Source organism: Coenobita brevimanus, chromosome 69 (genome assembly GCF_032717465.1).
Source record: "Coenobita brevimanus isolate Jiangsu-jjx chromosome 69, ASM3271746v2, whole genome shotgun sequence".
Taxonomy (NCBI): Eukaryota; Metazoa; Arthropoda; class Malacostraca; order Decapoda; family Coenobitidae; genus Coenobita; species Coenobita brevimanus.
The window spans coordinates 6,671,376-6,743,464 of record NC_137022.1 but is presented as its reverse complement, the minus strand read 5'-3'; positions in this window follow the sequence as shown (position 1 = coordinate 6,743,464).

Below are 72,089 nucleotides of genomic sequence, written 5' to 3'. Positions count from 1 at the left end.
TTGTAAACCCCGTCTTACACACTTTTCTCAACAATGAAGAGGTAGTCAGCTGGTAAATTAAAGAAGTTTGGTGATTCAGGTAGTTCTGTGAAAGACCAGTAAGTTGTTGGCACGGGAACAGGTCAGCTCAACCAAACACTAAGTAATGGATTCAGTCCTTTATCTTACCCCTCTTAATTCCTTTATTGCCAAAAACCGGATGACTTTCTGAAAATTAAAGGTAAAAAAAGTAGAGAGAGCATAGAGAGAAAGAAAGGAATATAGGCATTAATATGTCATAACACGATATGTAATAGTTGCAGGCATATAATAGTTATAGGCATTTATGTCATAGCACAATATGTAACACTAGCACACTATGTAATGTCTGGTGTTCAGGAAGAGACGGTGACATCTAGCCCACAATGCAAGCACATAATGTATGACAAACACATGCCAGATGTTCAAGAATTTCGTGATGTATCAAAGACACGGGGTAACTGATGAGAACCAGTTAGTTCACGTGATGGAAATGTACCAGACATTACACACATACATACAGTCGTGATCACACATAATCACCTATATTCCTCTACCGCGTGCCCCAGGCTTGCTCCTTCATGCGTGACAAGTCACACTGGTATAAGAGGGACTGAGAGGGCGGGACCAGAAGGAGAAGGAAAAGTGGGTGGAGGGACGAATGATTGTGCTGGGGTGGAATGATGGAAAGGAGGGAGAGTAGGCAGGGGAAGAAGAATGAAATGCGAAGTGGTGGCCACATAATTTGTCCATTTTCCTTCATCCAGAGCATGATATGAAGTTAATATTCGGTAGATAATGCTGTATTACACCTTGTACAGTGGCGTCAGATAACAAGTTTTAGATAGGTAGTGATATCAAGGACTGGCTCGTGTGAGAAAATTACTGACGTGACAGATCAAATATTAGTGCAGAGGCTACGAGATTGTGTAGTCCAAGACTGTCAATGCGTTAGGCTCAGACTGTCAATGCGTGGAAACCAGAGAACAAGAGGACACGGGCCCGCCTCCTCCAGCACACAAAGGAAGAGTGGGATTGTTCAGACGAAACCAGCAAACCGTCAGCAACATTGTTTCCTCGGTCCGGCGACAGTTGCTCGTGTGAGAAAATTACTGACGTGACAGATCAAATATTAGTGCAGAGGCTACGAGATTGTGTAGTCCAAGACTGTCAATGCGTTAGGCTCAGACTGTCAATGCGTGGAAACCAGAGAACAAGAGGACACGGGCCCGCCTCCTCCAGCACACAAAGGAAGAGTGGGATTGTTCAGACGAAACCAGCAAACCGTCAGCAACATTGTTTCCTCGGTCCGGCGACAGTTGCGAGAGGTTACTGAGGCAGGAGGCCATTGGACTACTTACTAAGGCTTTCCTGGTTGCTTTGGCTTGACCAATTTCGGTAAACACTGACACAGATATATTTTTGGAGTTTGTGTAGGATTTGTTTAATTTTCCTTCTAACAGATTATGAGAGATAACGTTATTATATCCACCCAGGCGCACAGACATCAAATTTATTTACCTTTTATGCACAGTCATTTTAAATAGCCTTTTCATATACCGTTGCAGTAAAATAGCTGACATGATGGTGACTGTATAGAGGGTGTGTATACCGAGAGGATGATCATATATAATGTTGACACAGCCATGTCAAAGGTTGCGTATTGTATTTAGTGCGAACATTAATTGCATATTACGGTAGAGGACATTTCATACACAGACATTACGGAAGTCAAAGCCATACAGATTCCATTCTGCGTCTGAATTCAAAATACACGGATAAACATAAATATCTGGCTCTGCATTAATGTTTGATCTGTCTTGTCAGTATATTTCTCTCACGAGCCAGCCCTTGACATCAACACTTTTAATCTTGTTACCTGACCCAGCTATGCAAGGTGTACTGTAGCATTATCTACAGCATTTAACTCCTTTTTATCATGCCCTGAATAGTCAGATTATGTAACCACCATTTCGCATTTCATCCTCCCTCCCCTAACTGCCCTCCCTCCCCTCCCACGCCCCACCCCAGCACCATCACTCGTTCCCACACCCACCTTTCCTTCCCTCTCTGGCCCCTCCCTCTCAGCCCCTCTTACTTCAGTGTGTCTTGCCACGCATAAACTAGCCAGCCTGAGGCACCGGGTGCAGGAGGATAGGTGATTATTTATGACCATGACTACATCCGCACATACACGTCACTCATACGGACACCAGCCAGTCATATATCCCGAAAAATCTGATGTGAGAGTCAGAGAGCCAGAGAGAACCAGAGAAGGCAGAAGGGGATTGGAGAGACGAGAGAAGGAAGCTTAGGAGATAGGGTAGAGTAGGAGGTTCACCGTCACGCTGACAATACGTGGGTCACGTCACTCTTTCCATCACATGACTGCATCACAATAAAAACCTCTTAACCCCACAGTGTCTATACCTCACCTTCACTTACGATACAAGATGGATGGAGGGTCAAGGAAGCCAAAGAAATACCTACCTCAAGATAAAACCCACAATGGGCTATCCAACGCCTCACGACTTTATATTGGTAGTAGCCCACATTACTGGTGACAGAGGTGCCTTGCCAGTCTACAACTACAATCCCAACTCCTTGCTATGATTATTATCTTCACACACACACACACACACACACACACACACACACACACACACACACACACACACACACACACACACACACACACATCAGTGGATTTAAGCTGTGAACCCTTTATACTGCCATGTCTTTGCCTCTGTGTCTTAATAATAGGACACTGAAGCATTGTGTGGTACTATATGGTATTTAAGACAAAAAGGCTGTTAATACATGATTGGCAGCTATCATTCACTCACCTGATGTGGTGCTGCCTCCTTCTTCATTCAACTTTATCATTCTTTTCTGTGTATTCTCTTCTCTCCTCTTATTCTTTCTTCACTCCTGTCACATTTTATTACTCTTCCTTCCGCTCCAGTTGGCTCTACACTGAGTGACAAACCTGATCGTTTCCTGTAACCTAGGAAACAATTTACAGTGTTGTGTGATAACCATGTAACCACATAACAGCGATGTGGAGTCTCTTATGGTGCCCCTGTTAACTGGGTGGAGTAACGCAAATGCAGCATCCATCCAAGAACTAAACCTCCACACTCTTCCCCATCCCCCCCTAATACCAAGCCCATTTCTGTCGTGGGGGGGCTCAGGGGTCTGGGACTGGGGCCTGATGGTGGAGGTGGTGTCGCTATGCCCTGTTTCCCCTGCCCTTGGGTCCCAGTCCTTGACCCTACTAATTTTGCTTGGTCCCTTCTCTTCTTTTATCTTCTTTTCTTCTCACCTTCCTAAGGTGTGAGAGCCGTGCTGATGGGATGCAAGGCTGTCTCTTTTGTGTCAGTCGCGACCGGCCTCAGGGAACCATGGGTATGGTAGCCCTTGTATCTTTTGCCCTTACTCCTGACTCGGGCTCGCGGGAGTGAACCAGTTTATTTCCCATTTTTTATAAGTAGGCTCACCATGGCAGATAATGAACCTTTACCATTTATTCAAGGAGCAATGGGAGATGCTCCTCCAAAACCTTCTCCCAGTCAGGTGGATCCCCCCCCCCTTACTTTTCTGCCTCTTTCCTCCTCTTCCCATCTCTCCGTTTCTTCTCCTCCCCCCCTCTCCTTCCTTCACCCCTCTTTCCGAATCCTCCATCAATGACATCAATTTTCGGTCGCCAGACGTGGCCCAAATATTTTAACATTCAAGCAACGACGAACGACCTCACTTTCCACCTCTCTCTCCTCCAACAGATAGGTCCTGACATCACATTCACGTCACGTCCAAATGGAAACCGCTTGTTGACCGTTCAAACTGCTGCGCAGGCTGAGAAGGCATTGTCATCTACTGATCCCTCTGGTCTCCCTATCTCGGCAGTTCCAGATATCCAGCTAAACTCTACCACCGTAACTGTTCTGATCCCATTGTATATAACCATAGGAGACCACAACTTCTCTGAATGTTCTACTGACATACAAGCAATCTTGTCTGGCCAACATCTTCCAATACTTTCTGTCCAGTGCTACATGCGTCCCCCTCAGGGGCGTTGCAAGTACTCAGCTAACATCGCTAAAATTATATTCAAGGACTGCGATCTTTCCATCTCTGTAATTATTGGTGGCATACTACTCCAGGTCAAGAGTACATGCCTCGTCCTCGACAATGCTCTTCTTGTTGGCATTATGGCCACCCAGCCGAATACTGTAGGTCAGAGGCAGTGTGCCCTACCTGCGCCCAACCTGGCCACACCTCCTCAGCCTGAGTAGCAAAGATCCAAGTCTGTCCGAACTGCCTAGGCTCTCATGCTGCCTCATCCCGGAATTGCCCGGTTATATTTTCGAATCTGAAGTCTCTAGAATTCGCTGGAAAGGTCTCTCTCTCCGAGCAGCCCATCAATGTGCCCGTGACCTAGGATTCTCTTCCCGTCTCACTTATGCCCGAGTGGCCCGTCCTGTCTCCAGTACCTCTGCTGACACTCCTGCCCTCATAGTATTGCCAGTCTCCGGCTCCTCTACTGTCTCAACCGATTTTCCTGTCTCTGCTCATACCTCCTCCTCACCTACCCCTCCGACTGTCACTGTTGTCTCCTCTACCTCTATCTCTGCTCAGCCCTCTTCCACCTCCCCTTCTCCCTCTTCTTGTTCTTCTTCCTACTCTCAGGCCCCTCCAGTTTCTCTCCAACTCTTTCTCTGTTCTAGACTCTTCCACTCCTTCCTCCTCCCTGTTGCCTTTATTGCCCACTCCTTTCTCTTCCCTTCATCGCCCTTCCTGTTCTGCTGCTTCCCTTTGCTCTTCCTCTTCTCTTCATCAACAATCACGGCCTCTGCCACAATGTGGTGCCCGCCGTCCACCTCCCACTGGCAAACGTGGACTGCCCCCCATTGCATCGGATGCCAAGGGTTCCACAAAACCCACACATTCTCCCCCACCTCATAAAATGTGAACCGCTCGTCCCTTGCTTTTCGTGGCATCTACTCCAACAAAGATCCCTGTCTTGACTCCACGATCTGGTTCCAACCCTATCCCAACTTCGCAAGCCACTCCACAACTGACTCCAAATCCCCGATCGACACCACAAGCGACACTCCCAACAGTTGCTGAGAATTGAAACACTCACTGATATTATGGAGTGTCTTGTGACTCCTTTAGAGGAACCATTGAGTCCCCCCAAAACACTCCATACAGCAGAAGTCCATTTGGCTCCTTCTGATCTCCCTCCCACTCCCATCCCTCCTTCCCCTTCTGCCCCCCTCTCTTCTTGTTTTAATCCCTCTCCTTTATCCCTCCCTATGCCACTGGGCTGTAGTGATCGTCCTGCCCATTTGCCTTTTCCACCCTCAGTTCCTGTTCCTACTATCGGACCAACTCGATGATGTGTGACACCAGTCCGCCATAAATTCGTTTTTATTTAAAGTTTTAGTGTGTCTATTTTTTTTTTATATTGAAACAAACGTTGTTTTACGGCCCATCGCAAACTTCCCAACCAGACCTTGATCTTCCTAACTGTTATTAGTTTTATTTTTACACAATGGCTCCCATCATACAATGGAATATCCACAGTTTTACTGCGCATTGGCCAGACCTCCGGTTTTTAATTTCTCAATACGATTCTCTGCCTACAAGAGACACGCCTCACCACCCCCCCTCCTCCCATTCCGTCTTATTCATATCTGAGTCTACCCCATTCCCAGTATGATATCTGTCCCCTGATACATGTTGACGTTCCTATTCAGACCCTTTCTGTTATGACTACTATCAAATGTACCTTCGCCAGAGTGTTTCTATCTAGATGGGTTACAGTGGTTTCACTATCTTTCCCCTTCAGTGCCTATCATTTTTACTGACCTCAATCAACTTTTATCTAACCTTCCCCCTCCTATTCTGCTTTTAGGTGATTTTATCTGTCGAAACCCCCTCTGGGGTGACCCTGTTTTAACTGCATGTGGGCGCTCCTTGGAGGCTTCCTCCTTGCCCATGATTTTTACATTTTTAACTCCGATTCCCCAACCCATTTTGACAGCCGTACTCGAATTTTCTCTGCCATTGACACGTCCGTCTGCACCCCAACGATTTCCTTGGACTTCACTTGGTCGGTCCTGAATTATTATTGTACCATGGACCATTTCCCAATCCTTCTAACCCCCACATCTTACTATCTGGTCCCCAGCCCTCGACGATGGTGCTTCGATAGGGCAGACTGGGTGACTTTTACGTCCCAGGCTGTTCCTCCCTCTCCTCTTCCACTTTCCCATGATCCAACTGCTTTGCTTTCCTGTTTCCATGCCTTTCTCCTGACAGCTGCCCGAGCCTCTATTCCGCGTACCTCCTGACACGTGTCATTAAAATGTGTGCCATGGTGGACTAACCAATGCACTTCAGCCCTCCGGGTCAAGAGGGCCAGGTGGAAGAGCTTCTGCAGGATAAAGGGCACTGAGTTGGAGTCCAAGCTTTTATACTTTTTCAACAAGCTAATGTTCTTCTTTGCCACAGAATCCTTCAAGCAAAAAAGGACAGCTGGATGTCGTATGTCTCTACTATCGTCTTGGACACACTCATTCCACGTATATGGTCCCGCATCTGGAAAATAGCGGGTAAATGGTCACCTACCCCGACTCCAGTCCTCACCACCAATGATGGAGCCATAGGCGATGCTTCTCAGATTGCCAATGTTCTGGGTCAACATTTTAGCCAGATTAGCAATGGGTCCCATCTCCCCCCTACTTTTTTAACAACCAAAAGACTTTCAGAACAGACACCCTTACAGTTCACACTGTCGTCAGATGCAGCATAAAATGCCCCTTTCTCCAGCTCAGAACTCAAAGCAGCTCTAACTGCTTGCAGTTCTACCTGTGAGGGACCCGATGGTGTTCACTACAGCATGATAAAACATCTGTCCCAGACAGCCCTTCACTTTGTGCTTAGAATATATAATACTATATGGTCCACTGGGAGCTTCCATAATGCATGGAGACAGGCCCACCTCCTTCCATTCCTTAAACCAGGCAAATCTGGGTCGTCACCTGGAGATTATTGCCCTATCGCTCATGTTAGCTGTCTATGCAGACTGGTGGAACATATGGTAAACTATTGCCTAAGGTGGCATTTAGAATCACGTGGGGCAATCTCGCCCTTACAATGTGGTTACCGCAAGGGGCGGAGTACCTTAGATCCCCTGATGAGGCTAGCAACCTTAGTCTGACAAGCCTTTACTAACTCAAAGGTGGTCATAGCTGTGTTTTTTTATCTTGAAAAGGCTCATGATACAGTCTGGAGGTATAACATTCTCCGTGTTCTACAACACTCTGGAATTAATGGCAATATGGGTGTCTTACAGAACTTCCTTTGTGACCCGACCTTCCGTGTACTCCTTCAGAATGTCTTATCCCGGTCTTATGTACAGCATGAGGGTGTCCCACAGGGATGTGTGCTTAGTATTACTCTTTTTATCCTTGCAATAAATGATATCATTTCATCTCTCCGCATGGTGTTCCTGCTTCATTATACATAGATGATTTTGCTATACATGGAACTGGAGTGGATGTCCTGGCCTTTCAAGCCCTACTTCAATCAGCTATAAATGCTGCTGCAGGGTGGGCCATGGATCATGGCTTTAAATTCTCCCCTATGAAATCATGTGCTATAACTTTTACGACCCGTCATTCAATCCCCCCACCCCCTCTTACACTCCAGTATATGGTACCCCCCTGCCATTTAGATTATCAGCCCCTTTCCTTGGCCTTGTCTTTGATTCTCGACTGACTTGGTCCATGCATCTCACTTCCCTTAAGACCTCTGCTTCCCTCAGACTTTGGTTATTACAAATTCTCAGTCATATGTCCTGGGGTGCAGACTGTACAACTCTGCTCCTACTCCATACGGTCTTAGTTTTGTCGAAGATTGATTATGGCTGTCAGGTTTATGCATTGGCCTCATCTTCCTCCCTCCGGCACCTAGATTATGTTCACCATCATGGTTTACATCTGGTGTTGGGTGCTTTTCGTTCCACCCCAGTTACGACCCTGTATGTTGAGTAGGGTATGTCCACTCTTATCCTCCAGACATGACAAGCTAACTCTCCATTACCACATTCGCCTTCTTCAACACCCATCTGCAGGTTTCCCTTCCTCTGTTATGCACCTCTTCCCTCCTTTCCTCGTTAGCTTCATCTTTTCCTTGAAAGGTCTCCAATTTACTAGCATCCCTTTCTTTCCCTGCTATTTCTGTTCTTCCTCTGCGAGATTCTATGTTCCCACTTTGACTTCTTCCTCACCCTACTGTCTGTGATGCCCTGCTCTCTCATCCAAAGTCCTCTTTCACCTCACAGAAACTCTATCATCTTTTTATGGATCATATGCGTTGTCACTCCTTAGCGACCCTAGTGTACACGGACGGCTCTAAGTCTTCTGTGGGATCGTGTTTTGCTGCTCTTTTCCCAGACCATACCTATCAGATCCGCCTTCCACCAGTCGTCAGTATTTTCACTGATGAACTGCTGGCCATTTTACTTGACCTTCGTGTTATATACCGATCAAGGTTACAAACTTTTGTAATTTTCACTGATTCACTTAGTGTACTATATAGTATTCAGTGTATCCCGGCCGGCAACCCACTAGTGTTGAAGATACATGAATGATCGTTCCGTATTAACACCGGATTGAAGTCTGTCTCCTTCTGCTGGGTCCCAAGCCATGTTGGAATACTAGGTAATGAGAGGGTTGACTGCTAGGATGTACAGCTGTCACCTCTCGCTCTGCCACACCTCATCCTATCCCGGCAACTGATTATTTCTCGATTGTTACCCGTCTCCTTGGCAAGCAGAATGGACGTCTACAACTGATAACAAACTCCGCTCCATCAAACATACTGAAACTCCCTGGCAGTCGTCCTCCTATCGCAACAGGCGTTGGGAAAAAGACCTAGCCTGTCTGCGCCTTGGTCACACTCGGATCACACATGGCTTTCTCATGTCAGGAGGCACTGCTCCGATCTGTCAATGTTGTCAGGTCCCACTCACAGTCCACCATCTTTTGCTTGACTGCCCTTGGTTCCACGGCGTGTGCAGAGGGACTCTCCCGTTCCTTTACTCCCTTGGACACCCCCTTACCTTAGCCGATCTTCTTGGTGAATCCCCTGTGTTTTCCATACACACCTCATGTGCTTTCTATCTCAAACTCATATCTTGCCTCACATTTAGTGTCTTCTCCTCTACCTTTCTTCCACCATAGTATACCTGTCATTTTTTATGCAGTGGTATTAGTGCCATATAGTCCTCTTGGGCTTGGTGCTAGTCCTTATTACTTACTCTTCCCCATGCCTTCCTATGATGAGAGGCTGTCTGCTGCAGGGGAAGATCAGTTCACTACACAGGATGGCTCTGCAAGGGTGGTTGCTTGCCTTTGCTTGATGGGTTTGCTCAGTTAGACAGCTTGGGGATACTTATTAGTGGTTTATGAGAGGTTTAAGCCAAAATAACCCCATCTGAGGAGAAATACCAAGTGCATCTATTTAATGTCTCACTTTGTCAATGGCCAGCCAGCGATTTTTAAAGGGTGACATGGTCTGGTGGAGGTGGCCGATGAAGGGGAGAGCGGGTGGGGATGGAACGCCTCTGCTGGTCCAGTAGCTGTGACGCCATCTTGAGCATAACCATGCCGTCACCACCAGCAGCACCAACACTACCCACGTCACAAGCATCCTGATCCTTTTACCTGACAAGAAGAAGAAGAAGAAGAATGCTTGAATTAAATGCCTGTCGATTATGTGATGGTCATTTATAACAGACTGTCAGTATTTACAAAGTCCTGTCTCCCTAGTTTCTGACACACACACACACACACACACACACACACACACACACACACACACACACACACATACCGCTCGCTAGTGCAGTGGTAACGTTCCCGCTTCCTATCTGGTGGACGGGGGTTCGTGCCCCGCTCAGGTTGCGAAAAGTTTCACTGACGAAGTGGGTGGTTACTGTCCCCCTTGAGCAAGGGGACGGGTGTGTGCCTGTGTGAAGGTCACAGCCTTGCCCTTAGATCGGACTATATGAGCTCTCAGCTCCCTTCCGGGAGGGTAAAAGCTGAAGATCATGACCATCAAGTGATTCTGACCGACCCGGTGAATTACACACACACACACATACACACACGGAGTCAAGGAGAACAGACGTGCGTCGACAGCGCTCCATACCGAGCCAGCACAGCCAGTGGCATTACCTAAATTAGTATCGTTATATGAGTCAAGCCCTGTACCAGGTTAGACTAAATGATTTTTTATTATTAAAAAAAAAAAAAAAAGTATAAACAAGACTTGTTCAAACAGAAAAGAGAACCAAGTGGCGAAAGAATGCACTCAGCTGAGGTTTGTTTAGACTACAACTGCCCCGGGGAATGTAAGTACTCTGTGCTTTTAATATTGCAAAATGGACACATACTTTAGTAAAGCAAATTTGGAAAAGAAAAAGGATAAAGGTAGAAAGCAAGATGATGATTTCTACCAAGAACTGGTTGAAATGGAGACTCACAATAGACTGCCTGAACGTGTACACAAACTGGAGATGGCTTTCAAGAATGAAACTGATGAAATAAAGAAGCAGATGCACTTGCAAAAGGAAGAAATAGAAAAACTAGGAAGAGAGTTCAACAAGAAAGACACAACCATCAATGAACTAACAGTGGAATTGAGTACACTTAGGATGAAAATGAGTGAAATGGCAAGTACAGTAGTCAATCACGAGAGTATTATGGAAGAGTTCAAAAATGATACAGAGACAATTAGGCAAGTAAGCAGTCTTATAGACCAGAGCAGTAATATTGAGAAGATAACACAGGTGAATGAAGCTGTGCAAAGCTACAAAAATGATGTGGAAACCACGTATGCTGAAATGGTGAAAGTAAAGAAAGACTTAGAAACAAGGATAGAGGAAAAAAGCATTAAAAAGGAAGTGAAAAGAATAATCCAAAACAACCAAAAGTTAGTCAGAGATTCAGTAGATATCAACAAATCTATAGTAATCACTGGTATAGAAGAGGAAGAAGTAAAAAACAAGATCACAAGAGACAAAAAGGAGATGGCAAATGTAATGAGCTTACTGAAAGAAGTATCAGAGGAAATCTGTAGTAAAGATATAGAGGAACACAAAACGTTAGGGAAATACAAGAAAAGCAAGACAAGACCTCTAAAGGTAACTTTCCAGAGTGTAAACACTGTGGAGGAGGTACTAAAAAATGCAAAGAATCTTATGGAAAAAGAGGAGTTCAAAAATGTATGGATAAAAAGATGCCTAACACAAGAGGAACTGGAATTACTGAAAGAGAAGAGGGAGGAAGCAAAAATAAAAAATGAGGGAAGATCAGAAGAGGAGAAGAACACATTTTTTTACAAAGTAATAGGATTGCAGGTACGAAAGTGGTACACAAACAGGAGGGAATAAAAAGGAGGAAAGTAGTAGAACCATGTCATGACAAGTATATTAACAAGATGATAAAGTTGATGTACTCAAATGTGGATGGAATGGTATCTAAATTACTAGAGATGAATGATTATGTCAGAGAAAATGAACCACATATAATATGCCTAACTGAAACAAAATTAACACCAAGGATATCCAATGACATACTAAACTTAGAGGAATACAGTATATGGAGAAGAGACAGAAACTTAAAAAAAGGAGGAGGAATTATAATATTAACTAAGAAAAATCTAAAAGTCAATGAAATAAAACTAGATATACCATCACAAGTAGAACTGATTGCAGTAGAGATCAACACATCTGAAGGGAAAGTAATTGTAGCCAAGTTGTACATGCCACCCAGATCAAACACATGGGAAAGAGACGAATATGAGGACCTGGCAGAGAGTACAATTCAGAGTTTAAGATCATTGTTACATAAAATGGAAGAGAAATCGGAAAGAATTATACTAACTGGGGATTTCAATACAAATATAAATTGGAATACTCTGGATATAATTAGCCAAGAAAGCTGTTGGGGTCAAAAGTTCCTGGATCTCGTGCAAGAGGTTTTCCTAACGCAACATGTGAGGAAAACCACCAGAAAAAGAGGACTCGATGTACCTTCAATGCTAGATCTAATATTTACTAGGCAAGAAAATGATATTAACAGTTTAATATATCACCCTTCACTCGGCAAAAGCGATCATGCAGTACTAAATTACAACTTCAAGATGGCATATGACATAGTTAACAGCAATGACAGTTACAAAAAGAGCGTAAACTATAAAAAGAGATATTATCAAGACCTAAAGAAGTATTTCTTAGAAGTTGATTGGGAAAATGAGCTTAGAGGACAAGATTTAAATGCTGTATATAAAAAATTCTGTGAATTTTATGAAATAGGAGTCCAGAAGTACATCCCACAGCACAAAGAAGCAGATAAGGAAATACAGAAATGGTTCAATACAGAATGTAAAAAATCAAAAGAAAGAAGAGATTTGTTGTGGAATAGATACAGAAGACACAATAGTGAAAGGGCATATAATAATTACAAACAGGCAAGAAACGATTATACAAGAATAAGCAGGGAAGCCCTAAAACAGTTTGAGGAGGATATAATAAATAAAAGTAGTGATCAACCAAACCTGTTTTACAGCTACATCAGAAGCAAAACCAAAGTAAAAGATATAATACAATCCATTACGGACGAGGGAATCACCTATACACAAAAGAAAGATATTTGTGAAGCGCTAAATAAGAATTTCCAATTAGTTTTTACAGAAGAAAAAAAAATTGAGAGGGACTATGTGGAACATGCATGTCCACACATACTACCAGATATACAAAAATCAGAAAAAGTAATACAGGAGAAGTAAGTAAATTAGACAGAGGAAAAGCAAGTGGTCCTGATGAAATTTCATGTTGGGTACTACGAGAATGTGCAAAGAAGTTAATTAACCATTATTTTTAATTTTCAAGAAATCCTTGAGTCAAGGTAAACTACCTGGTATTTGGAAGAAAGCAAATATTGTCCCCTTATTCAAGAAAGGAAATAGACAAAATCCACTCAACTACCGACCAGTATCACTGACCAGTGTTGTAAGCAAGGTATTAGAAAAGTTTATAAGAAAAGCTTGGGTAAATCATCTAGAAGAACACAGTATGATAACAGAAAGACAGTTTGGTTTCAGAAAAGGAAAATCATGTGTTACTAATCTGTTGAGCTACTCTGACAGAGTAACAGACACAATACAGGAAAGAGAAGGATGGGTGGACAGTATCTATTTAGATTTCAAGAAAGCATTTGACACAGTACCACACCAAAGACTTTTATGGAAACTGTACCATCAAGGAGGAATTCGAGGCAAACTGTTTTGTTGGATGCAAGATTTTCTCATAAAAAGAGAAATGAGAACAGTACTAAGGGGAAACTACTCATCATGGAAAGAAGTGACTAGTGGAGTACCACAGGGTTTAGTGCTGGCACCAATCATGTTTTTAGTGTATATAAATGATATAAATAGTAACACTGGAAATGAAAGCTATCTGAATATGTTTGCAGATGATGCAAAAATATAAAGGAGAATTACTAACACAGACTCTTGTAAAGAGCTACAAGAAGAATTAAATAAACTTCATGAATGGAGTAATACATGGCAAATGGAATTCAATGTGGACAAGTGTCATGTAATCAAGTTTGGTAAAAGTGGAAAAAGACCTGATTGGGATTATACATTAGGAAATAAAACCCTAAACACATCAGAAAGAGAGAAGGACGTAGGTGTGATTATCAATATCAGACTATCTCCGGCTGACCACATCAGCGAGAAGGTACGGAACATGTATACACTGCTTGCAAATATGAGAATAGCATTCACATACATAAATGAAGACATGCTAAGAAGGATAATAACGTGATTCATTAGACCAACCCTGGAGTATACATCAGTAATCTGGAGTCCTTATCTCAAAAAAACACATAGACAAGATTGAAAAAGTTCAAAGGGCCGCTACAAGATGGATACCAAGCTTAAGGTACCTAAGCTACGAAGAAAGACTAAATAAACTGAATCTACCAACGCTACAGGAGAGAAGGAAAAGAGGTGACATGATAATGCTATATAAATGCATATCAGGGAAGGAGAAAATAGACTTAAATGATTACTTAACATATGGAGAAGCATCAGCAAGAGGACACTGCAAAAAACTGCATAAGAAGAGAGGTGATAAAGACGTAAGGAAATTCAGTTTCCCAAACAGAGCAATTGATCAATGGAATGCACTACCGAATGAAATAGTGTGTGCCATAACAATTCACAAATTTAAGGATCAGTACGATAAATATGGTTTAAGACACGGGACAGTACGAACTTGACTCATTCCTGTAAAGATACAATTAGGTAAGAACAATTAGATAAATTAGGTAAGAACACACACACACACACACACACACACACACACACACACACACACACACACACACACACACACACAGACACACACACACACACACACACACACACAGCCAGCGAATTTACATGCCACGAGGTGAAGAAAATTTGAAGGCTGCAGCTCGTATTTATGGGTTTCGAGTACACGAGGACAATCATGTTAAAATCCAATCCTCTCGTAGACTACAGGAGCCCATTACTTGCATTATGCTCCACGTCTCCCTTTAATTTACGCGCCACTTCTCTGTTTAAATTACGTACCATGTCTCTGTTTAAATTACACGCCACTAGTCTTTAAATTACGCGACACGTCTCTGTTCGTTTTAGGTAAAGAGGAGGATAAAAGGAAAAACGTGCAAGTTTCGCCTAGCAATCGCACGAAGGTCATTAAGGTAACGGATTTTTAGGGTACATAATCATGAAATCACCACATTGTCACCATCACCGGTCCCGACACTGCCCATGCCCCAGCACTGTGAGGTGTTGACGTGCTAGAGAGCAGAGAGAGATGTGCATTTGTAAAGGCCTGCATTCACACACTCACAGCACCAATAAAGGTGAAGTAAAGGAGTAACAGGGTCTCAGGAAAGGAAGTACTTTAGAATGTACTGAAAGAAATTGATGACCAACAAGGAAATTGAGTAATGACAGGAAAAGTACAGTCTTATGCAGGTGCTTGACATGATAAAGCAGTGCAGTGTACTATCTAAGGTTCCATTCCACAACACAGCTATTAAAAACAATAGTTTTAGACTGATTTCTTTTATATGGGTGGGAGACAATTATACACTGAGGTTGTTTGGCCATGTGGAGAGAGAGAGAGAGAGAGAGAGAGAGAGAGAGAGAGAGAGAGAGAGAGAGAGACGAAAGAGGAGAGTATGTGAGTGAGGTGGAGGGGGGGAAAGGAAGGGGGAGGCCAGGGATGAGATGGAGGGATGAAGTGGAGAGGTATATGAGAGAAGGGGATGTGAGGGGGCGGGAGGGCAGCGAAATGGCATGGCAACGTGGAGGCGAGTTGTTTGTGGCCACCCCTTACGGGATTAAAAAGTCCGGTTATAGACGGATAGTGATGGTTACAAAATCGCCAATTAATTACGCCAAACATTTCTTCAGGGGTATTGTAAACAGGGAACTAATTACCAAGGAATATGGGAGACTACGATACAGTAATAACATTTAAAAGTGGCTTCCTTATGTGTTCGCCTTCTCATCCTCAACTGGCTATCGCAAAAGCTAAGTATTTTCCTTCCATTCAGGTCAAGGAGAACATAGCCAAGACCTCAGCATCATTATGAGACTATTGTCACACCATTATATCAGTGTCACACCATTATATCAGTGTCACACCATTATATCAGTGTCATATATTTATATTAGCGTTACACCATTGTCAGTTTCACACCTTTATATCAGTGTCAAACCTTTATATTAGCGTTACACCATTATGTCAGTGTCACACCTTTATATCAGTGTCATACCTTCAACCAGTGTCACACCTTTATATCAGTGTCACACCTGTATATTAGCGTCACACCTTTATATTAGCGCAGTGATTCTCGGCCTTTTTTGCCCCATTCACCCCTTTCGCCATACGGCAGAATGTCATTCCCCCCTTTCGAAGACTGTTATAAGGTGCATACCTGAATAATACGCATAAAATAATGAATATCTGTTTTACTATTTCCATATTAGTACATACATATTTACATCAATTATTCTGTAGTGGCGTTTTACCAGCTTAATGGCAACAGAAAATATTGACAAGTTTTAAAAGATGAATATAACAACAGTTTGAGCTTGCCATTCTATGGCCTCAATTCCCCCCCCTGAGACACTTAAATTTCCCCCTGGTTGAGAACCCCCGTATTAGCGTCACACCTTTATTTTAGTGTCACACCTTTATATCAGTGTCACACCTTTATATTAGTCTGACACCATTATATTAGTGTCTTAACTTTATTTTAGTGTCACACCTTTATGTCAGTGTCACGCTTTTTTTTCTTTTGTTTTTTTATGTGAAGAAGAAGGAACCAAAGGCAATGAACCCGCAAAACTGTTCCTTCCAAGAGAAGAACAAAACACAAGAGAGAGCCAAATTCAAGATCCATCATTTCGAGATGCCTGGACACACTGCGTTTGGAAGACTGGAGATCATAGGAAGCAGGAAATACAGACAGAGGGGGACAGTTCCAGAGTTTACCTGTTGCATAAATGAAGGACTGGGAGTAACGGTTAACTCTTGCATTAGAGAGTTGGACAGAAAAGGGGTGAGAGTTTGCTGCTAGACGGGTGATACGTGCACGTCATAGAGGTGGAAGAATGCATGCAGACAGTTCAGGAGAGCAGTGACCATTAAGTAGCGACAGAAGAGATAAAGATGCAATATTGCGGCGAAGAGACAGAGGTTGAAGGGAGTCAGTAAGAGGGGGAGAGTTAATGAGACGAAAAGCCTTTGACTCCACCCTATTGAGAAGAGCTGTATGTGGGGAGCCTCCCCACACATGAGAGTTGTACTTTACACAGGGGCGGATGAAACCCCTGTACAGAGTCAACAATTGTGCAGGGCAAAGAAGGAATGGAGTCGGCTTAGCACACCCAACCTCTTGGAAGAAGATTTTACAAGAGTCGTAATATGATCTTTCCAAGACAAGTCCCGAGTAAATGAAACCCCAGGCATGTTCAACGATGATGCAGGATTCAGTTGAGTATTATTAAACATAAGTGTGTATACCTGTGGAAGTTTTTTTTGGGTTGATAGGTGCAAAAACTGAGTCTTTGATGCATTAAAAACAACCAGATTATTTTTACCCCAGTCAGAGATACGAGCCAAGTCAGACATTAGGTGTGCCATAGCCTCATCCATTGCCTGTTGAAGTAACTGCTGAGATGGACGTTGTGGGAATCGAATGGAAAGGTGAAGAGTGGAGTCATCAGCGTATGAGTGAATAGGGTTAGAGGTACAGCTTAGAAGGTCATTGATGAATAAAAGGAAGAGAATTGGTGATAGGACAGAGCCCTGAGGAACACCACTGTTAATAGATCTAGGAGAAGAACGATAGCCGTCTACAACAGTGACTATAGAACGACCAGAAAGGAAGCTAGAGATGAAGGCACAGATAGAAGGATAGAAACCGTAAGAGGGCAGTTTGGAAATTAAAGATTTATGCCTGAATCGATCGAAAGCCTTTGAGACGTCAAGTGCAATGGCAAAGCTTTCGCCCAAGACGTGAAAGGAGGATGACCAGGAGTCTGAAAGGTAGGTGAGAAGATCGCCTGTGGAGTGTCCCTGACGGAACCCATACTGACGATCAGAAAGAAGGTTGTGATAGGAAAGATGCTTTAAAAGTTTTCTATTAAGAATAGACTCAAAAACTTTTGAGATACAGGATGTTAAAGCAATTGGACGATAGTTAGAGGGTTGGGAATGGTCACCCTTCTTTGGGACTGGCTGAGTGAGAGCAAACTTCCAGCAAGAAGGAAAGGTACAAGTTGACAGACAAAGACGAAAGAGTTTGCCTAGGCAGGGTGTAAGCACAGAAGCACAGTTCTTGAGAACAACAGGAGGGACTCCATCAGTCCCATATGCCTTATTAGTACTGAGGCCAGCAATGGCAGAAAATACATCAGCTGAAGACATTTTAATGTTAGCCATGAGGAAGTCAGAGGGGGGAAGTGATGGAGGAACAGCACCGGAATTGTCAAAGGTGGAATTGGAGGATAAAGTCTGAGCGAAGAGATCTGCTTTATCAGTAGAATAAATAGTTACAGAGCCATCAGAATAGAGAAGAGGAGGGAAGGATGATGAGGTAAAGTTGTTAGAAAGGTTTTTGGCAAGGTGCCAGAAGGAGCGGGAAGAGTTCGAGTTAGAGAGTTGAGACCATTTTGTACGGATGAAATTATTTTTAGCAGAGCGAAGAACAGACTTAGCACGATTCCGGGCAGAAATGTATAAAAGATGTGATTCAGGGGTAGGTTGGCTCTGGTACCTTTTATAGGCCCTCTCCTTGTTGCGGACAGCATTAGAACAAGCGTGATTAAACCAAGGCTTTCGTGCATTAGTCAGAGGATATGAGAAAAGAATGTATGCTTCCATGCCCGAGAGAATAACCTCCGTAATGCGCAAGGCACACCCAGATGGCTCCCGGCCATGGAAGCAATAATCATTCCAGGGAAAATCAATCATGTACTGCCTGAGGGCCTCCCAATCCGCAGCTCCAAAGTGCCAGAGACGACGTTTTTTTGGAGGGTCTGCAGGCCATACCGGAGTGATAGGACAGGTTAAGGTGATAAGGTTGTGATCGGAGGAGCCCAATGCCGAGAAAAGATTAACAGTGTAAGCAGAAGGATTAGTTGTAAGGAAGAGATCAAGTATGTTGGAGCTCTCTCCAAGGCAGTCAGAGATACGGGTAGGGTGCTGTACAAGCTGCTCTAGGTCATTAAGGATAGAAAAAGTGTAGGCTTGTTCACCAGATGGATGAGTGAAAGGAGAGGAGAGCCAAAGGTGGTGGTGAACATTGAAATCTCCAAGACTGGAGATTTCAGAGAAAGGAGAAATGGATAGAATGTGTTCCACTGTACAAATAAGATAGTCAAAGAATTTTTGATAGTCAGTAGAATTAGGAGATAAGTAAACAGCACAGATATATTTAGTCAGAGAATGACAGGAAAGCCGAAGCCAGAATGTAGAGAATTCAGAAAAATTGAGTTCAGGAACACGAGAGCAAGATAAGATGTTGCGTATATATACACAACAGCCACCTCTGGCTTTGAAATGAGTATAGAGAAACTAGGAGGATACAGAAAAGGGTTTGCTGTCAGTTGCCTGAGACAGCTGAGTCTCAGTTAGGAAAAGAAGGTGAGGTTTAGAGAAAGAGAGGTGGTGCTCAACAGAGCGAAAGTTAGAGGAAAGGCCACGAATGTTGCAGAAATGAAGAAGAAGAGAGTCAGACAGTGGTTCCAGGCACCTTGAGTCGTCACCGGGAGAGGGGCTGAAGGTGGGGGCATTTATGGCCCCCCCCCTGGGGACTCCGAGGCTATGTTATTCGACGCCATTTTTTGAAAATTTTGAAAAGGAAGTGTAGTGTGTACTGTGCATGTAGTTTGGTATTGATAGTTGGAGAAACTTGTATTGGAGAGCATGCTGGTCTACTCTCTGTGTTACTGAAACACTGAAAAAGTTCAGCAAAGGGGGGTGGTCGGGTCCTAGTTCCGAGGGCTGATGAAACGGGAGCTCCAGCTCTCCCTGTCATCAGCTTTCCATCCACCTTGGGAGTACTGCCCTGCTCGACTGGTGCTACAGTCTACTACACCTTTATATCAGTATCACAACTTTTTATCAGAGTCACCTTTATATCAGTGTCACACCTTTATATGACTGTCACACTTTTACATAGCTCTCCATCCTGTGATATTTACATGAGAATTTACAATGTTTCGCGGTCAGCATTTTACTTTGTCTTGCCGATCTCGAATGGAAGGACTGGTGGGTGAGGGAACATTCTTATTTTCCTCACCGTCGACTCAAAAAAGACACCATAACTGTAGTTTTCTGTCATAAATGGACGTGGAAAGACAAGTAGGGGTGTTGCTGTTTGCTCTCCTCTGTGTCCCATTCCACAAAGACTCTCTCACTGGGTTTTGCAGTGACAAAAAATTTGAGCAAACGGCGGATGAGATGGGTACGGAGATATGTATGATGAGGGCTACATCACTTTTTCTTTCTTTTCTTTTCTTTCTTTTTTTTGTTTTGTTTTGAAGTGGCTTCATCTCACAGCAGGACAGTTTAGTGTGGCTCGTTTCTCTCGGGAAACAGACTCGAGAATTTCAGTTTTGTGTTAATGAGTCGATGGATGTGCGGCCCGTAGTTATTGATCACTCTGTTGAAAGTTCCACCTTTGTGCTTTCCCGTTAATGTTTCTGAGTCCCTTCCCTCCATGTAGAGGGGTTGGGACTTAAATTGATACTGTAGTCATGATGAAAGAGGCATAGCTGGTGTTGCTAAGACATTGCGGTTCAGCAGTCATTCACGAGCGATCATACATTGTATTAGATTAAAATTTATATGCACATCCACTTCGGTATCATTCAGGAGTCATCCATACTCTCCTCCCTAACGGTGATGTGGGTTTGTAAGTATCCCTGTTGGTACTGCTCGAGGTTGTACTTACGCTGAGAGCCAGAGGGGGAGGTGGGCACTGTCGCTGGGAGAGTAAGAGAAGCACTGATGCGACACAAGAGGTTGGCATTGAGGGTGACTTTGCATGGCTTGTGACCTTGATGTGGTGATGGGGAATGCCAGGGAGAGAGGTGGGGGGAGGAGGGAATACAGTTTAGGGTACAGGGCCAAGGCTTGGGTGTGGAGGGGTGTGTGGGTGTAGTGTGGAGGATGGAAGGGGATGGAGGAATGGGATGGAGGAGGGGATGGCCAGGGGAGGTGGATACAGTGAGGGTGGAAGACATATAGTTGTAGGAATGAGGAGACGGGTGAACAGGAGGGAGGAGGGGGAAGGAGGAAGAAGAAAGGGTACGTGGGAAGGGGGAAGGGGGGGAGGGGGAGAGTGCAATAGGGTTCAAGTGGGAGGTTGTAGTGGATAAGGATAAGAAGTGGAGGGGGAGGGGGAGATAATGAGAGTGGAAGAAGAAAAAAATGAGTTTGGAGAGAGGTAGTGGATGGGTGGAAGGGGAAGAATGGGGATTGGGACAGAGGATGGGTTTGATGTACAGGGTGGGAGAGGGGTGATGGTGGAGGGGGCTGGGTAGGGGAGATGGGGGGGAGAGTGGAGGGGAAATAGTGGATGTCGGTGGAGGGGGATGGAGAGAGGATGAGAGTGGGGAAGGTTTTGGGGATAAGAGATGAGGGGGGAGGTAGGAGAGTGGAGAGTAAGGGAGAAAATGGGAGTGGATGGGGAGGGGGAGAGAATGAGAGTGGAAGAGGGAGGAGGAGGGGAGAGAATGATGGTGATGGGGAGGAAAAATAGATGAGACTGGAGGGGAGGGGGATGGGATGGGTGGGGTTGGGGAGGAGGGAGGGACTGCAGATTACAAAGTTATTCTCACAGTATTTCTTGTATATAATTATCACGCCTCATATCTATACATTGAAATTATCAGTGTCATGCTTTCAGTTTACAAGATTTTTTTTGTATTATCAATGAAGAAAACTTGTAATAATAATCATCATCATCATCATCATAATAATAACAATAAGAAGAAGCAGAACTGCAACAACAACAACAACAACAACAACAACAAATATGATAATAAAAGATAAAAGATATGATAATAAAAGATAATAATAATAATAATATGTGGTAGGTGGGGGCGCTCACCATCCACTCACTCGATATAGTGCTACTCTCGGGTGTCCGCCCTTTCCTCTCCTTCATCCTTCTTTCCTTCCCTCTTTTTCTGACTTTCCTTCATTCATTCTTTCTTCGTCCTTCTGCCTACGGGTGACTTTACACTTCCTCTTCTGTCTTTCTTTCCTTCATTCTTTCCTCTTCTTTCTGCCTGTGGGTGACTTTCCTTCATTCATTCTTTCCTCGTCCTTCTGCCTACGGGTGACTTTACACTTCCTCTTCTGTCTTTCTTTCCTTCATTCTTTCCTCTTCCTTCTGCCTGTGGGTGACTCTACACTGAGTGACAAGCCAAATGGTTTCCTGTACACCAGAAAACCATTTACTGCGCTGGGTTGTAACCATATAACCAAATTTTGGCCCTTGATGGTTCTGTGGGTAATTACGGAGCTCCAATTGGATTGAGTCGGTGAAGGTTTATATCCAAGGGTTGGTTAGGGTTTATTGCTCAGGGATGAGTGAGCCTGGTCACTCTCATCATAAATGTCAGGACCAACTTCCCTAGCCCCGTGCTCTTACGCTCCTCATGGGGCAAAGTAGGAGTGGATGATGAATGAAAAATAATAATAATAATAAGAATAATAGTAATATTAATAATCACGTCAATTCGTCCGATCTAAAGGTCGGAACGTGGAATTTGGCGCCTCCCGCAAAACACTTTATTAAAAGACTCAAACCCATTTTTATTCAACAGTGCTGTAACCTTTCTTGACCTCCAATACCTACATGCAAAATTTCAAAAGATAGGTCAACTCTACGTATATTTTTGGAACAAAAGCCCTGTGCACACGAGCGGGCAGTGCCCGAGGGGCAAACGTTGTTACCAAATTACGTTCCAATTCACATGTTTAGAGGGTGGGTGGCGGGCACGAGTGTAGATGACGTCATAAGCAGGGAAACCACGGGCAAACCATCGAAATGCCCCTGCCTGACGTCGACTGGAAAATCGCTATTTCACCACAGTTCGGTCTGCCGTGTGAACAACACAAATGTGCCCGGTTGTAGACAATGGCAGCCAGGGACTGCTCGATCTGGAAACACTGCTAGAAAAGCGACGGATATCCACTCAGCAGGCTGTGCCCGTCGGGCACTGCCCGCTCGTGTGGACGGTTCCTAAATAATGTGCTAAAAATTGAACTCTACCTCAGAGAAGTGCTAAAAATTGTACTGTACCTCAAAAAGTGCTAAAAAATTTAATTCTAGCTCAAAAAGTGCTAAAAGAGCTAAAAATTATATTTTCCACAAAAACAGCCAAAACTTGTTTTCTGCCTCAAAAGGTGCTACAAATTTTACTCTACCTCAAAGAGCGCAAGAAAATGTACTCTGCCTCAGAAAGCACTAAAACCTGTACTTAGTCTTAAAAAGTGCTAAAACTTGTATTCTACCACATAAAGTGCTAAAAATTGTACTCTACCTCAGAAAGTGCTAAAAATTGTATTCTACCTCATAAAGTGCTAGAAGTGCAAATAATTATACTCTACCTCAAAAAGTGCTAAAAATTGTACTCTACCTCTGAAGTGCTAAAAACGTTAAAACTGCTGATAATTGCACTGTACCTCAAAAGTGCTAATAGTCCTGAAAGTGCTAAAATCTGTACCCTACTTCCTATGTAACACGTGTGGAGGCTTTGACTGGATTTTCATGATATAAATAACAAAAAAAAATTAGCTTTGTCCTACACTGGTTTTCTACTGGGTCCACAAGTAATGATGTGCGGTAATTCTTTGTTGTATTTCATTAGTGGTTAGAGCGTTTTAACCCACAAGGCCACCAGGCATCCGTTTAGTTATATGGTCACCACCCAGTGTAACAAATGGGTTCCTGAGAGTAACCCAATTAGTTTGCCAGTACAGACACCTGAAGCCAGTGCTACATCAGGTGAGTGGATGCTGGGTGCCCTCACTTACCACATCAGTAAGAGCAGTGCTGCATCAAGTGAGTGGTTGATGTATACCCTCGCTTACAACAGTAACATCAGCACACCAGATGAGTGGATGGTGTATACTCTCGCCCACCAAAGCAACAGCAGCACATCAGATGAGTGGGTGGTGTATACCATCAGTAAGAGCAGTGCTACATCAGGTGAGTGGATCGCAGGTGCCTTAACCCACAACTTTAGTAAGGGCAGTTCTACATCAGATGAATGGATGGTGGGTGCCCTCACCTACCACATCAGTAAGAGCAACGCTACATCAGGTGAATGGATGCTGGGTGCCCTCGCCTACTACATATAGCAAGAGCAGCTCTACATGAAGTGAGTGGATGATGGGTGCCCTCGGCTCATACACTAAGAGCAGCGCTACATCAAGTGAGTAGACAGTGGGTGCCCACACCTACTATATATAATAGGAGCAGCGCTACATCAGGTGATTGGATAGTGGGTGCCCTCACCTACTACATACAGTAAGAATACCACTACATCAGGTGAATGGATGGTGGGTGCCCTCGCCTGCTACATATAGTAAGAGCAGCTCTAAATGAAGTGAGTGGATGGTGGGTGTGCTCGCTTACCTCATCAAGTAAGAGCAGCACTACATAAAGTGAGTGGACAGCATGTGCCCTCACCTACTACATATAGTAAGACCAGCACTACATCAGGTGATTGGATGGTGGGTGCCCCAGCCTACTACATATAGTAAGAGTACTGCTACATCAGGTAACTGGCTGGTGGGTGCCCTAGCCTATAGTACATATAGTAAGAACAGCTCTACATGAAGTGAGTGCACAGTGGGTGCCCTTGCCTACCACATATAGTAAGAGCACTCTTTTATAAGAGCAGCTCTACATGAAGTGAGTGGATGGTGGGTGCCCTCGTCTCATACAGTAAGAGCAGCACTACATCAAGTGAGTAGACAGTGGGTGCCCACACCTACTACATAGAGTATGAGCAGCGCTAAATCAGGTGATTGGATGGTGGGTCCCCTCACCTACTACATACAGTAAGAGTAACGCTACAACAGGTGAATGGATGGTGGGTGCCCTCGCCTACCACATATAGTGGTGTTCCTTGGGGCTCTGTCTTATTACCAACTCTCTTCCTTTTATTCACCAGTGACCTCCTAAGCTGTTCTTATAAAAGATATCTGAGCCAACCCACCCCTGAATCACATCTTTTATATGTTTCCTCCTGAAATCGTGCTAAGTCTGTTCTTCGCTCTGGTAAAAATAATTTCACCCGTACTAAATGCTCTCATCTCTCCAACTCGAATTCTTCCCACTCCTGGTACCTTGCCAAAAACCTTTCTAACAGCTTTACCTCATCATCCTTCCCTCCTCTTTTCTACTCTGATGGTTCTGTAGCTATTTTTTCTACTGATAAAGCAAATCTCTTCGCTCAGACTTTCTCCTCCAATTCCACCTTAGACGATTCCGGTGCTGTTCCTCCATCACTGACTCCCTCATGGCTGCCATTAAAATTTCTTCAGCTGATGTATTTTCTGCCATCATAGGCCTCAATACTAACAAGGCATATGAGCCTGATGGAATCCCTCCTGTTGTTCTCAAGAACTGTGCTTCTGTGCTTACACCCTGCCTAGGCAAACTCTTTTGCCTTTGCCTGTCAACTTCTACCTTTCCTTCTTGTTGGAAGTTTCCTCTCATTCAGCCAGTTCCAAAGAAGGGTGACCATTCCCAACTCTCTAACAATCGTCCAATTGCTTTAACATCCTGTGTCTCAAAAGTTTTTGAGTCAATTCTTAACAGAAAACTTTTAAAGCATCTTTCCTATCACAACCTTCTTTCTGATCGTCAGTATGGGTTCCGTCAGGGACGCTGCACTGGCAATCTTCTCATCTACCTTTCAAACCCCTGGTCATCCTCCTTTCGGGACTCTGGCAAAAGCTTTCCCATTACACTTGACATCTCAAAGGCTTTCGGTCGAGTCTGGCATAAATCTTTGATTTCCAAACTGCCCTCTTACGGTTTCTATCCTTCTATTTGTGCCTTCATCTCTAACTTCCTTTCTGGTCATCCTATAGCCGCTGTTGTAGATGGCCTTCGTTCTTCTCCTGGCTCTATCAACAGTGGTGTTCCTCAGGGCTCTGTCCTATCACCAATTCTCTTCCTTTTATTCATCAATGATCTTGTAAGCCAAACACCTAACCCTATCCATTCATAAGCTGATGACTCAACACCCATCTCAGCAGTTACTTCAACAAACAAAGGATGAGACTATGGCACACCTAATGTCTGACTTGGTTTGTATCTCTGACTGGGGTAAAAATAATCTGGTTATTTTCTTTGCATCAAAGATTCATTTCTTACACCTATCAACACGACAAAATCTTCCACAGGTGTACCCATTAATGTTTAATAATATTCAGCTTAATCCTGCATCATCCTTGAACTTGCTTAGGGTTTCATTTACTCGGGACTTATCTTGGAAAGATCATATTATATGTCTTGTAAAATCTGCTTCCAAGAGATTAGGTGTGCTAAGCTGACTCCATTCCTTCTTTTCCCCTGCACAATTGTTGACTCTATACACAGGTTTTTTCCACCCCTGTGTGTAGTACAAATCTCATGTGTAGGGAGGCTCCCCACATACAGCTCTTCTCAATAGGGTGGAGTCAAAGGCTTTTTGTCTCATTAACTCTCCTCCTCTTACTGACTCCCTTCAACCTCTGTCTCTTTGCCGCAACGTTGCATCTTTATCTCTTTTCCATAGCTACTTCAATGGTCACTGCTCCTCTGAACTCTCTGCATGCATTCCTCCACCTTTACAACAGGCTCGTAGCACCCGTCTAGCAGCAAACTCTCATCCCTTTTCTGTCCAACTCTCTAATGCAAGAGTTAACCGTTACTCCCAGTCCTTCATTTATGCAACAGGTCGACTCTGGAACCGTCTATCTCTGTCTGTATTTCCTGCTTCCTATGCTCTCCAGTCTTTCAAACCAGTGTGTCCAGGCACCTAAAAATGATTGGATCTTGAATTTGGCTCTCTCATGTATTTTGTTTTTCTCATTGAAGGAACAGTTATTGCGGGCTTGTGGCCATTGGTTCCTCCTTCCCCGCAAAAAAAAAAAAAAAAAAAAACTCTACATCAGGTGACTGGAAGGTGGGTACCCTCACCTAGTACATATAGTATGAGTATTGCTACATTGGATGAATGGATGCCGGGTGTCCTTGCCTGTTACATAATAAGAGCAAAGCTACATCAAGTGAATGAATCGTGAGTAGGGTAATAATTCATCGTGGGACCATGGTTGCTAAAACAGAAGCAGCAAACGAGTGGATGAACCTGGTTAAGCAAGCTCCTAATGCCCTCTTGCTTAGCTAGAGGCAGGAGATAAGGAAAGTGAGGAAGAGGTGGGGATAGAAGTACTGTAGTGTGAGTGAGAGAGAGCATGAGATAGCAAGAGAGAAGATTGGCGCCGGGAGAGGAGGATGTCATAGCAGGGTATGAGTGTGGAGGGAAACACGCCTACAGAGAATACCACAAGGGGCCTCGTGAGGTTGTGAAGGGAAGAGAATTGAGACGCATATTTGAAGTCAGGTGTTACTTGTGTGAGGGGAAGATTAACCCACCGACTCCCGTTGACGTGTATATACATCCGAAGGTTTTGTCACTGTGACTCCTGTTGAATATATAAATGCGCCGCAATTGCAAGGTCCATCATTTGCACATTTTCCAAATTTCATGTGTGATTTTTGATACGTATACACGGGACACCTTCTTCTACAAGATGCCAGGCAGGATAATGCCTTGCCATGCATGACCTCCACCCCCCGGCACGCCATTGTCTCGGCAATTCACCTGTTACCAGTGACCTGGCCAGTAAAGACATGTCGTGCCACGGTACGAAATTCAAGGCCAGATTGATTCACCGATCGATGACAATGTGGAGGACAAAGTTTATGTAGCATTAGAGGAAGAAACAGTCAGAAATGATGATCAGGTTATGTTGCCAAAAAAGGCGAGATATGTTGATGTGTTTGGTGAGTGAAACAATGCTTATATCGCCTATATTACTGTGTGAAAACCAATATACTCTTGAACTACATATAAATTTGTACCAAATCAATAAATAAATACCGTTTATGAGCGGTGCGGAATAGTTACCCCTCCCATAGAACCCGTTCTCTCTGAAGCCTGTCTCAAAGAAAACACAGTAAGGTAAGGGGTACTCTTACCTGTATCTGGTATTTTAAACCTCAGATGAGCGATTTCTCTATGAATTTTGATGTGTCTCACCAAAAGTGGAGGTTTGAGCCCCCCCAAAATTTTTCCACGATCTGTTGGGATTGGGGTGTCGGTGGTGGAAAATCAGTCGGGATAGGGCAGGTTAAGAAAAGACTATAGACTAGGTAAGAGGAGTTAATTGGAAATCTGTACACCTTAGCTCTACGGGTGTCATTTCCACCTGTTTGGTTTGATACAATATTTCCTTGACCTGGAGTTCTTTCTTCCTGAATATTATTACTCCTTCTACACTGCCACATTAATGAGTTTTTCCTCCACCTATCATGTAATATACTATAATCTCTCTCTCTCTCTCTCTTTCTGCTCTACACTCTCCCCTCTCCTTGAGTCCCTGTTGTTGTCTCAACTAATTTTGCAAGGTTCTTTTCTTCTACTATTGCTTCTTCTTTCCTTTTCTCCTATCCTCTCTATCCTATCTTTAGCATTAAATAGTGTGGAAACTTCCATGTTCATCAAAATTCTCATCTGAGACCTCGAGTAAGTTGCAACAGGAAGGATATGGGTGTGCCGGTGGGCTACTGGTCTGGCCAATTGTAGGGATCATGGTGATTCAGCACCACCCCAGTATGTGGACCATTGCAGAGGTAGACCTCTGCAGAGGTGGAACTGCTGCTAAGCAGCAGCTTTCAGTTCCTGGGGTGCTGTTGCTTGGCAGTAGGACTCTCAGCCAATGGCCCAGCATTGTGCTGGAGGACTTGGTCCTATCGCATGGTGTTGCTATCCCTTGTAGGGTAGGGTATGGGGTGCATATTGGGGGCCTGATCTCTACTTGGGTTGTTGGCCGGGCCTCTAGACTCCACGTTCCGCCCAAATAGTCCTTTCTTTTTCAACAGTCACGATAAGCTTTTCCCTTCCTCAGCAAATTTATGGATATTATTACAGGTTCCCCCTCCCCCAGTTGTGCCAATTTTTTTACCGTACCCCAACGACCCCGGCTTCTCTTCCTGAACTTTCTCTTGGTCAGGTGGATCCCCCCCACCCCTACTTTTCTGCCCCTTTCCTCCTCTTCCTGTCCTTCTGTTTCTTCTATTGCCCCCCCCCCCAAGAGAAACACCCCTCCTGATGTCCCTGGCTCGACACTGCCATCCTCGAATGGCGTGTTAGACCTCCTGGTTCCTGACAAATATCGTCATCCTGACCCATCACCTCTGACAGCCTCACTCACCCCATCTACAGTTTCTTTCTCCACTACCACTGCTTCTCTGGTCGTTACATGGGAGCCTTCTACCTCGTTGATTCTGAACTTGACCCTCTCGGTCCCTGCAACATTGAATACTACACGCAGTCCCCAACCACGTCCATCTGTGATGCCACTCTCCTCATTCCAAACATGGGACCTCCCATATCTTGCCCTCCTGGCTAGATTTTATACGGTGCCCTCCCATGTGGGTCCGAATGACATGGAATTTCAGAATCTGCTGCTTAGGTCTGTGGGTGAGGATGTGACTTTCCTCTCACGCTTTGACAAATCACGCCTTGTCATGGTTTATTCTGATGCCCAAGCCATGCCCTGCTTGCTCTTACAACTGATGATGGTGTGCCTCTGAATGCACTTAAGGATTCACAGATGAACTCCAGCCAAGGCACAGTTTTAAATCCTCACTCAATTCAACTGGGTGATGATTCCTTTCAGGAATGTTCGTCGCTCATCCGTGATATCCTAGAGCTCCAGCATGTTCCTGTTACCTCAGTTTCGTGCTTCGAACTTCCCCCAGTCAGCGACCGCACACGACCTACTCGACTTGCCCATGTAGTGTTTGATTGCTTGACTCCCCCAGATTTTGTGATTATAGGAGGTGAACAGCTTCTGGTGTGAAAGTCTCCACCAGCCCCAGGTCAGTGCAGGTTGTGTTGGCATTTCAATCACCCTGCCAAACACTGTCAATCCTCCTCTTGTTGTCCTCTCTGCGCCTCTCCTGATCATAACAGAAGTGAATGTCAGACTTCCAGTCGATGCTGCCCAAACTGTACAGGTCCTCACAGTGCCCTGTTTCAAGGGTGCCAGGTTTACAAGTTTAACTGTGAGGTTACCACCATTTACCAACAAACTGGTCTATCCCTGCAAGCAGCCCGTCGCAGGGCCCACGAACTCAGCTTCAGCCCTGGTCTGTCTTTTGTAGATGCACTCCAGATGCCCAATGCCTCTAGTGCACCTGATCATTCCCCTCATACTCTTCCTACCCACTCTCCCCTTCCAACCATTGGCCGCCCCTCTCACTCTGTCCCATTGCATAATTCACTCTCCAGTCTCAGTCCTTTTACTTCCACATCCTTGCCTTCCGTCCGCCCCTCTCCTGTTCTCACCCTTACCACGCCTTCTCACTGTCCCAAACGACCTAGGACCACCTCCAACGCCAATTCCTCCAGGGGAACATTCTTCCGACGGGCCCCCTCCGCTAAAAGATCTTGTGTCAATCTACCTTCTACCACACCAATTCCCTCTGTGGCTCTGCCCACTGCTTGAGATTCCTTCACTGCCTCACCTGAAATGCTGCCTAAGATTGAAGTGTACCTACTCTCCACTTATCCCTCACCTCCTGCATCCTCTGCCTCCTACTCGACCATGATCTCTGCAGAGATACATTGTGTACTTTCCTCTCTTCCATCCACCCCTGTCCCTCCCAGATCCGAACCAACCCCAGACCCCATCATCCATCCTGTTGAGTCCTCCCTAGATCCTGACCTTGAACATCATGCCACCTCCCCAACTCCCATCCCTCCCCTTCTTTTGCCCTCCCCCATCCCTCTCTCATCCACTTCTGCCCTCAGTCACGATCCTTCTGACTCCTCCCCTACTCCTCCCCTCTTGGAACCTTCCTCCAGCCCTTCTTCTCCCACTTCCGAATCCTCTCTTTCCACCGTACCTACCTCACGGGTACATGAACCCTCCTTCCATCCTCCTCATTCCCTATTGTCCTACCCTATGCCTCCAGGCTTAAAGCCTACCTCCTCCACTCCACTCTCTGTACTTTCCTCAACCGCCTCCACATCCCATATCCCCACGAGAGTTACAGATCTATAACTTTTGCCTTTACCTTCTCCTCACTTTTAGTCTTCTAAACCATCCTCGTTCTAGCTGATTTTTTTATTTTATTAATTTTTGTTTTACTTCCCAACCAGACCTAGATCTTCTTAACTATTATTAGTTTTATTTTACACAATGGCTCCCATTATACAATGGAATATCCATAATTTTACCACACATTGGCTAGACTTCCGGTTTTTAATTTCTCAACATAACCCACCGATTGTCTGCCTACAAGAAACGGCTCACCACCCCTCCTCCCCCCATTCCGTCTTATTCATATCTGATTCTACCCCATTCCCAGTATGATACCTGTCTCCTGATACATGTTGATGTTCCTTTTCAAAATCTTACTGTTATGACTATTATCAAATGTACCTTCGCCAGGGTGCTTCTATCTCGGTGCGTTAGTGATCTCACTGTATTTTTCCCCTTCAGTGTCTATCAATTTTACTGACCTCAATCGACTTTTATCTGACCTACCCACTCCTATCCTGCTTTTGGGTTATTAAATTGTTGGAACCCCCTTTGGGGTGACTCTGTTTTACCTGCAAGTGAGCACTCCTTGGAGGGTTTCCTCCTTGCTCATGATTTTTACATTTTTAACTCTGGTTCCCCAATCCATTTTGACAGCTGCACTCAAACTTTCTCTGCCATTGACCCGTCCATCTGCACCCTAACGATTTCCTTGGACTTCACTTGGTTGGTCCTGAATGATTATTGTGCCACGGACCATTTCCCAATCCTCCTAACCCCCATGTCTTACTATCTGGTCCCCGTCCCTCCTTGATGGCGCTTCAATAGGGCAGCTGGGCAACCTTTACATCCCAGGCTGTTCCTCCCACTCCTTTTCCACTCTCCAAGGATCCCACTGCTTTGCTTTCCTGTTTCCGTACCTTTTACCTTACGGCTGTCCGTGCCTCTATTCCACATACCTCCCATCCCATGTCATCGAAATGTGTGCCATGGTGGAATGACCAATGCACTTCAGCTTTCCAGGTCAAGAGGGCCAGATGGAAGAGCTTCCACAGGAAAAAGAGCACTTTCTTGGAGGTCCAAGATTTATACTTTTTCAATAAGCTAATGCTCTCCTTTGCCACATAATCCATTGAGCAAAAAAGGCTAGCTGGATGTCATATGTCTCTACTATCTTCTCGGACACACCCACTCCACGGATATGGTCCCATATCAGGAAAATAGTGGGTAAACAGTCACCTACCCCAACTCTAGTCCTCACCACCAATGATGGAGGTTGCCAAGATTCTGGGGTCACCATTTTAGCCAGATTAGCAGTGGGTCCCATCTCTCCCCTACATTTTTAACAACCAAAAGACGTTCGGAACGGATGCCCTTACAGTTTACACTGTCATCAGATGCAGCATATAATCCCCCTTTCTCCAGCTCGGAACTCAAAGCAGCTCTAACTGCTTGTGGTTCTACCTGTGAGGGACCCAATGGTGTACACCACGACATGATAAAACATCTGTCCCAGATGGCCCTTCACGTTCTGCTTAGAATAATTATATAATACTATATGGTCCACTGGGAGCTTCCCTAATGAATGGAGACAGGCCCACCTCCTTCCATTCCTTAAAACGGGCATATCTGGTTCATCACCTGGAGATTATTGCCCTATTGCTCTTGTAAGCTGTTTATGGAAACTGATGGAATGTATGGTAAACTCTTGCTTAATATGGTATTAAGAATCATGTGGTGCAATCTCACCCTTACAATTTGGTACCACAAGGGGCGGAGTACCCCAGATCCCCTGATGAGGCTAGCATGCTTCATCTGACAAGCCTTTGCTAATTCAAAGGTAGTCATACCTGTGTTTTGTGATCTCAAGAAGGCTTATGATACAGTCTGGAGGTATAACATTCTCTGTGTCCTACAACACTCTGGAATTAATGGCAATATGGGTGTCTTCTTACAGAACTTTCTTTGTGACCGAACCTTCTGTGTACGCCTTCAGAATGTCTTATTCCCGTCTTAAGTACAGCATGAGGGCGTCCCACAGGGATGTGTGCTTAGTACTACTCTTTTTATCCTTGCAAAAAATGATATTGTTTCATCTCTCCCACTTGGTGTTCATGCTTCATTGTACGTCAGTGTTGTAGTCAAGACCAGACACCTCGAGACCAAGACCAAGACCAAGACCAGACCCTCCGAGACCAAGACCAAGGGTTTATGTGTCTGCTGAATGAATGCACTGCTGGTCAGTTTCACGGGCATCTTGGCCCCTTGAGTGAGTGCACTAGAACTCCAATCACCCAGTTGCAGATTATGTATCAATGCAATACTCAACACCTTTTAAACGAATTTAAGTTGATTATCGCACATGAGCTGAATGAGGTCAAGGAGTTTCTGGGAAGACAATTGCTAAGAAGAATGAAAGAGAGAAGAGAGCAATAGGGATAATTCCCAGGACCAAAACTCAAGAGTATGGAGGGACCAGGGTCCAAATCAGGAGTGTGACAATTTTTCTTCTTTTTCTGGCCCATGTCAAACGTTTTCCAGGCACCCCAGGGCGCCGTCATAGCTCTCTGGTGCCCTGCACACTGATGTTACGGCTTTTGAAAGTTTTTTAACTTTTTAATCTTTCGAAAGTATGGTTTTGAAGTTATAATGTATGGTGTTGCATACTTTGTCAGTGCCGTCATACTCATGGATAGCTGTATCTTCCTCATGCAAAAGCTGGTTTTCGGAAGACTAATATTCGCACTTCTCTCAGAGCTTTAAGTGCCCAAACATTGCATACATAACATATTCATCTTTCGTTTCTCGTGAACAGTCGAGCAGGAACTACCAATTTTTCAGGATAATTACACAAGAGACCGAAGCGTTTCGGGATACAGAGGTGGGAAGCAAAAAATTTTCATAAATATAAAATATATATTTTACTTCTATAAGTGCTCCAAATACTTCTTACGATCGTACCCGATATTTGTTTAAGAGAACAGTTTTCACTATCTTTCCCTCTTGAAAGGGGTCTCATTCAAGTCTGCTCACTGCCCTTCTTGCTTCTACAGTTAATTTATCGGCCCCCAGGTGGCCCCCCCCCACTTCAATGGGGCTAGAAACGCCACTGGGCCCATTGGTCATGGCCCTCGACTCATAGGTGAATAGGTTGTACGATGTACGAGGGTCGCTGTGAAACACTAGAAAATAATCTGATTTCTTCTAAAAAGGTCACAGAAGTCACTGCAGGCCTCCGTGATAGCCATTTGGAAGCTCTGAAGGGTCATAACTCGAAAGGTTGGAAACCATTGATGACTGCCTTGGTCCCCATTGCTCCAAAATCCTGGCTATGCCAAGACCATGTCAGGCGAGACCAAGATCAAGAACAAGATCACATCAAACGATCTCCAGACCAAAACTGGTTTCAAGGCCTACAACACTGTTGTATGCAGATGATTTTGATATATACGCAGCTGGAGCGGATGTCTTGGCCTTACAAGCCCTACTTCAATCAGCTATAGATGCCCCTGCAGGGTGGGCCACGGAACATGGCTTTAAATTCTCCCCCACGAAATCCGGTGCTGTAATTTTTACAACCCGTCATTCAATCCCTCAACCCCCTCTTATAACTATATGGCACTCCCCTGCCATATCGTTTGTCAGCCCCTTTCCTTGGCCTTATTTTTGATTCTTGACTGACTTGGTCTCCGCATCTCACTTCCCTCAATACCTCCGCTTCCCCCAGACTTCGGTTATTGCAAACTCTCAGTCATGTGTCCTGGGGTGCAGACCATACAACTCTGCTCCGTCTCCATATTGTCTTAGTTTTGTCGAAGATTGATCATGGCTGTCAGGTTTATGCACCTGCCTCCTCATCCTCCCTTCAGTCCCTAGATTCTGTTCACCATCATGGTTTACGTCAGGCACTGGGTGCTTTTCACTCCACCCCAGTTGCAAGCCTGTATGTCGAGTTGGTGATGCCCGCTCTGTCCTCCAGACATGACAAGCTAACTCTCCATTACCGCATTTGCCTTCTTCAACACCCATCTGCAGGTTTCCCTTCCTCTGTTACGCACCTCTCCCCTCCTTTTCCACCCTCGTTAGCTTCATCTTTTCCCTGTAGGGTCTCCAATTTACTTGCATCCCTTTCTTTCCCTGCTATTTCAGGTCTCCCTCTGCGTGGTTCTATGTTCCCACCTTGGCTTCTTCCTCGCCCTACTGTTTGTGGCACCCTGCTCTCTCACCCAAAGTCCTCTTCCACCCCACAGGAGCTCTATCATCTTTTTATGGATCACATGCATTGTCATTCCTCAGTGACCCCATTGTACACAGATGGCTCTAAGTCTTCTGTGGGCTTGGGTTTTGCTGTTCTTTTCCCAGACCATACCTATCAGATCTGCCTTTCACCAATTGCCAGTATTTTCAGTGCTGAACTGCTGACCATTTTACTTGCCCTTCATGTTATATACTGATCAACTTTACACACTGGCGTTATTTTCACAGATTCAATTAGTCCACTAAATGGTATTCAGTCTATCCCAGCCAGCAACCCACTAGTGTTGGAGATACAGGAAGGGTTGTTCCATATTACCACCAGATTGAAGTCTGTCTCCTGCTGTTGGGTCCCAAGCCATGCTGGGATACCGGGTAATGACAGGATTGACTGCCTAGCACATACTGCTGTCACCTCTCACTCTGTCACACCTTATCCTATCCTGACAACTGATTTCCCGATTGTTACCCGTCTCCTTGGCCAGTGGTGGCAAGCAGAATGGATATCTACAACTAATAACAAACTCAGCTCCATCACACTTACTGTCACTCCTTGGCAGTCATCCTCCCATCGCAACAGGCATTGGGAAACAGCCCCAACCCATCTGCGCCTTGGCCACACGCTGATCACACACATGGCTTTCTAATGTCAGGAGGCACTCCTCTCTGTCAATGTTGTCAGGTTCCAATCACGGTCCACCATCTTTTGCATGATTGCCCTCGGTTCCAGGCTGTACACAGACGGACTCTCCCATTCCTTTACTCCCTTTGACATCCCCCTACCTTAGCCAATCTTCTTGGTGAATCCCAAGTGTTTTCCATCATACACCTCATGTGCTTCCTATCTCAAACCTGTATTTTGCCTCTCATTTAGTATCTTCCTATCCTCTCTACCTTTCTTCCAACATAGCATACCTATCATTTTTTTTTTTTTAGTAAGCAGTTTTTGTCCATATAGACCTTCTGGGCTTGGTGCTAGTCCTTAACACTTACTTCCCTGTGTGTGTGTGTGTGTGTGTGTGTGTGTGTGTGTGTGTGTGTGTGTGTGTGTGTGCATACTCTGTCAAATATGTGCCAATTTTCCATAGAATATCTGGTCCCTGAACCTTCACAGGCTTTGATATTAATAAATGAGACTACAGTCATCCTAACCCTGGAAAAAAATAGCACTTAGGCATGGGACTTCTGCCACGTGCACGTGTGTGTGTGTGTGTGTGTGTGTGTGTGTGTGTGTGTGTGTGTGTGTGTGTGTGTGTGTGTAAATGTCCTTAAAATATTGAATTTCCTAAAAAGATTTTTTTTCTACCTATTGACCATTGGGGTCGAAGCCGCTGGTCATTAACCTGTCACATCCCGAGCCATTTCGCACCTCCAACACCCCGCAATCTCGAGCTATTTTGGATTTTTTTTTTGGGGGGGGGGCAAAAACCTCCGCTTTTGGTGAGAAACATCAAAAATTCATAGAGAAATCACTCACCTGAGGTTTAAAATACTCAATACAGGTAGCAGACCTCCTTCCCTTACTGGGTTTTCTATCAGGCTGGCTCCAAAGAGAACGAGTTCTCTGGGAGGATAACTATTCCACACCACTCATAAACGGTATTTATTTATTTATTTGGTACGAATTTATATGTAGTACAAGAGTATATTGGTTTTCAAACAGTAATATAGGCATTATAAGCATTGTTTCACTCACTAACTCATCAACATACCTGACCTTTTTTGGTGACATTACCTGATCATCATTTCTGACTGTTTCTTCCTCTAATGGTATGTAAACTTTGTCCTCCACATTGTCATAAATTGGGGTATCACTCTGGCCCTGAATGTCTTTATTGGCAAGGTCACTGGCAACAGGTGAATTGCCGAGACAATGGCGTGCCGGGGGGGGGGAGGTTATGTGGTGTAAGGCATTGTCCCTGCCTGGCATCTTGCAGAGAAATAGAGGAACGTGTCCCGTGTATACATACGAAAAATCATGCGCGTAAATTGAAAATTGTGCAAATTACGAACCTTGCAATTGCGCAACGTACCAGTACATCGACGGGACTAGCTGTGACAAAATGTTGTGACGTACCCATACGTCGATGGGATGCCTCGGGTTAAGGCAAATATACAGTATATATGTTTATACATAGACATAGATATTGAAGGTGTATCGGATGTCTAAAAATGTGGATGTGCGGATACAGATGCGGATGAGGATATAAACTTTTTAAAATTGTGGATGCGGATGCGGATGTGGATATCCAAAAATACTTTTTGCGGAGCAGATGCAGTTGCGGATGTCTCATGACTATATCCTCGCAGATGCGGATGCAGATTATTTTACAAATCATTTAAGATTATGCATTTTAAATTGTTATCAATGACTTTCAGCCACATAAGTCAAACTTAGGTGTTACCAGGATGGGGGACGTGGACCCAAGTCATCATGCATCCCACCAACCACTCTCCCCAACCTCCACCTTTTGGAAAATGGTAAAGCTACATTACATTTAGATAAGTGCAAACTTAAATTGAAGTTAGTATATATATTATGTAAAGTTTATCAGGATCACTTGAACTTCACATTGCACATTAGTTCAGTATTTGAATTTCAACAAGGGCAAATTACCTGGTACTTTTCAAAAACAAAAGTTTCTCTGCTTTATCTGCATGAAGGCTCTTGCGTTTTTCATCACAGATTAATCCGGCACCAGTGAATCTCTGTTGTCCCGCTGCTTGCGGGACAACAGAGATGTGTGTACCACTTTCACTAAATCAAGGTAGTCTCTTCTGTTTTCACCCCACCATTTCAGATTATTTTCATTTTTTCCTTTAATTCTCTTTTGTTTGTGATACTTCTTTATTTCTTCCATTGAACTTGTAAGTGGTGGCTCATCATTTTCATCATCACTGCTTGATGCAGGTATTATATTCATTACATCTGATTGTGTTCCACTTGTACGTGGTCTTGGTGTATGGCTGGTAGGCTTGTCACCTTTCAGTCGTTTTTTTTGCTGGCTCATTTCCATCATCTTTTAGCTGATCACACAGGCCCGCATTTGTTGATTGCACTTGCTCAGTGATGTAAGGAGAAGAGAAAAATTTACTCTTATATCTAGGGTCAAGATAGGTTGCAACTCTGTAAATGTCACTACATTCAAGGCCAGCAAATCTTATCTCAGGCTCAGCCCTCATTTTATGTTTCGTATGTTTATTCCATTAATAGTTTCCTCTTCCTCTTTATCAGTACTATGATCTTCAGATTCTTCAGGCTTTGACCATGAGCCTGTGCTCTGAGCATGCATTACTGGTACTTCAATTATGTTTGTCTGGAGGGCAGTTTTCAAGGAAACTATAAATGGTATCACATCACTGATGGAGGAGGAAGAGCTACTCAGTTGTTTTGTGATTTCCTCATATGGTTTTAAGGCCTTTACACATTTGGCTAGTAACATCCGTTCAGTTTTGTGATTTTTTCAATCTTTGAATTGGTTGCAGCATACAACCATAACGACTTCTTTAGTTCTTGAGTCCTTTCCAACATAAGCAAAGTACCATTCCACTTTGTAGGAGACTCATGCATGACACTTGGCAAAGGCTCCTGCAGTCGGTCCTGGATCTTTTTAAGTTCATCTTGAGCCATTGAAAAGGAGAAGCAATTGAACTGCACTTAAGAATGACATCATCACTTTCTTTGAAGCTATTCCATTTATCACAACTAGTTGAATCTCATGTACAGTGTAGTCTACAGTATTTACACCTGAGACAGAAAGAGCCTTTTTCATGTCTGCACAAGCATCACGTAAGACAATGAACACAATTGCTTGGAATATCCCACTTGTCCAACATATCATCAAACTTGTTAGAAATATATGATCCAGTGTGTCTTTCTTGCAAGGGCTCTGCACTTAACACATAGTTCATGTGCTCAAATTTTTCATTAATGGCATGAGCAGTAAGACTGAGCAATGAAACATATCCAGAGGTGTCTGACCATATATCAGTTGTAAATGCAGTATTGCAGTTCAGTTTGCTTTGGCCAACAATTGTTTTTATTTTACAGAATGCTGACTCATACGTTTCATTGCAAATCACTGATGAGTAAAAATTGCGCTGCTTCAGCTTGTATTGTGGACACATTTGAGTCATAAGTCTCATGAACCCCATGCCTCCACGTGACTGAATGGTAAATTGTCCAATACTAACATCTCTGCAATGAATATATATATATATATATATATATATATATATATATATATATATATATATATATATATATATATATATATATATATTTAGCTAATTACATCCCAAATCTTTACACTTTGAAAACACTTCTCCAAATGTTTTTGCCTCGAGTCTGACTTTGCTTTTTCCAAAGGAGTTTTTCTACATTATCTTTCTCCTCTCCTCTATTTTGTTTCTTCTTCAACTAGCTCATCAAACTCTAGTTTGTGCACTGCTCTCAAATGATTCCCCAGTGATGATGTTCCACATCTCTTTCGTGAATGCTTCTTTTTACTTATTACACACAGAGCTATATCATCAGTTTGTTGGTCAAAGAACTTGCACACCAACCTTTTTTTTGACGCCATAGTTAAGCTGAAATTACAAAAAATCAAATGGTCAACATTTACCATTTCTAATTAAAATCCTAAAAATATTTTCCATGCAATTTTAATTTATGCAGTTTTTGTCATTACAAACAACTTTTTTTTTAATCTTAAAAAAAATAGGTATTAAAGCTACTTAACCATCCAACCTTCCTTGTAGGCCTTACGCACCTATACATTCTTTTTCATTTGCAACGAAAATGTTACTAAGAAAAGTTGTTTGTAATGATGAGAACTGTGTCATACTCTGTAATATAAGTACGAGTATATTCTGGGATAATAATACAGGCACCGAGACCAGTTACCGATCTATCCTCCACCACTAGTCACTACTGTCTCCACGTGCCAGGGTTACCAGATTACTAACCTACAGAAAAGCCAAACTATTACAATATTATGCCAATATGCCACAAGAACTGCGTAAAAATGCATGAAAACATATTTTTATTAATGCAATTAGAATAGAAATAGTAAATATTGTCCTAGCAAAGTTACCTTCTACGCACTCAAAGAAACAGAATACTGTGACTGAACTGTAGTCACTGTATGCACTATCCCTATGCTGGTTGGTCTTGTAATGAATTGACAGTCCAGTTGTAAACAGAGATAAGGGTGTTGGGAAGGGATGCCAGTTATATTTATGGACACAATTACTTATCCAGTAGGAGATAAAGACGCTTGTTAACTAATCTGTAACATTTTGACACCAGCTCATTTTTACTTACGTATGATAAAACTTTAACTTTCATATTCATGTATGGAATACCACTGTATAATTAAAATATAGACATTCGATATATCAATACCAATGGGGCCCTTGTCAAAACATGTGCGTTCTCTCTCTCTCTCTCTCTCTCTCTCTCTCTCTCTCTCTCTCTCTCTCTCTCACTACCTATTTATATTTTGGATATTGTTTTATGCATCTTTTAACAGAGAGAGAGGGGGGGGGAGGTGCTAAAAGCTTTCTCATTTATCAGCTAGCTGTGATTGACGTGCAGATACGATTGTGGAAGGGACAGCCACGGCCACACCAACTCCAATACACTGACAACAGTGCCGTAGTGATAGTCTATGTTCTGTAACTTCCAGCACTACGGTAAATGCTATACAGCTGTATTCTTTTAATATTATTTAGGATACATTTTTTTTTTTTTTTTTTTTTTTTTTTTTTTGCACTGACATGTGTTTTAATATCCTCATTCTCAAAGTGCGAATGCGGACGCGTATGCGGTTGTTAAATTTACCATTACTGCGGATGCGGATGTTACTTTCATTGCAAATGTGGATGCAGATGCAGATGCGGATTTTTAATAAATGCGGATAATTTGCTGATGCGGATATCCGATACACCTCAAATACTGTATATATACATATATATATATATATATATATATATATATATATATATATATATATATATATATATATATATATATATATATATATATATTCATGCATATACACACAAACATACACACGTACTGTACATATGCTGCATGTATATATATTATTTATTTTTTATTTTTTTACTTTTTTATTTTGTTATTATTCTTTTTTTAATATTTCATTATATATTGAAAAAAATACCTAATAAAAAAACCCTAAAACTAATCACCTAACAGAGAAATCGCTAACCTATACTAAAGCCTGAAGATACAAATAACTAAACTTTCACTAAGGGTAATAATACATCGACCAAGAGAACACCATCGACTGCAGATACGTAATGGCTTTCTGCATTAGATACCGGCACTCATCACGTGCTGACTGTCAGTCGAGGCGCAAACTAATATAAGGAACATCAGTATATGAAAGAGAACCAGACGAGTCAGGATCATTTCCATATACGTCAGCTGTCGGCCCTAATTAGGACAACTTAAACAAGATAGTATAAAGTACCCCACCCAACAGACCACCAAGAGAGACTGGAAGAACGAGAAAGGGGGAAGGAGGGAGGGAGATAGAGGGCGAGGGAGAATGTAAAGAGGGGAGGAGAGAATCGGAGGATGCAGGTAAGGAGGAAAGGAGAGGGTGATGGAGTGGTAGGAAGGAGGTAACGGGGGAAGAAGGAGGGACAGGGAAGGGAGGAGGGATGGGGGATGGAGGGGGAATGAAGGAAGCATGTTTTTCAGGGAGGATGAAGAGGTGGACAGAAACGAGACGTGGAAGGAGAATGAGGGGAAAGGAAAGAAGAGAAATTGAAGAAAAGTAAACTAAAAGAAAAAAGAAAAAAAGGGCGAGAGTGAGGGGTGGAGGAGGGGAGGGAGGAGGAAGAAGGGGTGTGAAGGTAGGGAGGGGGTGGAAAAAAGTTGGTGAAAGGGGGGGTGGGGAGGATGAACAAGGGTAGGGATGGAGAGAGAGGGAGTCGGAATTCGCCGGTTAGTGGTCACTCAGTCTGGCTTGAACTTTTGACGTTGGGAGGTTGTTTGTGGCCTAGTAAAACATTTTATTTCTATTTTCTTCCCATTGAGTGCTTTTATATAGATAATATTGATCATAATTTATATTGTAAACATTCTAAGTAGTTTTACGGCTTACTCAGATAACTGAAATCGTAAGAGCTGACAATAGAAGGGCAACTGATCTGTGCAGAGTTTGGGGTAGCGTCTCTGTGTGAAGACTGAGGTCGGCGTGAGGTTGTGGGTGTGGAATTTGTTTTTAATATATTTATGGATATTTTACTGTTGATGTTTTTAATGGGTTTTTGGTATGATGGCTTCCCGGCCGTACTGGCACATTGCCCTATACGTGTCTCATTCGTGTTTGCGAGGCGTGACGAGGATGTAGATCCCATGCTTAGGCCTCTGCAGGAAGGGTGAGCTATCCATCTTGATGTCTTCTTGACCTGGAGGTATCCTGAGGTCAGCTGCCAGGATCAGCTTGGCCAGGGCAACCTTGGTCTCCATCGGGGCAACCCGCATGGCTGGAGAAGAAATATCATGTAATTAACAACTGAAATGCGTCTGTAAAGGAACTTCAGGGCCTTGGATGATGAGTGCGTGTCTGCTCCATTTTACTGGTTGGAGTTGATACTTCTCCCTTTATAGTGCCTTCTCTCTCCTTGCTCTCTGGACCCTTCCTCGCCCCTTCCTTATGTAGGAGAGAAGCTCATGATGGTTATAATAATAATAATAATAATTATTATTATTATTATTATTATTATTATTTACCCTCTGGGGGTAGGGTTATTTTTCAAGAATACTCCCCCAGTGTCCCTGCTTGTCATAAAAGGCGACTAAAAGGGTTGGCGGAGGGTTAGTCCCCCTCCCATGAAAAAGACAAACAATAAGCCTCGGACAAGGACTGACCAAAAGATGACGACCAAGGACCGGACAAAGGACATGGTAATCGGAACTTGGAATGGAAGGGGAGCGAATGATGAGGTAAAAGAGAGATTGTCCAGGTGCTTGAGGGTGCGAAAGATGATGTATGCAGAATAACTGAAACGAAATGCAGAGGTGAGAGTGTGAGAGAATGGGAGTATGAATGGGGTATATGTGCAGGAGTAGGTGAGAAAGAGAGGGCAAAAGGAGGAGTATGTATAGTTGTGAGTAAAAGATGGAAGAAGAGCATAAGAGAGTATGGATCAGTTGGGTCAAGGATTGTGTGGATAAGACTGAAAGTTGGCATACATATGTGGGCGATTGTATGTGTGTGTATGCACCAACGCAAGATCGTACAAGCAGAGCGAGAGAACAGGTCTGGACAAATGTGGAAGTGTGCATGGAAAAGTTTGGAAGAAATGAGAGAGTGTTTTTAATCGGTGATATGAATGGTAAAGTAGGGAATGTGAAGGTGGATGGAATAGTTGGTGAGTGGGGTGTGCCTGTTGAGACAGATGAGAATGGCAGTGCATTAGTGGACATTTGTGCTGGGAGGGGTTTGGTGATAGCCAATACCCTCTTCAGGCACAAAATGATCCACAGGTATACATGGCGAGTGATGAAAACGGTGGGTGGTGAACTGAATCAAAGGAAGGCAATGATTGATTATGTGTGTGTGGATGAAAGGATGCGAAAATGTGTAATGGATGCAAGAGCTTATAGAAGTTGGGGGAGTGGACTTTCTGACCACTACTTGGTGGTGGCCAGAATCAAGGTCCAATTAGGATGGAGAATAGAAGAAGGGAAGGACGGGAAGAAGGAGTATTTGTAAGGAGAGTGGAAAGGTTACAAGAGGATGAGAAAAAGGCAGAGTATAAGAGAGAAGTGGAGGAACGATTGGCCAAATATGAATTGGAGCAGATGGGGGATGTGGAACGTGTGTGCAGGATATCTGCAGAAGAAATATGTGCAGCATGTGATGTGGTGTGTGGGATGAAGAGAAGACGGAGGGGGGTGCAAGGAACAGCATGGTGGAATGAAGAGGTGAGACAGGCTGTGGCACAAAAGAAGAAAGCATACAATGAATGGATGAGAAATAGGGGCGTGGAAAAAGTTGAGAGGTGGAAGAGAGAGTTATATGTAGAAAGAAAGAGAGAGGTGAAAAGATTAGTAAGAGAGTAAGAAGAGAGCAGATGAGGAATTTGGAAGGAACTTGAGTGTAAAGTGGAGGGACTGTAAGAAAATGTTCTGGAAAGAGGTGAAAAGAGTAAGACAGGGTGGAAGTGAAGTTAGCAGGGGAGTGAAAGATAAAAATGGTAGATTACTAGTGGAGAAGGAAGAAAAAGTGAGCAGATGGAGAGAACACTTTAAGGAATTGTTGAACATAGAGGATGGAAGTAATGCGAGTATAAGTGGCTGGGGAATGGCTGGGAGGAGGAGGGAGGTGAGAAGACAGGAAGAAATCAGTAGGATAGAAGTTGTGGAAGCAATGAAGAAAGTTAAATTGGGGAAAGCCCCAGGAATTGATGGAGTGTGTGGTGAAATGCTGAAGTATGGGAGAGAGAGATAGTAGTAGAATGGATGTTGAAAATGTGCAGATTGGCCTGGGAGGAAGGTAGAGTCCCGGAGGATTGGAAGTCAGGTATAATTATTCCCTTGTACAAAGGAAAAGGGGAAAAAGAAGTGTATAGTAATCATAGGGGCATCTGTCTTCTTAGTATAATAGGAAAAGTGTATGGTAGGATACTTATTGACAGAGTTAGAGAAAGAACAGAGGATTTAGTTGGAGAAGAACAGAGAGGCTTTAAGAAGGGAAGAGGTTGTGTAGATCAGATATTCATTCTTAGATCTTTAGTGGAAAAGTTTCTAGAGAAGGGAAAGAAGTTGTATGCGGCTTTCATAGATTTGGAGAAAGCATATGATAGGGTGGATAGACAAGGATTGTGGAAAGTATTAAGAATATATGGAGTAGATGGGAAGTTGTTGAATGCTGTGAAGAGTATGTACGATGGTGCGAAGGCTGCAGTGCGTGTGGATGGTGAACTGAGTGAATTTTTCTCTTTGAAGGTTGGGTTGAAACAGGGATGTGTCATGTTCCCATGGTTGTTCAATCTGTACATGGATGGGGTAATAAAAGAGGTACAAGGTAGGGTAGTGGATGTTGGAGTGGCCCTGGTGAGAGAGGGCAGTGTTTGGAAACTCCCTGTACTGTTGTTTGCAGATGATACTGTGTTGTTGAGTAAAGACGAAGGAGAGCTGCAAGGCTTGGTTGATGAGTTTGGGAGAGTGTGTAAGAAACGGAATCTAAAGGTGAATGTAGGGAAGAGTAAAGTGATGGTCTTTGAGAGAGGTGAAGTCAGTGAACGTACAGCGAGGTTGGATGGTGAGGACTTGGAAAATGTGAGTACGTTTAAGTACGTGGGTAGTGTGATGAGTAAGGATGGAGGTTTGGAGGGTAAAGTGCTTGAAAGGGTTCAGCAGTGAAGAAAGGTTGCTGGTTCCTTGAAAACAATGATAAGAAGCAGGGAAGTGAGCATGGAAGTGAAAAAGTTACTTCATGACAGTATTGTGATGCCAACTCTAACGTATGGAAGTGAAGCTTGGACGTTGCTGGAAGGACACAAGTCAAGAGTGAGAGCAGTGGAAATGAGTTATTTAAGAGGAGCCTGTGGAGTCACATGGAGAGACAGGCTGACAAATGAGGATATAAAGGAGTGTTTTGGTGTGGATGTGGATGTGATAGGAAGCTTCAGGAGGTATACATTGAGGTGGCTTGGCCATGTGGAGAGGATGGAGGGTGAAAGACTGACGAAGAGAGTGTATGTAAGTGAGGTGGAGGGGGGAAGAGGGAGGGGGAGGCCGAGGATGAGACGGAGGGATGGGGTGGAGAGGTACATGAGAAAGGTGGGTGTGAGTTGGGAGCGGGGCAGTGAAATGGCGGGGGACAGGGCGACGTGGAGGCAATTTGTTTGTGGCCACCCCGAACGGGATTGAGGCGTCTGGCAATAGATAGACAGAGTATTATTATTATTATTATTATTATTATTATTATTATTATTATTGTTATTATATTATTATATGCCGCTTATGTCAGCAATGCCATCAGTGTTAAGTAAAAAGGGTATAATTACCAAACAAAATAATGGCTAGCTGTAATAAGGAAACTGAATCACCAGGGAAGATGTGTTAGGGAAACTCAGCTGAAGAGAAGACGAAGGTGGAAATCTTGAGCATATGTACGATTCCCATTCCCTTTCTTCACAACAGCTCAAGAACAACTTTTTTTTCTTAAATGGTAAATTGTTTTTACATGAACAAGAGACACTAGACCATTCTCCACTCTCTCTTGTATCATTATACTGTGTTCTTGGCTTGGGGGGTGATATTTGATGTTAGAAGATTGTTTTTTGGTGTAATCTGTGTATCTATCTGTCAGTCAGTCAGTCAGTCAGTTAGTCAATCAGTCAGTCAATCAGTTAGTCAGTTGGTCAGTCAATCAGTAAATCAATCAGTCAGTCAGGCAGTCAGGCAGTCAATCTTGTCCTTCACGTGAAAACAAATTACAGATACGATACATACTTGTTCGTAAGTTTCTTATAATCCTTTCACATAAACTTGGCCCAGATTTTTGTCCTTTTGCTGGTTGTGTGGCCTTTGGTTCCTTCTTTATTTACATGAAAAAAGGCATTCTTGATAAAGCACTTCGGCCGGTATTCCTGCCTGGTAAGAAGGCTCCCTAACACTTCTTCCTTAGCGATTTACATTCCAAACTCCTCATTAACTACAATACATATGTGCAAAAAAAGGGACACTAATGTGTATGGTGGGCGTGAGAAACCCATTTTTCATATAAAACACCAAACTTAAAATCAAAATATAATAAAACTAAAAATATACGTACAAAATATAAGCCTTTTACTTGCATTTCCACAAAATAATTGACTTTAAAAGAAAACTTAGGGTGAAGGGGTAACTTAGAAAAAAGACAAATGGGGAAAATATGCAATGCAACCTAAAAAAAAAAAAAAAATCTGAGGTAGGCTGATCACTTCAGCTGCGGGTTTCTCCACTTGCACACACACTCCTTGGTCATGGGCACTGCAGCTCATGGCGCCAAAACATTTAGCGACTCACACTGGGCTCTGGTGGAGGTCGACAAAAAAGGGAATTTAAAAAGAGTCGAAAAATGACTTACGAGTAATAGTGATTTTTAATGCGATCATTTACCCCTGAAATTGAACACTACATGGTATTTGGACTTCCCTGGGGCTAATCCCATTGATTTAAAACCCGCACCCTCCCTCTATTATTTTTTTTTTGGGGGGGGTAACTAAAGTAAAACATACGTTCACCTGTAAATGGACATTACTTGAGGTGTGTACAGTGTCATTATACAACTAATACCTTCTGATTGCGAAAAACATTGATTTTTAAACCAGATTTATTGTTATTTGTTATCATCATCATCATCATGCGGACCTCTTTTTCCACCCAAGGGCAGGGTGAAGAGTAGCAATACCAGACAGCCCAAATTTGCCCAATCCAATGGGCCACGCCATCATTCACTTATCATTCAAGCCCCCGGAATCCTGGCTCTATTGGATACGCCAAAAACATTCACCACGTTCTGTAACGTCACATAAAAGTATCCTATTGAGTCAATCCGAACGCTGCCCCGTTAAAAAAGGGTGCCAAAAATCCCTGATCATTCACTTCTCCTCACAACATTCATCCAGCCAGCTCGATCTCTTGTCAGTTCCATAGTCTCACCGACTTCCAAACCTCTCTTCCTCACACACTCATCCACCATATCTCTCCACCTTCTTGGCCTACCTCGCCTCCTCCATCCTTCAAGTTTGCTTAGATACACCTTTTTCACCACACTATTGTTATCCATTCTTTCCACATGACCATACTATCTCAGTACACTGCCTTCGATTCTGGTGTCCACCGACTTCCTCACTCCACATCTTTCATGAATCACATTATTTCGTATTCTATCCACCTTCTGTACTCCACATACATTCCTCAGCAGTCCCATCTCCACTGCTCTTACTCTTGAATTTTCATTTTCATGGCACACCATAGTCTCACACCAATATGTTAAAGTTGGCACTGACACTCCCTCATGTAAGCCTCGTGCAGCTGCAACACTCAAGCCTCTGTTTCTTATCAAGGCCTTCATTGCACCGGCTACCTTTCTTCCTTGTGTCACTCTACTTTCAAATTCTTTTGCACATTTTCCTCTCTTTTCTATCACTGTACTCAGGTATTTGAACTCTCTCACCAATACTAGTCTCTCCATTCACTGTAACATCACACTGGAAGTCACCTTCTCTCTCAATAACCATCACATTACTCTTTTTTAACATTTACTCTCAAGGCACGACGTTCACAGACATCAACAAAACGCTGCACTAGCCTACCAGGTTCCTAGTCCAGTACCGTACTTGCAAGCAGTACTTCATCATCAGCATACAACAAATTTGAGATATTCCATCCATCATCATTCATTGCCAACGCCATCCCTTTCTCCATTACTCGTGTTCTTACTTCTTTCATCACCCCATCCATATATATATATATATATATATATATATATATATATATATATATATATATATATATATATATATATATATATATATATATATATATATATTGTTACATAGCCTATGATTTCATCATCCTTTGTGTAATTTTAACGCACAGTATGCTGCATGTTTGATCACGAGCGTGTTCTGCCTCAGTTCCCCCCTTCTACCGTTATAGTAGAGTAAGTCGACATCTCTGTTATACTTTGCGGGATTGTCATCTCTTTGTCCCCATGGCTTCATTTGCGCGTCCTCATTACAAGTTGTATCAAGCTCTCCTGGCCCCTATATAATGAGCTCAGTCTCTGCATCATTGCCACTTAGATCTGCTCCTCATTTTGTTCACATCTCTGTCCTCACCTGTACAGATATTATTATTGTGAGTGCTCAAGAAATCTCCAACCATCTAGCAGCTGTGTGTAATTTGAGTATAGCTGTTGTTGCATTTTTTTCTTGTACTGTATAGCATAAGTTTAATTTGTGGGCCTAGTGAAGTTTTTGTAATCCGTGTGGGGTTCTTTATGTCAGTCATTTTTGATAATAGTTTGTATCTGTAATTATTTATCTGGCATTCACTGAGTATTATCTGGTATCTCATTTTATCAGGGCTGACTTAGATAAAATTTACTCTTGCTAATTTCGTGTTAATAGAGGCTATTGCAGTTAACCATATATTTAACCTGTTTATTTGCCATTACATTATCTTTATGAGTCCTGAATGTTTTGTTGTTAGTTTGTGCATTAAACTTTAACTTGTAATTTTACCTAACTCTTTTGTTTTGAACCTGGAACTTTACGGGACAGTAGTGACTCTTCGTATTCTCACTTAAAGTGTACATTATCTTTCTCTGTTCCGTAACATAAATTTGGCGACCTCATATCAGGATATTCAGGATATTATCATAAGGATATTGTTTGATATTTTGTGACTGTGATATATTCATGATGGCTACTATTTCTACACTTGATGAAGCCAAAGATCTTTTGTCAAATGTGCAAACAGTGTGTGATATAGAAAACAGAACAAAGAATGAACTTAAGCTTGTTGCTCAACAATTGGGAATTGCAGTTCACTCTCATCATTCTAAAGATCAAATTGTTGGCATGATTAATAAAAGCTTGTTTAATGTAACTCCTCCAAATGAGCAAACGCAGATTGAATTAGCTAAGTTACAGCTAGCTCTGCAGGAGGCTAAGGCTAAGGAGGCAGAGTCTCGTGTTAAGGAAGCAAATGCTCGTATTGAAGAGGCACAGGTACAGGCTCAGGCACAAATTGAACTTGCCAGGATTCAGGCAGACCATGAGTATCGCATGAAACAAGGTGGAACTGGATCATCTAGCTCTGATGATTTTGATGTGGCTAAAAATGTTAAACTTGTCCCTCCTTTTAATGAATCTGATTTAACAAAGTATTTTCAGTTGTTTGAGAGGGTAGCTACAGGTTTTAATTGGCCTAAGGAGTATTGGCCAGTACTCCTTCAAACTGTTCTCACCGGTAAAGCTCAAGTAACTTATGCATCTTTGCCTCAGGATCAGTCTGATAATTATGATGTAGTTAAGAGCTTGATTCTTAAGGCCTATGAGCTTGTTCCTGAAGCCTATAGAGTAAAATTTAGGACAACTTACAAGCAAGATAAGCAATCCCATGTTGAGTATGCAAAAATCAAAGAAGATTTGTTGGAGCAGTGGTTAAATTCTAAGAATGTGGATTCTGATTTTGGTAAATTTAAGCAGATGATTTTGCTGGAGGATTTCAAAAGGTGTATTTATAAAGATGTAAGCCTATATCTTGATGAGAAAAGAATAGATAATTTGTCTGATGCTGCAGTTTTAGCTGATGAGTATGTTCTCACTCACAAGAGATATTCTAGAGAAAAGGGAAAGCTGAGAGTAAGTACGTTGCCTCTACTCAGAGTACAGGTAACAGGAAAGAGAATAAAGATGATGTTTCTCAGGAAGTAAATACCAGCTTCACCTCTAGATTTCAGAAAAGTAAATGTACTTATTGTAGTAAGCTTGGTCATACTACAGAGAGATGTTTCAGGAGACAGCGTGATGTGAACAAAAAGGAGTCTAAATATTCAGTCAATTGGTCTAGTGTCCACTCTTGAGAGTTCCCAGAATTCTTTAACTGAGTTAACTGAACCTGCTTTGAGGGGTAACTTAAATTCTCATGATGGAGCTCCTCTTTTGAGCAGTAACGTGGGTGACACTCTCAAGAGTTCATGTGCTAATTTCCTGTCTGATGGTTTTGTCAGTCCTCTGGACAGTAATGACAGGAAATCAGTTCAAATATATCGTGATACAGGTGCTTGCCAATCCCTTATGCTGACCAGTGTTCTAGGCTCTAATTTTAATTCCTCTGATGAAACTGTAATCTTACAAGGTGTAGGGAATAATTACTTCTCTGTTCCTCTGTGCAGAGTGAATTTAGAGTCTGGTTTTGTTAATGGTTCTGTTATGGTTGGGTTGGTTGAGACACTCCCAATGTCAGGTGTAACTTTCTTACTTGGAAATGATATTGGTGGAAGTCAAGTGTGTCCAGCTCCTCAGTTGTCTGGTGAGCCAGTGGCTGCGACCCAGGATTGTGATGTCCCTGATGTGTTCCCTGCATGTGCTGTCACTAGGGCTAAGTCTAAAGTTACTGGTGATTTAGAGGATAATGATGATGATGATGTTATCCTAGCTGACACTTTTCTTGCTAATTTGGACCACTCACCAGATGAGGCAGTACCCCGTAGTGTTGATAATTTGTCTCGTCAAGAGTTGGTTGAGTTGCAGGTTGCTGACCCTGAGTTGAAAGGTCTAGCTAACTCTGCTTACAGTGAAGAAGAGTCAGCCGGTGCTTCTACTTGTTATTATGTAAAGTCAGGAGTACTTATGAGGAAGTGGAGACCCCCAACAGCATCAGCCGACTGTGAATGAGAGGTTGTACATCAAGTTGTCATCCCTCGTGTTTGTAGGCAGGATATCATTCGAGTGGCTCATGATTCCAGTTTGGCAGGACACCTTGGAGTGAGGAAGACTGTGGCACGCATTTTGAAACACTTCTACTGGCCAGGTATCTTCAGGGATGTTTCCTGGTATTGTAAGTCTTGTCACACCTGTCAAGTTGTGGGGAAGTGTAATCAGACCGAAAAGGTTGCACCTCTAGTTCCCATTCCTCCTTTTGAGGCGCCTTTCACCCGTGTGTTGGTGGATATTGTGGGCCCTCTTCCTAATACTTCTTCAGGATTTTCTTATGTGTTGACCATGATTGATATGGCTACTCGTTATCCTGAAGCCATTCCACTTAGAAACATCTCAGCAAAGAACGTGGTTAAGGAAATGCTAGGGTTCTTCACAAAGTTTGGTCTGCCTAAGGAGGTACAGTCAGACCGGGGAAGTAATTTCATGTCGAATGTTTTCAAGCAGTCTCTGAAAGAGTTGGGCATCTCCCAGATCACGTCTTCAGCTTACCATCCCCAGACCCAAGGAGCGTTGGAGAGATATCATCAAACACTCAAATCGATGCTCAAGAAATACTGTTTGGAACATCAGAAAGACTGGGATAAAGGTCTTCCATTCGTTGTGTTTGCTGCAAGAGAATCTCCAAATGAATCACTGGGCTTCTCACCTTTTGAACTACTGTTTGGCCATGAAGTAAGAGGACCCCTTAAGTTACTCAAGGAATGCTGGCTGTTGGAGGAAGATGACGTCAACCTGCTGGAGTATGTGATGAAGTTCAAAGAACGGCTGTCCACTGCTTTACAGCTGGCGAGAGAGAATTTAGGAGCTGCTCAGGAGAAGATGAAGACTTGGTATGACAAGAAGTCCAGGTTACGCCACTTTCAGCCAGGAGATCAGGTTTTGATTCTGCTACCAGTTCATGGGCAACCTCTTCAAGCCAAGTTTAGTGGCCCTTATTTCGTGGAGAAGAAACTCAGTGATGTCAACTATGTCATCGCCACACCAGATCGTAGAAAGAGCAAGCAACTATGTCACATCAACATGCTAAAGTTATATCACAGGCGGGACGAAAATAATTCAGTCTGCACTGTAGCTGTTCCACCCGAGTCTGCAAGTGAAGCTCTCCCATGCAGTATGAGCCTGAGTGATAGTTTGGGGAAGAATCCTGATATCATGAATGATCTCCAGACTAAGCTTTCTCATCTACCACCCAAGGAAAGGCAGGAGTTTTCGGCATTACTGCAGGAGTACCCGCAAATGTTCCGTGCCACTCCAGGAAGAACCACTGTGTTGATGCATGATGTCGATGTTGGAGACGCAAAGCCAATTAAATTGCCTCCTTACCGTGTGAACCCAGTGAAAGTTCCTCTCATCCAGAAGGAGCTTGGCTACCTGTTTGGACCACAAGATGATTGAGCCTGTCAGAGCGAGTGGAGTTCTCCTGTCACTCTAGTCCCTAAGCCAGGTGGGTCACAGGAGGCTTTGCATTGACTACAGACGTGTTAATCAGATAACTAAAACAGACACTTACCCTCTCCCTCGTGTGGAAGATTGCATAGACAAGATCGGAAAGGCTAGGTACATAAGTAAGTTTGATTTGTTAAAGGGATACTGGCAAGTACCTATGACTGAGCGTGCTAGGGAGATCTCATGTTTTGTACTATTAGGAAAGACTTTTGCATGGTCTGTAGTGCCATATACAGATTGTTTTAGAGTAATAAGAAATTTCCTTTGTAAATTTCTTTTTCCTTGTGGGGAGGTGTTACATAGCCTATGATTTCATCATCCTTTGTGTAATTTTAACGCACAGTATGCTGCATGTTTGATCACGAGCGTGTTCTGCCTCAGTTCCCCCCTTCTACCGTTATAGTAGAGTAAGTCGACATCTCTGTTATACTTTGCGGGATTGTCATCTCTTTGTCCCCATGGCTTCATTTGCGCGTCCTCATTACAAGTTGTATCAAGCTCTCCTGGCCCCTATATAATGAGCTCAGTCTCTGCATCATTGCCACTTAGATCTGCTCCTCATTTTGTTCACATCTCTGTCCTCCCCTGTACAGATATTATTATTGTGAGTGCTCAAGAAATCTCCAACCATCTAGCAGCTGTGTGTAATTTGAGTATAGCTGTTGTTGCATTTTTTTCTTGTACTGTATAGCATAAGTTTAATTTGTGGGCCTAGTGAAGTTTTTGTAATCCGTGTGGGGTTCTTTATGTCAGTCATTTTTGATAATAGTTTGTATCTGTAATTATTTATCTGGCATTCACTGAGTATTATCTGGTATCTCATTTTATCAGGGCTGACTTAGATAAATTTACTCTTGCTAATTTCGTGTTAATAGAGGCTATTGCAGTTAACCATATATTTAACCTGTTTATTTGCCATTACATTATCTTTATGAGTCCTGAATGTTTTGTTGTTAGTTTGTGCATTAAACTTTAACTTGTAATTTTACCTAACTCTTTTGTTTTGAACCTGGAACTTTACGGGACAGTAGTGACTCTTCGTATTCTCACTTAAAGTGTACATTATCTTTCTCTGTTCCGTAACAATATATATATATATATATATATATATATATATATATATATATATATATATATATATATATATATATACTGAACAACCATGGGGACATCACACAACCTTGTCGCACACCCACACCGATCGAGAACCATTCACTTAGATGCCCATTAACCCTTACAAAATGCTTCGCTACCATCATAAAAACTCTTGATAGCACCTAGCAGCTTACCATCTACACTGTACATGCGCAAAACTTTCCACAATCCCTCTCTGTCTACTTTGTTGTATGCTTTTTCCTGATCCATGAATGCCATAAACACCTTATGGTCCTTCTCACAAGCCTCATCAATAGTCTCTTTACTTGCTTCTTGCTCTCAGTATACTCAGTTCTTATTTCAGCTCAACCCCTCTCCTGTAACCACTTTAGCCACTTCTTCCTCTTTTCCTTCACCACTCTCTTAATCTCCTCATCCCACCATGCCATACCTTTCTTCTTTGTTGTTATTCTTGCCACACGACACACCACGTTAGCATTCCTAACTAAGCAATCCCTATATGCATTCCACAGGCTGTCCAGATCCAATTCATTCCAGTTCACAGAATCTAACTCCTCCTCTATTTCGGTTCTATAATCATCTGCCATTTCTTTGATCCTCAGCTTCTCAACTTTCAGTCTTTCTCCCTGACTGCTCCTCTCTCTCTTGATCCACCTCACTCCTCTCAGCTTGATCTTGCATACGACAATCATATCATCTGACAGACCTTCACATTGTCCTCTCACGGCCCTCATATCAGCAACCATTCCCATCATCGACCTCTCTACGAGCACGTAATTAATCAGGCTTCTCTCAACACGATCCCTGTTATTTGTCACTTCTGTTATATTTTGGGGCACGAGAGAATTAATCACTAAGAAATCTATGACACATGACTTGACTAGGGTGGACATGCAGGGACGCTTGTCACTGTCAGTGGAATTTTCCTCACTAGCTGAAGGTGAGTAGTCTTTATCATTGTCACTATTATCCATCCCTATATGTTCAACACTGTCACTTTTTCATCATCATTACCCTGCTGTTCGTGATCACTTTCATCACCAGTAACTACGTTGGAAAGGTCTGTGGTACTCATTGTAAATTCTAGTTCTTCATCACCCACAAAATGGTGGACCATTTTTACTGTTTGTGCACTAAATTGTCCCTGTCATAACAAGTATTAACTTCCTACAAAGAAAAACACCTTACTAAATAAACTATTAATACTTATAGTGGGTGACAAACCTGTTGTCAAAGATGCACGGCAGTGTATACGTCGGGTGTGAGATGCCCAGACTGCGTCGCTTTGGAAATTTCCTATGGAGAGAGTGGACCGACAGTACCTTTCAATGCTAGAACAAGTGGAATGAGTGTACATGGGGCACACAGCGACCTGGGACAATGACCCACCCCTAGGTCACATACACACAAGATAGCGTCGGGTCTGACAGACCCACATATGCATTCCAGAATAATATCCCTTGGTTTGCGTCTTGTCTTTTCAATACTGATATAGATTGCATGAATAACACACACAAGAATATAGTAATGGAGCAGAATCAGAAATAAATTGGTAAGGAACAGGTGTTGGTAAGCTTCCTTAATAACATGCAAGAATATAGTAACGGAGCAGAATCAGAAATAAATCAATAAGGAAGAGGTGTTAGTAAGCTTCCCGAATAACACACAAGAATATGGTAACGGAGGAGAATTAGAAATAAGTCGGTAAGGAAGAGGTGTTAGTATGTTTCCTAACCTCACTAGTATACCTCCCCTCTTCGAAATTAATATAAGACTCTAGGTGTGAACTAGGGTGGAGGACAGAGAAATGGCAGGGGACAAGGCAACATGGAGGCGATTTGTTTGTGACCACCCCTTGCGGGATTAAGGTGTCTGACAATATATAGAAAGATACATAGAATATCTTGCAGTAACTTAGTATTTAAGATGGAGAGATGGCAATTTTAGGCCAAGTTAGCATGACAGGCACTTTGATAGGGCCAACTGGGATGGATTTATAAATTATCTTGCTGACATTCCATGGCAGTCTTTCTTCTCTAGTGATGTCAGTTCTACCCAGTCCCACATTAATGACTTAATACTAACTGGTATGGATTTATTCATACCAAGTCAACAGTTCATTAAAAGATTGAACTCTCCAAACTGGTGTGTTAGCAACTGTGTCAGAGCAACGGCCCAAAAGTCATTAGCATATAACTCTTACTTAAAATGAAAAACATCTGAATCACTCCGTGAATTTAAAATTGCAAGGAACCATGCAAAAGCTGTAATAACTCTCGATGAATCAAACTTTCTTCAAAATCAAGCCTCAAAACTACTTAACAACCTTAATTACAATAGAATATTCTGAATAATTCTCAATTCTTTCAATAATAATTTTAACAAGTCATCATCCATTCCCCCATTAAAATCTTCAGATGGCAGAATTACACATGACCTGCGTGGGGAATCGAATATCTTTGCCAGTACATTTGTCAGAAATTCTACTGTAGTCAGCCAGAATGTCCCAGTGCTTGAACTTGACTCTCCCGAAATTGTTCCACTTAAAATATAGGCTGGATACATAAAATCCATCCTATACAATTTACCAATCAACAAAGTTCCAGACCCAGATGGAATTCTCCAATTGTTTTGAAAAAGTGTTCCCCAGAACTTATCTCTGTTCTAGCCAAGTTTTTCAGACTATGCATACGCACTATTTCATTCCCAAATTCACGGAAAGAAAACAATATCCACCCAATTCCAAAGAAAGACAGTTCCTCCTTTCTCTCTGATTACAGACCAGTAGCTATCAAATCTTCTCTTGGTAAAGTATTTGAAATTGTATTTAATAAACACATAGTTAAATACCTTGAATCCAACAACTTAGCGATAGACAATATGGTTTTTGCCACGAAAGATTCACCATTGACATACCCAAACTCCTGCCTCATACCATCCATCAATCAATTGACCAACATGGAGAAACTCATGGAGTAGCCCTTCATATTTCAAGAGCTTCTCGAAGGAGTGCGGCACCGTTCCCTGCTATCCAAACTCCCATGCTATGGACTAACGTCTTTTGTTCCTCTGCTTTCCTCATATCTCAGTGACAGAAAGTAAGAGTAAAAGTAGATGATGTATATTCCAATTTCCACTCATTTAATGCTGGCACACCACAAGGATTAGTTCTGGCGCCAACTCTATTCCTAGTTCATATTAATGATCTCTTATCTGTCACCCACAATCCTAGCCATTCATATGCAGATAACTCAACACTTCACAGTTCATTCACGTTCAAACACCCTTTTACAAAATTTAATATCTCTAACTCTCACTCAGTACACCCATCTCCAGAAATCAAGACTTTATCTAAGATCAGTGAATGGGGACAAAATAACTTAGTCTCATTTAAGGGCTAGTAAAACCAAATATATACATTTTGCTAATAGACAGATAGTGCCAGATTCATATAATACCTTCGATGCTACTAATATTTCCATCTAAAAAAGTATTGAAATTATCGGTGTTTCACTTAACAATGCCCTTAGCTGGATCTCTCATGTCAGATCACTTGCTAAAACCGCCTCAGAGAAACTTGGATTATCGTACAGAGTCCGTAACTTTTTCATTAACTAGCAGTTAGCTATAATTTATAAGAGTCATGTGTGCTTTCAGCTTGAATATTGCTCACCATTGTGAAATGGATATGGAGAGGTTGCACTAAAACAGCTAGACAAAATTCAGAACAAAGCTATTGGAATTATTAAAAACTCTGCTATTATAAATAAACTTCCTCCCCTTCAAGTAAGAAGGAATTTTGCCTCCCTTGCATTGTTTTACAGATACTTCTACGGCAAATCCTGAGAGGAAGTCGTGTCCATTGTGCCACCTCTCCATGCCTTCCTTCGTGCTACACGGGCATCTGGTAGCGCTTGTCACAGGGTTTTTGAAGAATATGCAATATTAAAGAATAATATTCAATAATACTTGAGAACAGGACAAAGAATTGACTTGTGAAAATCAAGCAATGATTACTTTATGCCGGCTTACTTCGCCGATTCTCTAAGGACGAGAGTTTATAAACTTTCTCAACAGTACACAGCAGAGACTAATTACTCACACGTGCTGTTTATTGGTACTGTTAGCCTCTAAAGAAAGTGACTCCACCCCTGACAATCAATATCTAATGCTATTAATGATAAACAGGTTCTTGCTGGTGCATTAACTCCTGGTTGCACAACGGATTTAAGATAATAAAATGGACTGGCCTAAGTACCAGTTATGAATAATGCAAAGCGTTTATGCAAACTAGGAGCTATAACTAAAATAAGCTTAATGTGGAGAAATAAAACACGAGTTTACATTACATTAAGCTCAAGAGAAAAGAACTGTAAATTTATTGATTACGAGATAAATTTACGTTACATGTTTAAAAATGAGTTCAAAATAAGGAGAACACACTCACTCGCTCACTCAAAAACTAAACTTAAACCTAGGAAAAATGAAAGGAAAATACTGGTAAAAAAAATGGCCTAAGTGGGATGAACTGGGCGTCGTTGCTGAGGAAGGATGCTGCCACACACGCTAAACCTCTCGCTGGCTCACACTAGGTGGGAATTCAGGAACTCGCTGGACAATGGCGGCACTGCTCCACACTGGGCCCAATCGAACCTGCTTCCACGACGCTCAAATCCTGACTGAGTTCAAATTGTGAGAGAGAGGCGATTGTTGGCCGCACTTGCTAACGGCCAACGAAATTAATGTGAGCGATTCAAACTCACAATAAATCACTCAGCTGAGGTGCTAGTGTCGCGCACAAAGGCGATCACTTATGAAACAGTGAAAAATGGTTCTGAAAACACTCCCGATCGGGTGAATACTTGGCGGTTGACTGAGTGATACATACTGGGATTCCACTAGTATTCGCGGTTTCCCACCAAAGTTCAATGTCACAGGTTTATGTAGATAGAGAACGTGCCGACTCGTGACATTACGCCCCATCAAAATAAAAAAAAAAAATTCCTTCAGGAAAACAAAAATTTCAATATACATGCATATAAATCCTAACTCAGTCACACAAGATTCACACTGTGGTGTGTGTGTGCTATCCTGCTACAGGAGAAAGTCACAGTCGCCAGTGAGCAAAAAAAAAAAAAAAAAACTCGTATTTACGTTAATAGAAGCAAGCTTGAGGAAAAAACTCCGTGACGATGGTGAAAAATCCTGTACTCAGGTCAAACTGAGTGAAAAGTTTGCTACATTTACATTAACGACTAATTGTTATGTAGTGTGATGTATGTAATACACGATGTAGGTGTGACAGTTGTGGTGTAACTGTGCCTACGTGTAAAATTATCTAATACAAATTAATAGCAAAGAGACGAAGAGGCAGAAGAGAAGAGGCGGCAGCATGCGACAGGGATGACCAGCTGATCTGCATGACAGTGCTGCACCCGCCACCTGCACCTGCGAAAGCAATCAAGGTGGAGCATCAAAAGTGTCATTTCTCTCTCTCTGCCTAGCAATCAGTACTTATGTTATTATTAACCAGGAAACGTAGTCTTTGGATTTACAAATCTCTCAGAACCCTTGTAGTTTACTGGTTAATGCTTATTAACCAGAAAACATGCCAGTTCTTGAATTTACAAATCTCTGAGAATGGGCAGTTTACTAGTTAACCTAACATTCTTAACCAGGAAATGTGCCAGTTCTTGAATTTACAAATTTCTTAGAACAACCAGTTTACTGGTTAACCTAACACTACACTTACGATTAATGACAGGAGGCTGAGAACCCCTACGCAATCTCGGGCAGGTCATGTTTTAACACCCACCGTGGGTGTGAACACTCATGTGGATAGTGCATTCTCCAGGAATCCTCAGAGAGGCCCACAGCTCGAGACGTTCCACAAGGTAATTCATACACAGCCTCGGGCTGTCTCTGCTGGGTTCTCAAACTTCCCCCTTAACTTATGGTATACATGTATATACAGGTCCTGGACATAACGTCCTGTGGGACCAACGGGCAAGACGTCAGCAAATTACTGGTTCACTTTTATCTGGGAACCAGGCTGGTCCTTGGATTACTCATATCTCTGAGGACACCTGTCTTACGGAACCCAGCACACAACAGTTGCCTGTGTTACTCAGCAGTTAGCAGGCGAGACATCAGGTCTGCACCTACGCTATTACTTCCCTTGATGTAACTCACAACAAGGTTAAACTGCTGTAAATACAGTGTCCAGCGGGTCAATCTTGCATTAGCCGTCTTGGTCGTGCAGAGACTAGTGAGTGGCATATGATCAGTTTCCAGAGTGAATGGTGCTCCATATAAATAATAGTAATATTTCTTAACACCACCAACCAGGGCCAAGAGTTCCTTCTCAACAGTACTGTAATTCCTCTCGGCGGATTTTAGCTTATGGCTGTAGTATGCCACTGGGAAGATTTCACCTTCTGATTCCTGCATCAATACAGACCTACTCCATCTTGTGAAGCATCGGTGCGCAGTATGAAAGGTTTGTTGGAATCAGGCAACTACAAGTTAGGCTCCTTACACAGCATGTTCTTAACCCCTAGGGTACGCAATTCTCCAGCCTCGACTGCCCCCGAGGACGCAAAAACAGGCCAATTTTTCGACTTCCTCAAATGTTAAAAGTTTTATGCCCGATTTATAGAGCTTGAATTTACACACCTGAAAAAGCAAACCCCACCCTCCTAGACCCAATAGTTACCGAGCTATGGCCCGTCAAAATTTATAATAGTTACCCGTCGCGGCCCCGGCGAGAAAGAAAATACGCCGCTTGCACCTGTTTTCTTAGCAACAATACATACAAAAATCACCAAAATCATTTTTTTTTGGTGTGTATAGATGTTATAAACCATTGTAATGTGCTTAGAAAAAAATAAAATAGTGACAAACACCCCAAATAAATATGATAAATAAAAATTATCCTTCCATCCTCTCCTCTCCTCATACCTCCAATCCCCTCCCTCCCCTTCCCTTCCCTTCTCGCCTAACCTCCCCTCCCCTTTCCCCTTCCCCCTTCCCTCCCTGCTGAGCTGTCAAATCTAGCAAGGGAAATTGGTCATGAACACCCCCAATAAAAATATGATAAATAGTATAAATTATCCTCCGCTTCTCTCCCCTCTTCATACCTCCAGTCCCCTCCCTCCCCTTACCTTCCCTCCCCTCCTCTCTTCTCTCCTTCCCTCCTATCCCCTCGCCTAACCTCCCCTCCCCCCTCCCCTCCCCTCCGAGCTGTCAAATCTAGTTTTCGTTTCGTTTCGTTTCGTTTTGAAGGCTCCAACATGCTTCCATGCGTCGGCATAAAATAAAATGTCTTTTTCAAGTGGGTTTCGAATAAAGACAGCTAAAATGACTGTGGTGTGAATATCTGTATGCAGACACCAATAAATTACAGGTAATGATTCAAAAACACGTGCCATAAAGCGTAAAAATTACGCAAAATATTCAAGGCCGGGGAGGCGCTAGGGGGTTCGGGTGGAGGGTGGAGGGGTGGGGGGTGCTGGTAAGGCCAGGAGGGGGTGGATGGGGATGGAGGGATGGGAGGAGACCACCACAAGACTCAAAGGAAGGGCCAAAGTGGAGTACAGGGACATGGAGGGAGGGTAGGGGGGAAATATCTTCCCCCTAGTTGTCTGGGGAGGGGGACATGAGGGGAGGATCAACATGGGAGGGGAGGATGCATAAGGAGGAGGTGGGAGAGGTTATTGTGGTGGTAAGAATGGTGGGAGGAAGGGTAGTAACAAGGTAGTGGAGTAGAGGGACGTGGCAAGAGGGAGGTGGGGGGTATACCCCCCACTGCCTGGGTACGGGCCTGGATCCCCCTCCGGTGTGTCCAACACCTAGTTCTGATTGGTTAGAAGCCATCTACGTCACAGCTGGGGTGGAGCCAGCTACCGCCAGTTTTTTGTGGATGTTGTATGATCGGTGTTGCTCGTCCTCTTAAGAAATTGTGCAAAAAGCCTAATCGATGAGATTAGCACTTGAGGGGTTATTGGCGGCAAAAGATCTCTCTTGCACTTCTCCCCATTCAATGGTGTTTGGAGCATATTTCCGTAGCACCTTGTACAAAGGTTGGGCAATGAGAGCAAAGTTGGGGATAAAACTCCTATAATACCCCACTAGGCCAAGGAATGCCCTAACCTGTTTCTTGGTCACGGGTCTCGAGGCTTCTCTAACCTTCCTGATCTTGTCACCCTGACACCTGCAGCGATTGTTACCAACAATATGTCCGAGGAACTCCACCTCACTGTGAGCAATTTTACACTTGCTAGGCTTCACAGTCATGTTGAAACTCTGGAGTCTACTGAAGACAATTACCAAGAGTCTGAGGTGCTCCTCCAACGTGACCGAATGAACGAGGACATCATCAACGAACATCTCTACTCCTACGATACCATGGAGCACTTGTCCCATGGCACAACTGAATACTGCTGGGGAATTGGTAAGTCCAAATGGGAGGACTTTATACTGATACAACCCCCTAGGAGTAGAAAAGGCAGTGAACTGACGGCTCTTGAGGTGAAGGGGAATCTGAAAGAATCCCTTCGCCAAATCAAGCTTTGTGAAATATCGTGACCCTGCCAGCTTGGAGAAGATGGGAGTGTGGTCATCCATCGGCTCAGCATCAACTTTGGTGATTGCATTTAGCCTCCAATAGTCACCACAGATCCTGACTCCACCATCCTTCTTGTGGACTACTACCATTGGACTGCAGTAAGGAGATGAGGACTTATCAATAATACCTGCAATCTCCATGTCATTAATTTCATTGTCTACTGCACCCAGTAGTCGCATGGGAATTGGATATGGCTTAACCTTTAAGGGAGTATCGATGGTCAACTCAATCTTGCGACAATCAATCTTTGCAAGTCTAGGTTGGTCAGAGAAGACATCAGCATACCAACAGAGCAGTGACCTTATGGCATTCTGATCACCCAATGCTAAGTCAGTGTTAAGTAAAACATCTCCGACAGTCTCTTCCTGATGGGACTGAGCAGTTAAGGGCTCATCATCATAGTCATCAGCTGGGATCACCGCGGCTGCCCCGGTTTCTTCCAGTGGCTGGTCACTATCATCAGGTACTCGTAGGCCAGTCTCCTCGGGGTTTGACTCATGATAAGCCTTCAACATGTTAATGTGGAACCTTTTGCGAAAATTCCCCATCTGAATTATGTAGTTGAGGTCTGAAATGCGCTCTACTACATCAAATGGACCCTTCCACTGCACCAACAACTTGTTCTGGGCAGTGGGGAGTAACACCAAGCACTTATCACCTGGACTTAACTTCCGAAGTTTGCCTTCTTATCATAATAGGCTTTCTGAACTTCTCGCGCCTTGAATAATTCTTCCTTAGCTAACTCGCACGTCGACTGGAGGTGGTCAGCTAGATCAAGGACGTAGGTTTAGGTGGTCTTGACTTCAGGGTCAGGTTCTTCATCGTCCCATAACTCGCGAAGGACTTGAAGTGGTCCACGGACTGACTTCCATACACCAGTTCAAAGGATGAGAACTTCAAGGAATGCCGTGGGGCTTCTCAATAAGCAAACAGAAGAGGAGCAATGAACCACAGCCATTCCTTTGGCTGTTCAGTGGCCATGAGCTTTAACATCTTCTTGAGAGTCCCATTGAACCTCTCACACAATCCGTTACACATGGGATGATAAGGCATAGTTCTCAGGCCTCGGATGGACAACAACTTGAATGCTTCATTCATCATTGCAGATGTGAACTGCGAACCCCAGTCGCTTAAGACCTCTTTGGGGATACCTACGCAACAGAACACTTAAATCAATGCCTCAGCAACAGTGACCATCTATATTCTTAAGGGCCACGGCTTCAGGCCACCGTGTGCTGAAATCAGCAATAGTGAGGATATACCTTTATCCATCACTTGCCCTAGGAGAGATTGGCCCAACAATGTCAACTGCTACTCTCTCGAACGGTTCAGAGATTACAGGCATTGGTTTCAATGGGACAGGACAGACACGTCCCCAGTCAGTGGTACGCTGACACACATCACAAGAATGCACAAGCCTTTTTATTTCCTGTCCCATTCCTGGCCAGAAAAAGTCAGCATGGATGCGGTCAGAGGTTTTCTTTTGGCCCATGTGACCTCCCATGACTGAACAATGACCTAATTCGAACATTGCCCGGCGATACTTCGCAGAAACGACGAACTGCAGTCGAACCTCGCCCTCGGGTGTTTGTGACTCACGGTATAGCCATCCTCGCTTGCGAAGGAACCTGGCTTGACCTCCCCGTGAATACTTAATCACTTTACCCTCCAGCTTCTTATGCACTGAGGCAAGTGTCGGGTCAGACTGTTGTTCTTGGACAACATCTTGACTACAAATCAAATCTTGCGGCGTTCCGATGGTCAACGGGGTGACAGAATTCGGAGCCTTAGCCATGGCTCGTGTTACTGCAACAGCTGAAGTCTGAGTAGCAACATCTACGGCGCAACTGTTTTTGACGCCCGGTATGTTGTCGATAATGAGGTCAAACAAGGGTTCTGGCATGACAACAGCAGCTGTCAAGCCAGTGTAGAAAGGAGATGCCACCTGGATACGTGCCTGAGGGAACAATCTCACTGATCCATCAGTAAGTCTAACTTGGATCTGCTTACCCACGTACTCGTCGGGCTGAACTAAACTTTGCTTGACAGAGCAACCTGAGGAACCAATATCTCTCAGGACATTTACAGAAACACCTCCCACAAACCCTTGCTGAACAAGAAAGGCAGTGTTACTGGTGGAAGGGTCTGAGGAGGTAGCAGCCAGTCATTGGTGAGACTGCGGAACAAACGATGCAGCCAATGTGGCACCCTGAGAACTTGATACCTGAGGGGTCGTGCTCACCATCTGAGGAGCTGGAGCATTGACCACCTGTGGAGGAGAATTCACTGTCACTGGGGAACTAGTGAACTGTGAAGTACCTGTACTGGTGGGGTTGGCACCACTGTACGCTTGTTGTGGCATAAGGGCTGCATTTGCATCCTGCCTCTGATACACTAAAGTCGATTGTCCTGACTGAGGGTTACGTGGTTTGTCCTGGCCCTGCTGCCGCTTGAAATACCGGTACTGCTGCTGGTTAGGGTTCTGCTTGTCGTACCGCTTCCACTCAGGTTTCTGAGTGTTTTGCCCCTGGTCCTTCTTCTGCGGTTTTGGACCTTGGCCATTATTCTGAGAATGGCCTTGTTGCTGGGCTTCAGTCTGAGATGGTTTCCCAGATTTATCAGCTTTCCTGTTCCAGGTATGCTGCTTGCGAGTTTGATACCCGTATGCAGTGAAGAATACATCAGCCTTCTTCACCATTTGGCTGGCATCCCTTACCTGGCAGATCTTAAGCTGAGCCATAAGTTCAGTAGGCCACGACTTTTCTAGCTGCATGCACAGCATAAGGTCAATTATCCCCTCACGCGTGGAAGGAGTTTCATCTTTCTCCATCCACTCACCTAAGTAAGCAGTAAGCCGGTCAAGAAACTGAACAGCAGTCTCTTTTTCCTGTAAACGTGCCCTCATGAACTGACTCTTGGTGTCATCAACTGTGAGACCGTACACTTTGACGAGTGCGGCCTTCATCATCTCATACGTGAGATTGTCTCCACGAATTCTGTGGAGAATATCGAGGGCAGGGCCCTCAAACAGGGTAAGAAACTGAAGCCGCTTAGCTGCTTCATCCAGCTGGTACGGTTGAGCCATGTCTTCAAAACGAGCTATGTATGGCTTGATTCGCTCGCCTTCCTTGTATGGGGGAAGCTTGATGTGTGGGGTCGCCATAATATGTGCAGGGATAGTGCCCGTGGAGCTTGGGCCAGCTGCACCATATGTGTCTGAAGCCAAGGAATCTCGCTTGAGCTTCAACATTTCTAATTCATGTTTTTCGCGTGCTTCTCACTTGGCACATTTGTGTTCTCGTTCTCTCTCTCGTTCCTCAGCTGTTCTCGCTCATGTTCTAACTTGAGTTCGCGTTGTTTTCGCTCGTGTTCTAACTCGAGTTTGCGTTGTTTTTGCTCGTGTTCGCGTTCTCTCTTGCGTTCCTTGCTCTGTTCTCGCTCACGTTCGTGCTGTTCTCGCTAGTGTTCGCGTTGGATTCTACGCTCTTCACGAGCATCATTCTCGCATTGCTGCTCGTGACTAAGCCGAGAGAGGACATAATCCTTTACTTCTTTGGAGTCTGTAAGCCCCATATCTTTTGCTTCCTGTACATAGACGTTGGTAGTCATGATGCTAACTCAATCTAAGTGAACTAGAGACTCAGTACTGACTGCAATTTTGCAGTAAAAGATGCCAATAATCGAGAATAAAGAATATAGGCACAGGTTAGTGGTGACCAGTTTTATCTAATTAAACTGGTAAAGAAAGAAAATTAAACAAACAACTGACTGTGAAAACTATTACGTAAATTAATAGAACTGAATCAATAATCACCAGTAAGATAGTGCCTATAGACATTAATGATAAATACCTAAGTATGAGTGAGTGAGTATTATCTTGTGAATAACTTTAGACCTAAGAGATAATATCCAGGCGAGGTCACCAGATGTCACAGGGTTTTTGAAGAATATGCAATATTAAAGAATAATATTCAATAATACTTGAGAACAGGACAAAGAATTGACTTGTGTAAATCAAGCAATTATTACTTAATGTGGCTTATTTCGCCGATTCTCTAAGGACAAGAATTTATAAACATGCTCAACAGTACACAGCAGAGACTAATTACTCACAAATGCTGTTTGTTAGTACTGCTAGCCTCACGAGAAAGTGACTCCACACCTGACAATCAATATCTAATGCTATTAATGATAAACAGGTTCTTGCCAGTGCATTAAATCCTGGTTGCAAAACAGATTTAAGTTAATAAAAAGGACTGGCCTAAGTACCAGTTATGAATAATGCAAAACATTTATGCAAACTAGGAGCTATAACTAAAATAAGCTTAATGTGGAGAAATAAAACACGAGTTTACATTACATTAAGCTCAAGAGAAAAGAACTGTAAATTTATTGATTACAATGAAATAAATTTACATTCCATGTTTCAAAATGAATTCAAAATAAGAACACACTCACTTGCTCACTCAAAAGCTAAACTTAAACCTAGGAAAAATGAAAGGAAAATACTGGTAAAAAAAGTGGGCTAAGCGGGATGAACTGAGCGTCGTTGATGAGGAAGGACACTGCCACACATGCTAAACCTCTCGCCAGCTCACACTAGGTGGGAATTCAGGAACTCGCTGGACAACGGCGGCACTGCTCCACACTGGGCCCAATCGAACCTGCTTCCACGACGCTCAAATCCTGACTGAGTTCAAATTGTGGGAGAGAGGCGATTGCCGGCCGCACTTGCTAATGGCCAACGAAATTAGTGTGTGCGATTCACACTCACAATAAATCACTCAGCAGAGGTGCTTATGTCGCGCACAAAGACGATCACTTATGAAACAGTGAAAAATGGTTCTGAAAACACTCCCGATCGGGTGAATACGTGGCGGTTGACTGAGTGATACATACTGGGATTCCACTAGAATTTGCGGTTTCCCACCAAAGTTCAATGTCACGAGTTTATTTTGATAGAGAACGCACCGACTCGTGACAGCTCTCATGACTGGAATGTCACACAGCCCTATTGCAGAACTTCTGTCTATCAGAATTCTATTATTCCCCGAATTGCATCTCTTTGGAACTCGCTTCCCCGGAGTTGTTTCCCCCCAAACTTCAACCTACAGCTGCTCAAGTCCAACTGTTACAGATATTTTATGAATGGAGGAAGCCAGTAATCTAGTGAATGAATTATTTTTTTATTCATTTAATTTTCCCTCCTCTATTCTGTTATTAAAAAAAAAAAAGTAGGAGATGGAAGCAGTGTGATAGAGATGAGGATGGAAGAAGGAGACAAAGAGCAAAGGGAGGGAGAATGGTGGACAGGAAGTCTATGGGGCTGAGGAGAGGGACTAGAGATAAAGTGGAAGAAAGGATGGGGAGGGGAAACTTGGAGGTCGAAGGTTACGCGATGGAAAGGGAAGGGAGTTAGAGGGAGGAAAGGGGGGGAGACAAGGGAGGAATGAAGAGAAAATGCAGCAGAAAGGAATGGGGGAAGAAAGGAAATAAAATACTGAGAAAGAAAGAGAGAGAGAGAGAGAGAGAGAGAGAGAGACAGACAGACAGACAGACAGACACACACACACACACACACACACACACACACACACACACACACACACAGTGAGAGAGAGAGAGAGAGAGAGAGAGAGAGAGAGAGAGAGAGAGAGAGAGAGAGAGAACTTAACATACTGCACGCTCCAAGTTCATAATCCTTGAGGCACCTGTTAAAGAAGAGAGACATAAGAGGCAAATACGTCTAAGGAAATGACAAGGAATTGTAAACATCATGAGGGAAAGAGAGGCCAGGAAAAAGATATGAGTAAATTGGAAAATATTAGAGACACTTCTTGATCTTTATTTATTATTTATTTATTTATTTATTTATTTATTTATTTAATCCTCTTTGATCCACGGCAACAGCAAGTAAAAAAAAATAAGGAGAGGGGAAGGGGGAATGAGGAGAAAAATGGGACGAGAAGGAAGAAAGTGGGTTAGAGGAGAGAGGGACTGAGGAAGCACAGAGAGGACAAAGCTGTGGTAAGGGTCGTGAGGCAGGAAGAGGAGATGATCGACAGAGGAACAATAAAAATATTAGGCAGCAAGAGGAACGGTTGAGGGGGAGAGAGAGAGAGAGAGAGACTCATAACAACCTAAGTTCAGTATCTCCAGGCTTCGTGTGTTGCGAAAGGGTTTACTCGTGTTAGGTCTGATCATGATCTAAGTAGGCGAGGTCAGCCAGACAGCGGGGAATCCCCACCTGCATGACTTCACACACGCCCCACTGCCTTCCCAATCCTTGCTCTCCAGGTTGGCTGGCTGGTGTCGGCCTGGACGCGCTATCAGAGATTCGACCACACTGCTTCATTCATAGCTTCATTTCTCCTACAGTATATTTTATGTCTTTATAACCATTTACCATAACCATAGTCAATACGTCAATTTATCACATTATCCTCCGCCTGTAACCTTCCACAGCAGAACTTAGTTTAGCTTCTATCTATCTATCTATATTTTTTTGTTTTATGCTTAATAGCACCTTCCCACCCAGGTGGGGTAGCGATACGACTAAGGAAAAGAAAATAACAAAATAACAAAAACCTCCACACACAAATACACATTCGAACACATTCACACTCATCCATCTATCTATCTATCTATCTGTAAATATATATAATAACGCAAGCAGCGTTTATGATGGCTCTTAGACGGATAAATGAAGAGAACAATATAATTTCCATCATTCATTAGTGTGAAAAAATACAACCATCATTATTGGTGTATATAATATTCTCTCTCTCTCTCTCTCTCTCTCTCTCTCTCTCTCTCTCTCTCTCTCTCTCTCTCTCTCTCTCTCTCTCTCTCTCTCTCTCTCTCTCTCTCTCTCTCTCTCTCTCTCTCTCTCTCTCAGGGCTTGATGCTGTGGTGTCTAGATCATGGTGTCCCCATTCATTCATTCATGCTCTCTCTCTCTCTGTTACCATGTTCAATTTCATTTTCTTCCTAGTCACTGACCTGCTTGTTTATTTGCTTTTTCGAGTGCTATGAGCTTGTTAAGGGATCTGATCTTAAAATATATACAAAGTTTGGCAAAAAAGCACAAAATATCATCAGGTGAATTAACATCTGATTTTCTGAATGCAGATGAAAGGCTTTCAACACGTTTTTTTTTCCTTCTTTAAGGAAGTTCCCATGAACAGCCTTGAATATTTCTCTCAATATCCTTAGCTGAGAAAAGATGTCGTCTGAAGGTACATATAGTTCCTTAATGGCGACAGAATGCTAACTGACAAGAGCAAGGAGAGAGCACGGAATGGGGAAAGCTGAACCCACTCGCCAGAGGGCTGATGTGACGTCACGTGGGCTCACGCGGCGCGTTGTCTGGCAGACCTCCCCTACTTAGATCATGGGTTTGATATTTTGTTGCATATTAATGACGTGTTTTGTTTTGCTGATGTGTGTGTGTGTGTGTGTGTGTGTGTGTGTGTGTGTGTGTGTGTGTGTTGTGCTGGTGTATGTGTTTTGGTGTGTGTGTGTGTGTGTGTGTGTGTGTGTGTGTGTGTGTGTGTGTGTGTGTGTGGTGTGTGTGTGTGTGTGTGTGTGTGTGTGTGTGTGTGTGTGTGTGTGTGTGTGTGTGTTTAGCCGATGTAAGGGAGCTTCGTGTGTGGCTTTGTTACTTTGAGTTGTATTGTTTGTTGCTCGGCTTGGTATGCATGTTTGCTTACTGTATGTCTCACTTACTCTATATGTAATTTACTGTGTACTTTTGTTAGGTTTTGCTTGCATTAGCTGACGTTATCGAAGGGAATGTGTGTGTGTGCACTGGGGGGCGGGGGTGCTTGTGCGTGCTTCTGAATACCCTGCCCGTGTCTGGCCGTGCATGTGCATGCTTCATGAAGTATGGTTGGATATGTAATAAAATCGACGCTCTCTGCAAGTGAAATTTTCCATTACTCTCTCCCTCATTACTCCATTATACCATCGTTTTCATCCAATTTTTTTCTAACTGTTTATCTTCCCTTTCCCTCTTCTCTCCCTCCCCCTATTTTTTCTCCAACTTAGGGGAGACCAGACCTGCTAAAAGGAGTAGAAACAATCCCTTAACCCTTTTTGTGCGTCGACGTTAATATTATTCAGTTCCTGCTCGTGTCTTTTATTACTATGATTCACCAAAGAAATGGCGAAGCTTATTGTTATCGTAAGTAGTAGTAGTATTTTTCTTAGCACATTTTTTTTCTTAGAGCATGATAATATCATACAGGAAGATACTCTTGGGTAACCCAAGTATCTGTCTATCTCTCTATTGCCAGACGCCTTAATCCCGTAAGCGGTGGCCACAAACAAATCGCCTTCATGTAGCCTTGTCTCCATCCATTTCACTGCCCTACTCCCAGCTCACTCCCCTCCTCTCTCATATACGTCTCTACTCCGTCTCTCCATCTCATCCTTGGCCTCCCCCTCCCTCCCTTCTCCACCTCACTCACATACATTCTCCTCGTCAGTCTCTCGCTCTCCATCATCTCCATATGGCCAAACCACCTCAGTGTACTTCTAACGCTTTCTTTCACATCCACATCCACACAACAACACTCCTTCACATCCTCATTTGTCAGTTTGTCTCTCCATGTGACTCAACATGTTCCTCTCAAATACTGTAACTCATTTCCACTGCTCTCACTACTGACTTCATTTCCACTGCTCTCACTGTTGACTTGTGCCCCTCCAACGAGGTCCAAGCTTCACTTCCATACGTTAGGGTTGGTATCACAATACTGTCATGCAGCGACTTTTTAAGTTTCATGTTCACTTTCCTATTTCTTATCACCGCTTTCAAAGAAATAACAACATTTCTTCCTTGCTGTATCCTTTCAAGCACCTCACCCTCTAAACTTCCTTCCCTTCTCATCACAGTACCCAAGTACTTAAATGCACCCACCCAAGTACTTTTGCAAAATATAAATGACCTTGACCTATTTTTTGAGGTAATATAATCTTTATGGGTGCAAAAATTGCATATTTGAAATTGGAATGTCTCAGAAGCTAATTGAGATACAGCTATTTGGTTGAAAATCCTGTGATAAAAATGTTTGCTGAGAATTTTGTGCAAAAATTTTGCCATGTAGCCTAGTGGTAAGTAGCTAATTCAAATCTGTTCAG